Source organism: Epargyreus clarus, unplaced genomic scaffold, assembly GCF_041222505.1.
Source record: "Epargyreus clarus isolate Ecla_fem2 unplaced genomic scaffold, WU_Ecla_fem_2.2 ptg000005l, whole genome shotgun sequence".
In the NCBI taxonomy this organism is placed as follows: Eukaryota; Metazoa; Arthropoda; class Insecta; order Lepidoptera; family Hesperiidae; genus Epargyreus; species Epargyreus clarus.
Window position 1 is genome coordinate 13,192,964 of NW_027332213.1, and position 72,089 is coordinate 13,265,052.

A 72,089-nucleotide genomic window follows, 5' to 3' on the forward strand; every position below is an offset into this window, starting at 1 on the left:
GTCTTCAGGCAGTCCGTTTAAATTTTTATAAGTATATTACAATTAAAAGAAATTATTTATTTTGAAATTCGTTAATATTAAAATTCACTTACAGCTATTCAATTTTACATTCATTATTTTATTATGCCTCAAAATAAAACATTCCTTTTTACAAAATAAATAGTACACAGATGTATAGTTCTCCAAAATATAGGTTAAATTTGTATATATAAAGTGACTTTTATTAAAATAATAGAAATATTGAACAAGACAAATGAGTGACAGTTTATGTAAGTATGTTAATGTTACACTTTGGGGATAACACACATGTTTGATCTGTTATCAAATACTTACCAAAAAGTAAAATCTGTCAATTGACAGTTGTTTTGTTGTAAGTTAATGGAAAACAGTTTGATATAACCCTTGTTAATTTTTGACAATTTTGCAGGCAACTGAGTTTACACAGATTGTTTCCATGGTAACCACATTTAAAACTTGATGTAAACAAAAACATACTATCCAAAACTACCCAATGTTCTGCAGTAATTGTTCTCATTCAAAATAATCAATGTATTAAAAAAAAAGAGTACACAATGTCACTTATAGATAATTATAGGCTTTCTTTGACAACTATATTAACGTCTCAAGTAAACTGACATTATTTATTATGTAACTTCACTTGTATCAGTTCCCACTACTTATTTTAAAACATGTTCAAAAAATACATCAGTACACACAACACAACTTTTCTACATAGAATGTTAAAGTATAAACTTAAATAAAAAATAAAAAAACATTTACCAAAAACACTAAATCAGTTTCAAAGGTACGTCTTGAGGTAGAAAATTATAAATCAGTCTTTTTTAAGGTACAAGTTTAAATAAATCAGTTCTTAAAAATTATATTCTAATTTACTTTCTAGTCTTAGTATTAACGTTCAATGAGAAATATATTATGGTTCACATATTTAAGGCAATGTTCCCTGGCATAATAGATATGTGTTTATTTGCCTCCTTTAAACAATTTTGAATGAACCATCATTTCGCCGGTAAAAACCAGGTGGTGGGTGATTATGAGTGTTACGTACCCTGTTGACAATGTTCTTGAAACGATGAAGGACAGTAGTGACATCTACATGACATCCAGTTTTGGTCCTCGATGTGCAATACCACTGCTTTTTGCCATATGCTAGCTTATTCTTTAGTCTGAAGGCATATCCATCGTGTACCAAGAGCATACTCCCTTTTCGTGTTGGTATGAAACTGGCCTCTAAAATAAAAGAATAATATCTCAGTAAATGTGACATAGCACTTTTACAATTACCAATATTTTGGTTTATTACTTAAGCTAAGAGAATAATATTAAGACCATGTTACAAGTATGTTAAAGCAAGGAAGTAAATGAAACAAATGAATATTTTAATATTTTATTTATTAAGTCACATTAACATTAATCACAACAATAAGTGGATCAAAGATATTTAGTGTTATACCTTTTGACAATGGATATGAAATAATCAAAACAATAAAACAAACTTGTAAAATTGCTTTATTTTAGTTTTATAAGTAGTCATGCTAGTCACTTAAGTCGTAATTATAATGATTAGCAAATAAGATATCAACGATTATGAATGCAGCATACGCGGTATTATAACCTCAAAGAACAGAACGTTATTAAACAACATTGCAATATCACATACACATAAAACAAAACTTAACACATTATAAACACAAACTTTAATACATTTCTCACTGTAAAATTGTTAATAATTATATAAAATAACTTTTATTAGCGTTTCAATCTCACAAAAACAAAACATACACGCATGACGCAGGCAATGTTGCCATATGTATTCAAATCAAATCATCATTCAAAAATTCATGAAAATTTATAGTTACGAATAAACAAATGATATGAATTGACTGTGATTCTCAGTTTCATTAAGAAAATCGCATCATTTTTATCTGAAATAACAGTTTACTAATTTTCTTTGAATCTTAGATCGTTACTAAATAAATATCAATAAGTTGCTAATATTCAAATAGCATGGTAATATTTTTCATAAACAATTTTAACATGGCCGCCACATATTTTGTCACTGTCAGTTTAATGTCACTAATGTCAGGCATGCGTAGATTATAACTTATAAGAAAAGCATGCAGGAAGGAAAAGAGGGAGCGTCTACGTCTTATATTTAGTTCTGTTTTTGTGTATTTGTATCAGGCATTTATATATTATGAATGTGTGAATATATTATGACGTGCAGAGTGCTAATTAAAGTACAATGTAAAGGCTAAATCTATCTCTAAGTTCGTTATAGCAACTGAAAGTGTGGTTACAGTTTAGCAGTGGAATGATGTGTTTACATCTTTGAATTTGGAATGTTGGTGTAATTTGTTGTGATTATGGTGATTGCAGACCTTTATTTGTGAATTGTAAAGTTTTAGATATTAGCTGGTTTGATTATTTATTAAGGATCTATAAAAATAAACATTTCCAAAGTTTTACATAAGTTTTATTAGAGTCGATGCTTAATTACACAAACCAATTTTAATTACATGAAATGTTTTTATGATATAAATAATTCCCATGATAACCTGAGTTTTATTTTAATTTATAAGTTCTCTTTCTAGGTAAACTTATGATTCTTACTGCAACTTTGAAAATAAACCATTGGTTGATTATGTATATTGTTTTATTTTCCCTGAAACTTGTTTAATAAGTACTAGTATAACTATGTGTCTTAGGAATTTATAATTAAATTGTATCTGTTTTTTCAGGTATATTCATAAATACAAGAGGAAATTCAAAGTTGTTCATATATCAGAATCACACATTCAGGTTCATGTATAAAAAAGCGTATGGGAGTCAACTATGGTACTGCTGGTATTTCTTCAGTAGATGTTGTCCAGCCAAGTTGAGGATCAACAATGCAGGCACGGTGACGGAGAGCATCGGAAGACACAATCATGACCCACCAACGTGTTGGATGACTCCGGATGGAAAATCATACAGTCTACCCCCTCTTCCCGATAAAACTACTCAATAAAACAATGTGATTATTAAAATAAGTATTCTGAAACCGAGTTTCACTGTCCATTAATTATAAAGAGTGCGTCTAATGAGATTTTTTAATTGGATTGTGTTTGTAACTAAATATAGTTGCTACGTGTACTCTTGTATTAATGTGCCTTAAGAAACATAAGGTACGGATTGTCCTAACTACATATATGTAGACTATATGGCCTAGTATGTAAGAAATGTACAATATAAATTTACTGTCTTTAACTATTATGACCTCTACTTATGTCTTGACGAGTACTATCCCACATTTAATAATGCATTTTTATTTTTATGTGCATAGTTAAGTAGAGGAATATAAAGTGTATTCCATTTTATTGCCATTTATTAGTATGTTACTAACAGTAGTATAGGATTTTGTGTTCATGTTTCTTTTTAATATAACCTTTCTATTATTTCACAGTTTAACTGTTATCTTGGAGATTGTTTATATAAATTAAATAATGTTTAAATTTTAAATAATATCTATGACTATATTGTTTCAAATAATGTTTTCAGCATTTTCTTATCTTGTATTTTAAATGACCAATGACCATATATGATAGATAATTAACAAAATATATATGCGAAATACAATGTATGTACACTCCTTATCCTTAGGTAGGTAGTATCTGTAATTTATTATAACCTCCCCAAACATTGAAATTAACTCTCAAATTCATAGTATGCTTCTTGTAGAAAATAATAATTAAAAATAAAATTGTTTCCATAATTTGGATTATTGTTAATAAATTTATTTCAAGTGATGCCTAAATTGTGTTAAATTATGAATAACTTGCTGATTATGTTGTGATTATACATTATCTATGTCTGTTGTGTTTTTGTATTTTTTGCCTGACCCAATGAGGCATTTCTTTATCATGACGCCTATGTTAAATAAATCCTATATTCTATGTTAGAAGATTGATATATGAATATTAAAAAAATATATTAGTGTCATTGAAAATTGTACCTATATAAACCAAATAAAAGATACTAAGCATAAAAGTCTTTTTATATATTAAAAAATACACGCATTGTAATGAAAAAGTTGATACTAAGCTATGGATATCATACTCGTAGCAATAGTTGACGTGACAGTTGCACAGTTTGTACCTACACTAAAAAAAATATATTTCCGTAAATTGTATACCTATGGTAAGGTTAGTTAGTGCCCAATAATGGCCTTATACAAATTTCAATATAATGGAAGTTACGTTTCAACTCTTATCATTTCACATTAGGAATAGGGTTTAGAAATTGAAAATCTTGTATTTACTAAAACTATCGTTAACCAGCCCTTTTATGGTTATATCTGACCCTTAACCATTAATATGAAACGTACGAAAATTTGTTTACATAACTATCTAGAAATTAATATTTTATTAACAAATCACAAACATAAATTACCTACGCAATTTAATACGAGCCCTCCCTATTACAAACGGGAACAATTGGTAGCTATGCCCTGTACGAAATAAAACTCAAGTCATCGACGTAACAAACTCTTATCTTCGTTACATAAAGATCATATTCGAGCGTCATGCAAAAAACTATTACATTCAAGAGAACTCTATACGAATGTGATAAGGTTTATAACGTGGTGTGGAGAACAATGAAGCATTCAGAGAATATGAGCGCACTGGCTGATTGACTAATAAGTGAAATCGATGGCAATTGATACACTTATCTCGTCTCCACGTGAAGGGTTCACTCCAATTACGACTGATTCACTATTACACTGATACATATCTAAAATAACAAAATAAAAGAATTACCATCTCAATGTTTGAGAATGCAAAAACATTCGCAAAAATAGTTAAAGTAGAGTATTCATAGTTACTCCTACAATGTAATTCGGAACTATATTGTGAATAAGTACCTTCTTGATGTCAAGGGCTTACATTCACAGCAGTTTATTCTAAAAAGTACCTAAAGGGGACCACTCTATCATCTCTAATACTAGTGAGGGCTTAAGTACCATATAAGATGGGTTCATCATGAAGGGAACAATAAGGACCTGTGTTATAATTCATGGATCTAATAATTACACGGCATCCAGCATGTAGCCCCTACATTTACTCGTACGCTCGACCTGAATAGAGGGGGGGAGGGAAGGGGCGGTCTGCCCTGGGCACCGGGGCCAAGCAAAGTTGCTAAAAAAAGGTTGCAAGAACTAAACAATACCGGTCACCGGAATCATGCATATTTTTGGGCGAATAAGTCTATGACACATATTTTGTAAAATCAAATAAACTTTTACCGCCACTGCTCGTATGTGACGTGTTTTCGCCGTGACGAATGACAAAATGTCACTTGATATAACGATAAGATTAATATCAGGATTCACGAGTAGGTACTCCACAGTCTACGATTCACTGAATTAATCAATTGTTTTCTTTTTCATTTAAAAGCACTAAACGCGTACCAATATACATTGCACATATTCGTTACTCATATTCGTACAAGTCGATCTGGTTTTAAGTGATCAGTCCTTTCATAACATAGGAGATCCTGAGGTTGATCATAGATGCGTTGTTATTCTTGAGCATGAAGTGAAACATTTTATATATCAAAATTTAGTTTATTACACAGTCAAACTAGAATAGAACAGCGGTCTTTTGCTGCTAACAAATTCGCAGAAAATAACAAATACTGGCCAAGAGCTAAACGGAGGATTTTATAGCACGAAAGAATATTATTTAGCTGAACATTTTTCTTGCATTCATTTCGAAATCCTTAGTGCGGATTCAGACGTTATTATTTACTTTTTACTGAAAGTTTTCGTTCTAATTAGAGAAAGACGTTTGAATGTAGATAGTACGAGTAGATACAATTGTTGGGATAAAAACAATGTTGCAAATAACACGTTTCTTGAATGGAAACCAAATAAATTATAATAACATTTGTATAATCGGCGAAAATTTTAAACAGCTGACTGTTATATAATCGATACAACTATTCAAAATAGGATAGACAGACAAAGTCTATGACAAGTAATACGCCCCCTCTTGTATGACACGCTAAAACTTTATTATTTATCTTTAACATTAGTTATATGCAATATAACACACATTGGTATATTCTCAGTAGTTCCCTATATGTGCTGACTAATTAAATATGTTTTGTATAGGTTACGCGGTATACAAAATCATTAGGTCCAGTCGTGGACGGCCAGCGCTCGAAATGGGTGACCATAAGTACCACTTGCACTCTGTCAGTGGCACTAAGTTTAGATGGACGTGTGAGAAGAAGAGGCGTCTTCGCTGCAATGTGACAGTCATTACCATCGATGGTGAAGTTATAAGGGTGAAAGGGTTACATGTACATTGACGTCTTTTTACGTAAAATGCCAAGTACGCTATCACGAAAGGTGGTAGAGCCAGTATTAACCACTGGTTGGACCATACTAATTTCTAATATGAAGTAGTAGTGCGTTTCGGTGAAAAAGTACAGATGTCGACTGACGCAAAAAGCAACCATTTCAGTCCTCAGAAAATCTAACGCATCCTTATTCGGGTTTAGGTAGAACCTATTCTATATCGTGTTGGTCACAGATATCTATAGGTGGGTGTGGTCATTTACTCGTACCATTAGTTACACGCAAGCTTGTGTGCTACTGCAATATTGGTGAACGGTATCGGCCGTATCGGGTATGGCCGTATGGAGACTTTGGCCGACTCTTTTCTGCGACATGTCACACCTACATTATCAGTGTTTGACATTGATTTAGAAATAACGCAGCCGAATAGACTTCTAACGTAAAATAACCTATATTATCTAATTCGAACTTAGTCAAATTTTATGTGATGGCAACAAGTATGATAGTCCTAATTACATAGTGTATTTGTCCAAGTCAATCAGACAAGTACTACATACCGCGAGTTGTTCATATAGTCTGTTAAGCCATTTCATCTATGGGTCATGGTATTATCGGGGTTCGGTTACAGATTACGGTACCTACTTATTATAACGCTAAATTAAGAGTCTACGATTTGTATTGTTACTAAGGTTGTGGATTTATTAAGTTTTGTAAAAGATTAAAGGAGTTATATAAATGTGTTTTATGTTACTATTTTATCCGCATACGCCTACTTAAATGAGAAATTAATGCCAAAAAAGAACGTCTCTTCTCTCTATATACAGATTTTAAAACTGTTAGGTATTATAGCTAATTTTATAGAAACAAATATACGAGAACAATTTCCTATTGATTCACCGGAATAAATGGACAGAGTTATGACGTCATAATGTTTAGAAAAAGAAATTAAATATCAACATGAATTATTAAACGTTATTAAATAGCAATTCTATCTGGATTTATATACAAATAAATTGAATTCAATTTTGTTTTTGTTAAGCATTATCATTGATATAAAAATAGGTTCAGTCAGACTAACACTAGTCTTGACAGCATTTAAGAAAATATCTTCAAAAGAATTTATTATTCCTTGATAACTGATATAAACATTTTGCTACTGTGATGCGATAAATGCCCGTTATTAATAAATCAATCTAACCAAGTTTACCTACCAATTTGACAATGTCTGGTGAAGTAATTGTCGAAGTCAACCTTAGATAGACAAAATATTGAATAGATTGAGTATTTATTAATAACGGGCAATAGTGTTCATCACTGGTCACTTATCGTTTACACTTTTGAAACACTTTGTCTTACTTATGTAAACTAATGCTTTCTTTGAACTTTAAAAGCAAATGCAGAGATAAGGATAAGGCTATAAAAAAACCTAATCGTATATATCATTAATTAAATTTTACAGATTCTGTCAGAGTTGTGACGTCAAAACGCGGGAAGCCTGCGCTAGAGATGGGACCGTACAAATATCTTCTCCATTCCAAGAACGGACCAAAAGTAAGATGGATGTGCGACAAGCAAAGACGGTTGCGCTGCAACGTCACAATTGTCACAATAGATGATACCATCATACATATGAAAGGAGATCACGTACATTGATACCTCACAGTAGGTACCCTTGGGTTAGCCACAATCCCTATATGACAAGAGGCGGATGGTCAGGACTCCGGCAGTAGCTGGGTCCGCAACCTTCGCTCCCTCTAGCGAAGGTGGACGGTCTAGGGAACCGGCAATGGCGACCAAAACTATCCCTCCGTTCCAGCCCATAATCATCTTGTTCCAACTGAGCCTGAGGCTAACTACCGAAACCCGGTGAAGCTGTGCAGGCCGCTAGGGCCACTAGTAACTACACAATTAAAAAAAAACGTACATTGAACTAAGACTGATTTGAAAATACAAGTTACGATAAAAACATACTTAATAAGACAAGATTTGTTTACCGAAGGTCGAAAAGCCTAATGGGGTAACCTTATTGGTTCCAACGGTATTGGGGCTTGCACGACGATTATAGTGCTTAATTAAGTTGAGTAAAGCATGTTAATTTTAACAATAATGAAGGCCTGAACAAAACAGGAGCTCAATAAGATTAAAAGATGTACCTACATGCAAAAAAATAAGATTTTCTTTATATTTTTGTACCATATTGGGATAAGTACGTTACGTTAATGGCCTAAAAATATTATAAACCCAGCTTTGTAAAAAATTAGGGATGTTACAAAATAATAAAAGTGTGTAATTAGTTATGTCCGTCCTTCCGCCAAAATAAGAAGAAAGTCAGATAAATGTTATTTGAGGGCGTTATTTTTATGAACTGTTAGTTTTTACTTTTGTAAGTAATAAGAAATATTTGTAGGATAGAACAGAACTGTAAATTTTGTTAATTATATACAGATCCTACAATAGAAACATTTTGGTGCGCTTAATGATAGTTTTGGAAGGTGGTAGAACCCTCTGTGTTTCGGCTCCGGCGGCACCACCGCCATAGCTATTTCTGCCTCATAAACGCAGTGTCAAGCGCTGCTGTGTTCTGCTTTGAAGGGTGTGGTAAAGACATACATAGCGGCGCATCTGTGGCCGACCTAAGGTAGTAATATCTAATCCTATTTGGAGTTGATTACAGATGTCCATGGGCGGCAAAGGCCACTTACCATTTGGTGGACTGAATATACTATGATTTATATCATCATAGACTATTCCTGTTCAATGTGAGGCAAGGAACTCTCAGGATAAGGGTTAATTACATAATCACAGGTTGATTGCTGGTCATTTATATTTCATATGCCTTGGGGAACGCCGTGGGAATCTTTTACGTTTTCCAATTACCTTAATATAGTCGGTTTGATAACTAGACTAGTTTCAACAAAATCATTTTTTATCTTTTATATTATTTTATATGTTTAGTTAAGTCAATCTTAACAGTTTAAATAATAATAAACATGTTTAAAGTATAAATAGTTTGCTTTTGCAACAATTCTCATCGAATATCCCGTTATTATTCCCCACTGAATAATTATCCACGCAAAATAAGAAGACTGATAGCTCAAATAGGTAGACCATACCAACCCCTAAGAAGATAAACACACTGACAATTTCATGTATTTTTTCGTCCTTTAAGCCGGGAGAAGAGTTGTAAAACTCAAGGCCTAAATTCTTGATTATATTTGAGAATAAGGAGTTGACTTTCGAAATAAAGACCAAAAAACTCATTTTTTAAGTATTTTTAGGTATTTCACCGGCATTGGAAGCTTATTTTCCACACACATCAACCAGGTAATGTATTCTTCTTTATCTTTTGTATTTCAGCTAACTTTTAGGTTATTTATTTTTATTCGATCAATGTTACAGCTTTCGGCCTGACTTTGACCCAGTCTAGTCACGGGAAACCTACCTTGGAACCTAATGGATGTAGGTACCTATTTCATCCTGTTTCTGGCGTGAAGATACGATGGGACTGCTCCTGTTTGAAGAAAGTAGGAATCCCCTGGGTCCATTCATGGACAAACTTTGAAAAAATCTTAAATTCAAGAATTAGAACAATATATAAAAATAATATAATAAATTATTGGTCATCGAAACACTTAAATTTGAACTTTGATTTCTAATCTGTGTATATATATGTCTGTCTACGTGTGTGTTTGTAGATATGCCACCCAAGAGAATTGGGGTGTGTTATATAATTTTATATACCTTGCCTTGCACTCACTAAATACCGAGAAAGTTGAGATAGAAATCATTATCATATTCATCTTAGTTAAATTTCTTCATTAATTAATTTAATTACATTTTAAGTTTAGTCATTTTATGAATCCAGCAGAGTAAGCATATAAAATGTCTGTCTGTCATATTTTAAATATTTGGGATAATGAGCACTTTCTTTTAAAAATATTTGTTTTACTGAACTTTTATTTTCTTGACTTCTTTAAGTTACTATCACATTGTATTTTAATTATATCAGTGATTTGTTCTGCTATTAAGCTTACTTTCTTAAGCTTACTTTTCTTAAGATATATTTACTAAGTAATTTAGTCTTTTGGTAATAATTAAAATAGATTTTAACATTTAAATTAAAAATAATTGGCTTTGTGACATTGATATAATCATTCATTTATTTAATAAAAACATTTAATTCGCAAGTATTTCACTTGTAGATAAAACCTTAACGATACGCTTAGGGTGCTTTTATAGAGAATCTGGTTTATTATTAGTTCTATGTTGTTTTTGTGTTAAATTTAAGGTTATTGCTGAGCTCTATCTTGCCAGCTTCTCTCTAATAGCGCCCATCGCCGCAGAAGCCTTTTTATCGTAGCCAAAAATATCCAGCGTGTATAACAAAGAATATTTCACATTAATTGCTTCTTAATAAATTAAAACGTCTGTATTTTTGGCTATGACCCTTACATTGCGACCTCTTGTTCTTTTATAGCCAGTTTTGCAAATGTATTTTAATTCTATATTGGTAACTAATTCTTGCTTTTACTTGAAATCACCGTATTGGCATTCGATATTAAAAACTAATTTCAGTGTATTTTCAGTAGAATTAATTGGCTTTTTAACACCAATAACAATCTTGTTTCCAAATTCTTCTCTTTGTAGATAAAAACGAACCCGCACCTGAACCACTGCCTATGGAAGGCTTCGATGATCTACTCGCAGCGTTTGATCTACGAAATCCTGAGTAATATCAGAATTGATGATGACATAAGGTGATGGTGACGTCACAGTGAATAAAATTATTACTTTAATATTCGGTGTTTATAGTATAGTCCGAGAAACTATTCTGTGTGTAACAGAGGCGCCACTGGCCATCATACTGTGGCTAGTTATCGAGACTATTTAAGAAGTAGAAAATTTTAACGATTATTTTTGCAACATGTTATTGCGAATCCCCAATATAATGTTATTTTTTTTTAAACAAAATCGCCACATGCACAGAAATGTTTATCGGACTATAGTCAAGGGAGAAGTTTTGTTAAGATATATTATTATGTACTTAGCTAGCGAAGCGCGGCGCGTCGTTGCAGCAGGCAATTGCAATTCCCATCTACCATCATACATGTTCTCACTCATTATTTTGTATTTGTGTTAGATTTCGAATATCATGATGATGACGTTGATGATTATTCATGACTACATGTCGACGTAAATAGGTTTGCAGTATTTGTTATTAAAACAAATGCAGTGCAGTTGGGTTATGGTCGAGAAAATGAGACAAATTAAAAATTTAAGCAAAATTTTTCGAAAAAAAAATTAACTTAAAATAACTAATAAAATTCACGATTGTTAAAAAAAGCATAAAATGCGTTGTCTGCTGTACAATTATATGTGAACAAAAAATGTAAAATGTTTTGCTTAGATTTTTTCTAAAGGAAAGTCCTTAATGCTTCCAATACGACGCTCCGCGCTATGCTATTTCTCTACATAAAGAAATATATTTTTGTACATACAATTTCACCTAATAGACTCCTTACGTAGATATACATAAAATCTCTGTAATTACATAAGACAAATAGATCTAATGTATAATTACATTTAAGCGCATGAATTATTGGATTTCTTATTTGGCGACTTTGAATGAGCCAATCAGCCTGTAGTCCGAACTAGTCGATGTTCAACCCTCTACCATCGTATAAGCTTTATAGGCTTATTCGTAAAGAATATGCGATATCACTTAGAAGTTTTCCTATATAGGCAATAGACAATTACTTCAAATTCTATCTTAGCGTTAGAAGCCTAAACGTTATAGACCCACCAATTCTATTTTGTGGGTTTTAAGATAAGGAGTCTGTTTTGTTACTTTGTTAATGGTTATAATCCTGAAAAGGGTAATGCGAGGGTCCACGTGTTCAAAATTGTGCGGGACATTCCTTCGCTATATAATACTATATACTATTATATATACAGGACTGCAAAGCGATGGGACTTGGAGCTTACTAGCGATCGTTTTATGCGAAAAAATGTATGTGTATACTATTATACTTAATAATGTATGGGAAAACGTAAGAATTTGGTGGAACCATTTTCAAGGAAATGGATTGTTATAAAAGACGAGAATCTCGTGCGAAAGTGTTTTTATGAAACTGTATTTATCTAAACAGGACTCAAAAACTACTAAGTTTTGTGAAAATCCAAATGTAATTGGTAAGTGGAAATACTTGCCAGGTTTTAGAATAACTTCCAGTCTTAGTCTTAAATTAGTTTCGTCTTAAATCAGATTTAAGAAATACTAACTAAAAAGTATTTATTTTGTAAAATTTTTAGATTTTAGAGCGTCAGGTACGTATTTATGATATCAGATTTATTGGATTTTTTAAAACAACTCCATGAATTCCGTGCCAATACTTTATAAATTTTAAGTTATGTCATTTTAGAATTAAATCTGTCACCTGGTTCCCCTATTCATAATAAATATATGATCATATTAGATACTAACATGATACCTGATAGGTATGGACAGTGGATATTATATACCGAAATTACGAGCTCTCAATTTATGATCCGTATATTCGGAACATTTAGTATATTCGAGTATTTAGATATATTCTTATTATCAAAATCTTGTTGAAAACTGCTAATAGCATAGGCAAAATGGCAAAGGTATACAATAATTGGAAAACATAATAGCAATCACAAAAACAATAATTCCAATTCCTAAAAATATAATCTATGTCATTCCAATAATTAAGACAAATCCAACTTTATAAATTAAAATTGGCGTGCCAAAAATACGTACATCCATACATACATACATGCGGTTGAAAAATATTACCCTCGGTACTCGGGTAATTACAAACAAACAATCCAGATTTACCATTAATAACCTATATACTTTGATCACTAATAGAAACTAGATACACAATCCCATACAAAATTAACCTAAAAAGTGGCGTCAAACGTGTTTATAAAATTCTAAGTGACAGGCTCTAACATAAATGCAAATTTTTTGCAATTTTTAAAAAAGCACTGAGGCATGTTTACTTTCCGAACGTTCAAACATTACTAACCTAAAAGCGCACCCAAATGTCTAATTGGGCGCTCTTTTCGGTACGCCGTTTTTGTCGCTGATTGTATATCTAGTTCCTTTTAGTGATCGAACCCTATACACGACAAAAATATATTACCTACCAAAAATTGATTTTACTAGAAATGGTATATCAGTAATATAATTCAGTATTATTATAATCGTAATCAGGTTGTAAGGGCACATCAATATATTTATATTAGGTGTATGTTGTAATGAACACTATAAAAATAAAAAAAGGTAGTTTAAAGTGTCTAACGAGAAGGAAATCACTAGCATTCGAGAAAATCTCATGAACACTTAGTATCATAATATAATGCTTCTACTGTAAATATGGATAAATAAATTGTTAACAGTATTATTTTTGTATTTACACAGTTCCTCGAAGTTTCTTTAAATTATTTCTATACGGCTATTTAATTAGTGGAAAACTATTGGACATTTACGTACGTCGTATCTCTGTATCAAAATAATTAGTTCGTAAAATATAAATGACAAAAGTTTTATAAAAACAAAAAATCCAAGTATACCCAAAATAGCGTAGCGTAGCAGTGTTGGCAACCGTACGATAATTATCGTACATGTACGATAATTTGATACCACCGTACGATGTACGATAGCGAGTCATTATCGTACGCAAATGTACGATAATTGGCTACTTGAAACTTTTTGGGAAACTGTTTTAATGAATTCATAAACGTATTATATATATGCCTTTAATTGATATTTTTTTCGAAAAAAGGGCGATTTATTAATAAAAAATATATTTTTATTACCGTATCTGCCGAAAAATTATCGTACATTTCATAAGAACGCGTGCATCGCGCCTAATGATGTGCCGAGTCGGCACGGAAGAGCAAAAAAGAAAAAAAAAACTCCCAGGTTGCCAACACTGTAGCGTAGTCACTCCCACAATTTATATTAATCCAACGATACCTCGTATGTTCAACTTTAAATCCGACAAGCCGTTATGGCTGCAGGGCGTGCCAAAGAATGATATAAAGCTGTCTACATAATATGTGCTTGAAATAACATGACATATTTTTAATCTCACTTAGTATTTGTTATTTACATATGAAATTATGTAATGCGTGTTTTGGTGATTCTTCCTGAATCATGAAAAGCTTGGACGAATTCTATTGTTTTTATTCCTTCTGGATGGATGATCCTTCGTTATATTAGGGGCTTGGAAGCGGTTCGGTTGTCGACAACCGTTTTTTTCGTAACTTTCCGATAGTTTTAGTTGGTATTTAGGTAAAAAGTGCCAGCAACTTTTAATTTTTTATATTGATGAATTAGCGTAAAGATGTATTTTGTTGGATTTATTATGTTAATCTATGCTGTTCCCAATTCACGCTCTATATGACGCGAAGGTCGCTGATAAGGCGGCGTCCTTGCGGTTCAAAGATCACGCACACATATCAATCTATTATGTTTACATTACTACTTACAAGTGTATTTTTAGATCTGTTCACAGCTGTACTTGTTTATCTACGACATCGTTATGTGGTATATAAAGGCAACAAATTAAGTCTGATAATTTATTCTTTTTGCCATGGAATTTACTTATTACTTTATTTTTAAAGATATTTTTTTCCATTTTATATATTTTATTGTACTTTTTACCATTAGAATTAATAACTATTGCTCAGTTGATGACTTCCGATAATTAAAAATGTTGTCCCCCAAATAACTAAAGAACTTACTAATTGCCTAAGAATATTTTAGGCACTAGCATTGACCTATTAACAAATGAACGAGTCTAATACGAATTTCGCAAAAAAATGTCAAGAAAATTATTTTCAAAGACGAAGGTGCTCAGTGAATTGACTGTTGTTAAGCATTTTGTTTCAATATAAAAACTAATATTTTTTTTTAATTTCAATTCATTTAATCTCAAGTCGATGTTTTAATAAAGTTATAATTTAGTTTTGCCGAAAAAATATTTTTTGTTAAAGTATTTTTTGCCAATTATACGTGTCGGCAATGATGACGTTTACTGAGTTTAGTTGTTGTTCGGGCAATTGAGTTTGGCTCGCTTCAAAGTAAGAGTCAGAAATATATAGCGCCGCCATTTTCAATTGCATTATTTATTGCCTCAAGTCATCCCTACGTATAAAACATATCCCTTAGATAAGAACTACAAATGATCTTTGTTTATAGTAAACAAAGTTCGCTTCATTTCCTCACTGACGTCATTTAAGTACATAATTATGTTCCAATAGTAAAATATAAATTACGATAGCTACGTCATACAGCGGGCGAAGTCCGTACGATATCTGTGTGGTGAACGGTGAATCGGTACTCGTTAGTGATTATAGATTAAGATTCTACGTGAAAACGTTAACGTAATCTAATTATTGTGAGATATTTTAATAATATTTTTGTTGTGATTTTTTTATAATATATTGATACTGTGTAAATAAACTGTGTACTACGAATTCCTGTTGCTCTGACCAGTGTTTTATCCTTATTTGTAGTAGATCATAATTACTGTCATGATTAGTTTAGATATAAGATGCAACAACTACATAAAAAGTCGAATCAATGTAAAAGACAAATCCTTAAAAAAATTGAAATATTTATTACATGTTAAAAATACAGTTATTTCTAAAATATATGGACAGACAACTCAATTTAATTTACTGTATAGACTAAATAATAAATGTGGGTTCGCCTGCGTGATAGTTAAATAAGACAAATTTTATAATTGGAAAAAAATGTATGAGAATTTTTTTTTATTTGGAAACATATTTTTTGTGGCAATAAAGAACTTTCGCTTTTCCTGTCCCGCGTGCTTAATACGGCTATACGTGTCCTACAGCTCACGCCGCACGCGCTACTTGCATCCTACTATTTCGTACTAACACGCGTCACGAAGGGACAGCAGCGAGTTAATTTGCGACTAATGATGTGCCGAGTCGGTCATTTTTGATATTCCAGTACTTTAGTACTCATATAAAAAATAATCGAGTCAGTACTCGACTCCAGAGTATTCACAATGTACTCGAGTACTTTGTAACACACAGTCCAATAGCACGACGAAAAAAAAGGGTGCCTACACGACTAAATTAAACGTTTGCCTATATGAGGTACATAAGACTGGCGTCAGTGTTCTGTACGAGTACCGTCAGTATCACTTATTAGTACTCGAGTATGCGACTTTATACAAGTACTCGAGTACTGACTCGAGTCGACCTGACTCGGCACATCTCTATTTGCGACATCCGTGCAATCGTAAGCAATCGTGAATGGAAAAGATCCTTATGATATTGGGAGTTTATTTCAAGACATTATTAAAATTGTTATTTAAACTTCCTAACGACTTCCTAAGAATCCATTCGGTTTTTAACACTATGTAACTGAATGTTTTTTTGCTTTTTAAACATACACTGATGCATTTCTGTATATTTTGTACTATTAAGGATAGGAATATGTGTTAACGATATTTTAAATTTAATTAAGTGATTAAGAAAAAGTAAGTTAATAAATATTTTACGTATACGTACCAAAGATTACTGTATTAAAAATATATTATTATTTTTTATTATATTGCGTATTGTAAATTGTAAAAGATTATCAAATAATAGATTTTCATGGCCAAAGTCGCTTATATTGCATTTTGTTTTATATTTTTTTTAATGAATATTAAAGGAATGGTGTCTTTTACCGTTTTTTATTTCCAACAAAAATAATATAATTAATTTATGTTAGTATTGAAACTGAATAAAATGGTAATCGTTGTTAGACTACATAATACTTTTACCTCTAGGTCTTATTTTTTAATGTGATGAAAACCTCATGAACTCTTACCTCACCTTTTACTCTTATACCTTGACACTGTACTTTGGGTGTCAAAACCTATGTATAACGATTTGTTTTTCAGTATTATTGTGACTAATTCCCCTCTTTTTAGTACTTATTAATTATTTTTACAGACACATCGGACTACGCTACGATGATAACGATGTCTGGCGGGAAGAAGCTCCTGCAATACGAGGGACACACATTTTGGCGAAGAAACCGCAACTTCAGGTGCGACAAATGGTATTGCTCTTCAAGAACGTCGTGCAATTGCAAAGTGATACTCAGCTGCTTGGGCCTCCAGGTCATAGAAAAGCTCTTCGAGCATAACCACCCGGAGCCAGTTTTGATCCTAGATAAACGGGGCAGGTACGCGAAGGTTAAGACTTGGAAGTTAAAATTAAAAAGTGGTGCAGTCGAAGACGATGAAACTCCGGATACGACTGACGTCAACTGATGAGTGGATTAAGATGTATGCAGTCTCCACAATTCATTTGTCGTAAATGCATCTTTGTATATTATTCGGTTTTTGAAGAATGTTGTCTAGACATGGATGCAAAAATTATGTTTTCCAAATTTGATTTATTTTTATCATATCTCATTCATATTAATTGCCATCGCTAGTTAGTTCGAGAAGTGCGAGTTTGAAGAGGTGGTACGATGATGATTACCATTTATGAATTATTTTAGTATTAAGCCACGGAAAACTAATATAATTAAATGAATCTCTTCGTATACGTCTTAACCATTAAACTAGAATTGGATTGCAACCACGCATTGTTGAGCGTATTTCTCTCTACAAATATGGAAGGTCAAAAGCATACTCCACCCCGCTGCTCTAATGTCAATTGATTTGTAACACTGCACTATTTTATATCCAGTATTAACGTATATTACGTTAATACTGGATTTTTTTAGTTATTTTTTTAATTGAAATTATTTGAAAATTAAGTTCTTGTAATTCTTAGAGGTCCTTCAAATTAGCCGTTGTGGGTTTCCTTTGTAAATCTATATAAATAAAATCGGAAAACCTATCTCGGAAATACGGACATGCGGGCCATATAAATATTTGTCATGAAAAAAAAAGACGCTGTATTTAAAAGTTAGCGTCGATCGGAGGCGTACATTAAGCTTCAAAACTCTTACTGTATAAAATATACACCATTTAATGGTACTCGTACAAAATATTTGATTATGATGAATGGTAGAGACTGCATTGAAAGAACATCTACTGTTAAAACAGTAGAGTTGGCAACACTGCTCGAAGTCTCGAATCGCGAAAACTACATAATAGCAGCCGCGCGACATGCGCGCGACAGTAGCACTGCAACCGCGCGACATGCAGCGGCTAATTTGTTGGCTATTCTTTAAAATGTTACCTTTGTTTTACGTACTTGTGTGATTATGTATTTTTTATTTTCATATAAATTTAATGTAATAAATATTTTACTTAAAGCGGCTGTCTATTTTTCTGTAAATATTTTTACTTAACATAATTAATATAAAATATGTCTATAACAAGTACGTATAAGTTGAACATATTATTTTAAGATGAACTGTATAGATGGAACACCTCTTCTGTATGTATTTGGTTACAGATGTCCATGGGCGGCAGTCACCATGTACCATTAGATGGACTGCATGCTCGTTTGCAACCAAATCATTTATAAATAAAATTATAAACCAAATCAATTATATAAAAATACACTTATTATATTACAGAAGATCAACTTCAAAAATTTGCATATTGCACTTTTCTGTCTATTTATTCCAGCCGGTAAAACTAACATAGTTTTGTATGTATAAGTGTTTTAACCAATGTAACTAACAATATGTGTCGTGTATTAATTGTTAAACTTTAATTTAGTTAACAATGAAGTCGGTTAAAAAGTAAGTTAATTAATCATTTTACGTGTTACCAAAAATACTGAATTAGAAATAAATTATTACTATTTTTTAACACATTTCGTAAGTATTGTAAAATTGAGTACTTAGTATAAAAGATCACAAAATATTGATGTTCACAGTAAGATGCATGTTGTAATAAATATTACGAATGTGGTATTTATTGTTGTTTTTTTATTGTCATTCCTACTAAAATATTACCTTTAAGTTATTTTGTACTAAGTATTAAATTAATCAAATACTAAATAAATTAAACTGTTTGAAAACTGTTTACACAGTTATCGTGTAATCGGTGTTGATGGTTTAATGAACCACTATTATGCCTTGACAATAGCGTTAATCTATTACACTTTTAAATCTTGTTGTAAGCTGATTACGTCTTTCAAACTCTTTATATCCTGTCCACAGACATGACTAACAGTGCAACGATAATAATAACCTGTCACGGGACAAAGCTGCTACAGTACGAAGGTCACACATTTTGGCGAACAAACCGCAACTATAGTTGTGATCGGTGGTATTGCTCCTCTAGAACGTCAGTCGGGTGTAAGGTGGTCCTCAGGTGCGTGGGCCTCGAGGTCATAGATAAGAAGTTCGACCATAACCACCCACAACCGGTTATGGTGCAAGATAAACAGGGCAGGTACTCGAAAGTCAAGTCGTGGAATTCGAAACGTTTGATGCACGATACGTATTTCGATACTACTAACGCCATCTGTTGACGGCGTTCGGATTTAGCTGTAGATCGATGATGTATGCAGTCTTCCAATAATTTATTTTCGTAAGAAACTTATCTGTATAAAATTTGTTTCATTATTTTTTAATATATACCTAGATATAAGGAAGTTAGTGAAAAAGATTTATTTTTGATTTTTTGAAATCGAATATTTTTAATGCTAATAGGTTTAGGTATTATATTCTCTGTTATAATCCACTATTTACATATTGTTTTTTTTTGTTATTTTTTCCTTGAATAAAGTTTTATTTTAATTTAAATATTTATGTAGGATCTCCTAAAAGTATTATGTAAATTTGTACCTATGTAAAGTTATTCCTTGGGTTTTGATACAAATTGAATGCAATAAAAAGGTATTTTATTAAATATGATGACGTTTACTTTCCAGTCATTTTTTTATTTTAATATTCATTACGAAATATTTCCATAAATTGGTAGTTTTCTGACCTGCTACCAGGTATACCTACGACATGCCAGTGAATACATACATTTTAAAGAAAAAAAAACATATTTCCAATTCACATCTATTATTGAAATTTTCGGTCAAAAATACTATTTGGCTGAAATAGACAAAACCATGGAATTTTCAAAATCGTTGATTTCAGGGCTATTTATAACAACGTACCAGGGAAACAAACTTCTGAAGTACGAAGGTTACACCTTCTGGGTGAGAAAAGCCAGCACCCGTTGCCAGACGTGGTACTGCTCCTCAAAGTCGACCACCAGATGTAAAGTCGCTGTCAAGTGCATAGATAACGAGATTATTGACAAGAAATTCGAACACAACCATCCTAGGCCTGTTATGGTGCAGGACAGTCAGGGAAGGTACTTCAAGAAAAAGTAATGCAAATCGCATTACTTCAAGAACTATTTAACTCGGCAAATTAGGGTTACTGAGTTATATGGTCTAACTTATTTTATATGGTTTTCAAATTCCTTCAATCTACATTTAAATATCATGGGTTTGCTACATTTAAATATCTACATCTAAGATATTTAAATGTAGCAAACCCAAGTATATTTTCAGTACCATGATACTGTTACGATCCGGCTAATGCGAAAACATTTTTAAGCTGTCATAAAGAGAAAAAAATGTTTTTCAAATAGAATAAAAATAGCCCATTTTTCTTAACACGCGTTTATTAGCTTGGGTTGTATCTATGTATGTATGTAATGGAATCTTTGAGCTTAATTCGCCAGCTTGATAAATTTTAAATTTTGAACACTAAATTTAGCAATAAAAGCGGGTTTTTTTTAAATAATTTTTTAAATCATTATTTATTTATCTAGACTTAACTAAAATACTCGTATATTGGACGTTCTACATGTAGACCAAAATTGCCGCAAATAAAAACTATATTGTTTGAGTCGAGAGTTATCATTGCTTCACAACTTCCACTATATTCATAACTAATCAACATGTATGCTAATCAAGCATTATTTTCCAGATCGCGGGGCAATCATTCAAATGTCGAGCGGGGCGAAACTATTTTGGTATTGCGGGTACACATTTGCAAAATCCAAGATCAATATTGGACGAAGAACTATAAGATGGTACTGCTCGTCTAGATCTAGACAAGATTGTAAGGCTTCTCTCGAGAGCAAAGGCACCGCGGTGGTAATAAGCATGAATGTTCACAACCACGAACCGCCACGCCTTTTTATCGACGAAAATGGAAGATATTCCAAAATTAGGGACAAAATTTCAGAATAGTTCTAATTAGTAGTAATGTAGTTCAGTGCAAATAATAAAAAAGATAGAGACAAATTGAAAAGTGGTAGATATGGTTTGACCGGGGAGGTACATAGTCACTATATTTTTGTGTTTTGGTGAAAGAGTGTGGATGATGATTCATATATAAGGTTACCACCCTAGTACTGAGGGGTGGTTACGCATGTGATCGGCTTTAAATAGAATCATTGTTGCAGTGACTACTCGCTATCAAATGAACAGCATACTAGTTTACTTCTTTAATCTTATTAAATCGCAAACGTTAGATTAAGAACGTTAGGAAAGTATTAAAAAGACGCTGATGGTTCAGAACAATATAATATTAAAAAGTTGTTGATGGCATAAAAACACATAAATAGACGGCATTTTACGACACCGTAAAATGCATATTTAGCGATTTTTTGCAGTTACGTTCAAAGATATTTCCGCTCGTTATTAATATAATCATCTACCCAATTTTAACCCATTAAAAATCGAAAATTGACCGTGTCTAGTATCAAGAAATTGTCAAATATTAATCTGTGGTAGGCAGATTGGATAGATTGAATATTAATGACTTGCATTTGAAACTACGATTCAGATAGAAAATTGTAAATAATATAGTTGGTAGTTTAGCACACAAAACATATTTAAGTAACACTGGGGCATCTTTTGTTAATCTATGAAGTGAAGTCAAAAGTACTTATAAATAATAACTAATAAGGTATTTATTTATTTATGACAAGTATTATAATGGTTATTGGTTTAATGTCACATTATTTGAGATTGCAGGACTAAACGTGAAAGTAATTTGAAAAGTTCTAATACATAATATGGTATCTATTCATTTATGACAAGTATTATAATGGTTATTGGTTTAATTTAATATTATTTGAGAATGCAGGACTAAACGTGAAAGTAATTTGAAAAGTTCTTATAAATTATAAGGTATCTATTAAATCATGACGAGTATTATAATGGTTATTGGTTTAAACGTTGTAATGTTATTTGAGATTGCAGAACAATTCAATTAAAGTTAAAACGAGATCTTCCGTACTTTTTTTAATTTTTTGTAGGTGATAGAGAACCCTTTGTGGTTCGACTCTGTCGGCACCACCTCCACACCTATTTCTGACACATACTCTGAGACATACTTTTCCGAGGCGTTCCAGCTTAGTCCTCAGGGGTAGCGGCGCATCTGTGGCCGACCTCAGGTAGGAATGTCTAATCCTATCTGGGGTTGATTACAGATGTCCATGGGCGGCAGTAGCCACTTACCATCAGGTGGACTGCATGCTCGTCTGCTACTCCTATATTATGGAAAAAAAAACAGTATAGTTTATAAGTTTTAGATATTGTTATGGAAATAAAATACAATTATTATAATATCGAACAGTTCAAAATCTCTGCATTTCAAATATCAAATAGGAAATGAAATAGTTGTAATATTACTTATTATTACTGTTTGAAATTAATAATTTATTGAAAATTTGTAAAGGTATGTAAATATTATATGTAGTAGTACGAATTATAATTTGGTTTTTCTTTTTTGGTCGTCTCATAAATCTCAAATTAGTTATTAATATCCTATACCTACGTGTGATGATTTTGACGAAAACATATTGATAGACGTTTTTATTTCTTTTTTAAAATTTAACAAATCTATGTGAATATAGTCAAATTCTAATTAAATATCTATTAAATAAATAAAAACCCTATGCTATATTTGTAATTATTGCATATTATATAGACAGTGGTATGGAATTTCCATTACGATCTACACTAGCTTCAGGGCTAAGACGAATACATGCGAGTACGAGTATGGAACTAACGTACTTTGATGTATTAGGTTCGATTTTTCAGGATTTCATCAAAGGATTACACGGCTGTTCTGCGCGGTGTTTACACACTCGTCATTGTTCGCGAGTTTGTATTACGAGTCAATGATAGATTGTTAAATTTTAATAGAGACGTTAATACATTTTATGTGACTTCAGGACAGATAATTAATATGGTGAACGGCTCCAACTTGTTTCTGTACGGTGGCCACACGTACTGGCGCGCTAATCGCATGAACTTCGTGAAGCAGACGACCAGGTGGTACTGTTCGTACAGGTCTGGGCGGCATGCGTGCAAGGCGTCACTGGAGTGCGCCGATACACAAGTCCTAACGGTGGTCAACTACCACAGCCATAGCCCACCCTTACTACTCAACCGAAACGGAAGGTACAGTCGACAGAAAAAACTTGACGCGTAATCAAAATGCAATATGTTCAGTTCAAACCGTCCAACGATTCCATTTAAGAATAATTGTTCAGTCACATTTACAAATGGAATAGATTTAAAACGAATTATAATTTCGAACAGTAATTAAACACTTAAAAAGGTGCAAAAGGATTTTTAACTGCCTTGATTTAGTGGTTAAAATGTTTACCTATAAATTGCGATGATTACTTTTAGTTATAGTATTTCTCAAAGTGGCTGATTATGTCCTCTTGTGGTCGTTTGAGATCTACCAGCCTAAAAAAAGTGGAAGGTGTTGCAAGAGTTTGAGAATCTCCGTAATGTCAGATAGCTTATACGCCATATATGCCTCATTTACATTTAAGTATGTAAATAATACTGTTAAATATGATTATCTTATGATATAACTACGATGCGCATCAATCAATGTTTTATTTTTATTGTTAGTTAAATTAGTCAATATATAAAAATATATATACTATCTGATGTGAATAGGACAAATTAAAGATGTTTTGGGTAAATAATTTTATTTTTATATATTAGATATATTATATTACATATGTTATTGGTTTTATTTTTATCGATTAAATAAAAGAATATAAACTTTTTATTACTATATTACATTTATTTACTTAGTAATATTGGTTACACGTGGTCCTATATAATTCCTCTCAGTTTTGAGAATAATTATGATATGAATATTTGTTTACGATATTTAAGTTCTTTTTACGTGACTGCGTCGGTCAGAAGTGTCTATGTATGTCTTATTTTTCACCCTCTACAGTTCAAAAGGTTTACGAACTGGTAACAAATTTTACGTCTGTTCATTTCTAAAATTTAAAAAATGTGTATCTAACTTATTCATCACATATTTTTATAAAAGAATATATTTCTATATATTGAGACGCAAGAGAACCTTTTTATAAATAAGGTTTTTTTATTATGATTTATATTAATCTAACGGTAACAGCACTATATAGAGATTTTTTCAGGTGCCAAGTTTGGAGTTTCAAAGCGTGGCAACCCGGTTATTTTAATCGACAACTGCACGTTTTACAAGCAACGGGTACAAGGAGAAAGAATTCGTTGGTGGTGTCAATACGCTTATCGTGGGTGCAAAGCAGCTATTTATACGAAAAATAATGCAATAACCACGCTGACTGGATCGCACAATCACGCTTCGGGTGTACCGCCACTTAAAACACCAAGGCAAAACGTTCCAGCCGACCTCAATATTGTCCTTTTAAATAATATGCTGAATGGGTTATTTGATAGGGGTTAACCAAAATTATTACTACTGATAAAACTGACTTGTGTTAAAAACACCACAGCTGCACATATATTTAGTTGTAATGATAAAAACAAATTAACGATAGGAATTATATGCTTCAATGTTACAATGGCAATGTTTTTAGTTGGTCATTAGTACTTATTTATTGTAATTTAAGTGTAGCATTTTCATCGATTCATAGTTAAACTTTCTTTATTGATCCGCCTTATTTCTATGGCAGTAGTGTGTTTTACGTATGTGATATAATTATACATAAATTGGTGAATAATAATAATAATAATGGACTTGAATGATAATAGTAACAATCATTAATAATGTACATTTCTAGTCAAGAACATTTATAATGTTTACGTTACATAACATTCATTCAAATATAAATAAGAAAGTTTTCATTATTTAAGCTTTTATATGAAAGCACAATTATTTATAAGATTTTTATAATTAAACATATTTAGAAAAAAAAACTTGAAAGATAGCAATAATGTAATGGCTGTATACTGTATAATCTTTGCCGTGTTGTACACGACGGATAAACGTCATGTTATATGTCAGTTCTAGTGTCACTGTTTTGTCTGTGGCTGTGTTATTGCATTACTTTCTTTGAAAAATAACTTGCTTACTTTTCTTATTTGTTATAAAACATATATTTAAGATTTAATGTAACCATTATTAAGTATAAAGACGTATATATAATTCTAGTTTCAACGTAGATAGTGTTGAATAAACCAGTGTTGATTTGTGGTTGTTTTGATTTGAGTGTAGTTTTTTGAGGTTTTGAAGTTAGTAAACTAATGTAGCAAGGGTTTTCAGGTGATGAGTTGGTCCAGTGTGTTCCGACGAAGAAAGGCCACCAGATCTTGTACAAAGGATACACGTATGTGTTTAAGAGCAGGCTACAGTGTGGCGCAGAGCAGTGGTGCTGCTCCTACAGACAGAAGACTGGCTGCATATCGCTTATCAACATGCAAACATACGGCGTGGAGGTTGTTAGAGACTTCCATAATCATAAGAAACCAATGTTCTCGGATTAAGTTGATTAAATACTTTGTTTCATGTATTGTGTACAAATCCATTTAGGTTAGCTCACAAGTCAAGTTTTAAAATCTGAAATCTTTGTTTGTTTTTAAAATTTTGTTTTAGGCTATACTTATTGATAAATGTGGAGACAGATTATTGCAGATTTAAGTATCTTTTAAAAATGATTGTAAAAAATGGCATATCAGCAAGAATGAGTAAATGTTTGTTACATATCCTCAATATGATTAATTGTCTTTGTTTAAGAAATTAGTTTTCATTATTAATTTATTCTCAGTGGTTAAGATCTTGTTTACAACTTTAAAACTTAAGACTATGATGTGTTTAATATAATTTTTAAGCTATTTCTTAAGAAAATCGATCAGTATTAAATCTTTGCAATTGATCTGTACAATTAGTAATAGGATTTTACATTAGAAAAAAAAATATATTTAAAATGTTTATACAATTAAGTTAATTTTAGTTTAGACTTAAGACTTATAATAAGATGTACATATTTGAAATATTTTTAATGAAGCAAGGTTTATTTAATAAAATTTCCCAAACAGTTATTTTATTTGAAAACATTTTCAAAATATTTGCAATAAATTTTTACTCCAATTATTTACTCTTTCTACTCACATTTTTTCTAAATTTAATTATAATATATTCATGAAAATGAAAAATTAAAAGAGTGCAAGAAAGTACTTGTTTTATTTTTAAATATTGTTTTTCCCAATAAAAATAAATAAATAGATCATGCTACAAGAGTTTCATTTCATATAATGCTATTTGTACTTGTAAAGGGCAAAACGCAATAGCTAAAATGTATATAGGCATTTTTTGTACCAGGTATACAAAAAACTTGCTCTATATTTTTCAGAAAAATCACAAGTGAATTTTGCTTAAAATGACTATTTAATTGCAGATCAACAATCTGAGTGGATACAGATATACTTCATTAAGACTTCGGATACTGAATATAAATGCAATATATGTGAGGCAGTAATAACCACAACACCAGAGGATGATAATCAATTGCGACTAGAACACATAACATCATGCCATAAGGAGATCTACGATCTTCACAAGGAGACACCCGACGGATCTATAGGATTCCAAATAGAATTTCTACAGTTTAACATGTTGAAAGATGATGATGCGAAATCAGATACGGTGATGCTGTCAGATGCCTCTGATGCAACATCGGTAGCGGTTAGAAGTATAAGCGGTAAAGGCGATAAGCCATCAGATTTGCACTATGTGTTGATACCGAAGAAGAAAAAACTGAAAAAAGCTTTTGGTAAGTTCATTTGTGTTAATTTACAAGTTACAGTTACAACACATTAAAACTTACAGAACATTACATTAGAGAACATTTTCGAAAATAAAACTGTATGAGATTTAAATCACATTCATGGGGTATCATATTAACTTGTATAAAATTAATCACTTAAATTAATTAATAGACACCTCTGTATGAAAATTATCATCAACAACACTATATTCATTACGTCATTGCGCCAGTCTAATTTATCTCATTTTTATCTAATCAAACACATCATCTCACTATAGATGTGTTTAAAGAAAACACTTCTTAAATTAAGTCTCTTAAAAATAAAAATGATTAAAAATTTCCAATCTTTTGCAGATTTCTCAAGAAAACGCAGTTGGGTATGGAAGTACTTTGACAAGCTTAGTAATGTCATATATAGATGCAATCTTTGTCAAGTTGTGCTTTCAATTAAGGGTTGTAACACTAATAACATGAACAGACATGTGAGGACAAAGCACCCGGGCGTTTTCCAGGCAGAGGTGGAGCTAAAGGACAGAACCACAGATATAAGGGTTGAGGAGACATCATATGAATTAAGGGGTGAAGACACTATAGTTTCGTCTAAGGATGGGGAAGAGCTGTCAGGTATGTTGATGATTCAGATGTCCTAATGCTCAATGCTGGTCTGACACACGGAGAATGTCGGGTTGAAAGCCCACCTAGGCAGATATCTTAATCAGAATCTGGTTGTAAGGCATGTTTCATTAGATCATTCTAAAAAATCCGTTTACAAATACATATTGACAATGGTTTATTGTCTATTAAATTAGACCTCCACATGAAATTAATTATTAACATTAACGATAAATGAAAAGATACTCAATATCATTTTCATGTCAGAACTCATCTCCATCACAAAACTGTTTAGAACCGGCCTTACATCTGCTACTTGTAGCGCCATCTATTATCGAATAGTAGTAGGATACGTAAAGTCCGTCATTAATTTTTTTAAACTATATGTCGTCACTCTTCCCCAACGATAGAATAAATACGCTTATTTATTTAAATTATAAAACAAATAATAAAATCTGTAGCAAACAATATTAAAAAAATGTAGTCCTACAAGTAGCGCCATCTAGTATCGAGTAGAAGAACCATTTAATGTGCGATCTTTTTCAGTTGGAATACATTTATTTCTTTCCAATATTAAATTTAGTATTACCTAGGTGCTAATTTAATAAACTATTGTTTGCGTGTTTTTTTTGCAGTGATTACTGTAAAATCAAATAGACTTAATAACTTTTTTAAGCCAGTCAACAGCAATGTAATGGTCTCAAATATTAATTAAGCTTCATTATTTTCTTTCTGTGAGGAGACCAGTAACAGCATTTCGAGCATTGAATTATAAATAATTGTTTGTATGGTAACTGACCCCATATTATCATTTGCTACCAACAGAGTCGGTGAAGCAGCGTCGCAGTTGGATATGGTTGTACTTCAACAGAGTGACGAGCACGTTGGCGCAGTGCAAGCTGTGCAACCGGAATATTTGCCATGGGGGCAACGCCACCGGCAATATGAATAGACATCTCAAAATGGTGCATTATAAGAGAGGGGGTATGTTCATTTGAAGTTCGTATGGTTTTATTTTTAGTTTGTTTCGAAGGCGGAACCCTTTGTGGTTCGACTCCGTCACTACCGCTACAGTTATTTCTGCCTAATAATGAGAGTGTTAAGATCAATTTAAGGTGTGTTATAAAAGAGACATACTTATCCGAGGCATGCCAACATATTCCTCAGTACTCTACCCTTATCTGGGGTTAGTTACAGATATCCACGGGCGGCAGTAGTCACTTATCATCAAGTGCAATAACCCATATAATACTCTGCATTCTCGTGAAGGCACCATCAAAATCAGTTCAGTCAAATCCAACATTAGCCCAAATATATAGAAAACTATTTTATTAATTTCTTTTATATGTAAATGAAAGAAGATCACAATAAAATTCGATAGATTGTAGATTAATTGCAGATATTATTACAGAGAACACGAGTTGGGTGTGGAAGGTGTTTGAGAGCAACGAGCCAGATTTCTTCACGTGCAAGATATGCCAGTTCAAATGCATGAAGTTTGAAGATGTTGAGAAAAACATCAAATGCATACTGGATCATCTGAAGACTGAGCATGAGGTTGTGTCCGGAGACCAGATTATAGCGGATGCTGATTTTGATGTTGAGGAGAACTAAATTTGGTAGTGCTTTGGTTTGGACCATTTCTGTTTTATCGTCATTGTTAACTCTTGAAGTTGAAGGATAGATTTCCTCTTTAGAAAAGTTCAAGCAATAGTTCACAATTTGCCAAATGCAAATGTTTCACTAAAACTACTGAGGTTTTGCGATGTATGTACTTATGGGAGGCGTTCCAACTTAGTATAACAGCACTTCTGTGATCATCTTATGTACGGTTCTGTTTAAGTTTACTTGGTCTCTGGAATAGATAAATGTTTTGGTTTGCGGGTAGAGTGGAATTGTCTTTGAGTATTTTGGATATTCGTAATGATGTGTTGTGTTGTATCACTTGTATCATATCATCGTTATATAGGTAATTTATTCATGAAACTTTCTTTTATATAATGGTAAATACTACATCGTCATTCTTTGGAATATTTTTATTTGCTATATACAATTGTAACGTCTTTTTATCTATAAATACTAATTTGATTGTGCTTGCTTATTTTCTTTTTAATATTAATTTGTACATTTTTTTTGTTCCAAACATTTGTTTGGGCAATGATAGTAATGTGAAAAGTGATGAATAGTTTAGTTTAGACTAATCTTAGTTGTTTGTATGTTATGTGTTGTATGATTATTACACTTGCTTTATTTACATTTTATATTGATCAGGTTAAAATGGGAATATTGTTTGAAAATACCATTTTTACCATAAAGATAAGTTATTGTGATGGCATAATAAGTTGTGGTGTAATATCTCTTATCTAGGGATATTGTAAATAATCTTGTTATGATTTCAAGTGGTTTCATGTATTTCCAAGGAAATCAGAAAAATGTTTTAGTATTAATAAAAAAATGCAGTTATACCTAATCGTTATAGATGTCATGTATCACTTCTGCTGAGGACTAAGTTGGAACGCCTTATGAACCAGAACCATTTTGAACTAGACTTCAGTTTATCATGTTGTAAAGTTATTTTTATACCGCCATTAACGCTTTATATACGGGGATAGAACGTTGTTCAGTTTCAGAGGGTGTCAATGGTATTTGCCAGTTTACTTATCATTTATCAGATAACTTTTTAGAACATGGTCATAGTATTGTACGGTGAAGTGGGTAACCGTAATGTTTTGTACTGTAAATAGTATATAATTAAACTGAATGGTCGGTTTTGCAATGTGGTGTTAAATGTTGATTTAAACTTTATTTAAAATTACGAAAATAATACTATCGTTTTATTATTTGTGCAAATGGTTTCATGTTAATTCTAACATTAATTAAGGCTTATTCTTGTATAATTATAGTTAGTTAATCACTGTACATTTGTCTGTGAGGGCTGAATTTAGACTAAATGTTGAAACTTGGTCTCCAATGGATTGTTAGGGGCTTACAAGATATATTTTTGAAAGTAATAAAACAATACGAAAATGTTTTGACTAGTTTTATTATTCTTACAAACATCAAATTACACATACATCAAAAGATATTTACTTACGGCTAATATAATTTGGCAATATTTTTATCACTACCGTCAAAGGTAACTCATATACACAACCTAATGCTGAAATGGTAATTTATAAAATCTGAAACCTTGCCCTATGAGAATTCGATGATGTGACCATTGTTTGCGAAAATTGATACACAAACATGTCTTCATTTGCCTCGCGTCATTGTCATATGAGCCACTAGTAATTTAGATTTTCGTGGCATACTGAGGCTAATTAAAGGACTAGTTTTTCAGCAATTTATCTGCTTAGCGTCGCATTGCCCGGCGATGTTGCGGGTATACTTATGTTACACCGTTCGACATCTTTCGAGCTAGCCTGCAGCGTTGCATAATGTAATAACATTGCAGCAAGGTAACATCGCCGGCAATATTGCTGAGCTTTAGTAGTTGGCAAGATTTTCAACATGTGATCTAAAGTATCAGTTACGTGCGAATAAGACCGCTAATTTTCAAATGATCGAATTCATTAGGACGAAAGATAGCTATCAAAATGTGTATGTCACTTACAATCGGCAAGCATAATATTGTCACCATATTAAAATCTTAAAATTACAATCAACGATAGAATTCACTGTGATATATCCAAATTCTTCTATTATCATCGACCTAACATTGATTAACACCGCGAACTACAGGGTTGGATTTGGGGAAGGGCAAGCGGGGTTACTGCCGCGGGGCCTCCGCAAGAGAGGGCCTCCCACAATAGAGAAAAAATATCCAAATTTCAACAGGTTATCAACTTATAACATTTTTTGTGTTTTTTTTCCAAACAGTGTCGATTTTTTTTCTGGTTTACTACTATTTTTTTTAATTTTACGCAAATAATTGTTCTTTTTAATTCGTAACATAATTTGGGGCTCCCACTCATTGTTTGCGCCAGGGCTTCTAAATCCAGCCCTGGTGTTAGCTGTACGCTTTAAGGTCATTGCCCGACGCCATTATATGACTAATGTTGTACTTTCCAGTTTCTTCAATTTTCAAATGAAACGCTATTGGGTATTTTGTTTGATAAATCATAGTACTAAAATGTTGCAATATATTATGTGTATACATAGGTATAGATAATTTCATGATATATTTGTATGAGTGTGAACATGATATTATACATTATTACGCAGATTGGATGTGTTAGTGACAAATCGACCCTTCCTACGTATAATACGTACGTACCCACTACGTAACCCACTAAAGTACCTTTTCCTTTTTATTGCATAAATTGCATTTTAATGTGTTTTATCGACATAAGTAACGTTATAAAGCTTATAAAATAAAATATATATACATACCAAATTTCACAGCGATACCTACAGAAATGCAGATTTTATTCACATTTTAGCATATTCGAAACTTTGAAACGCTCTCCTGTAAAGTTGTTATTTTGCAGTTACGATATTAGACGTAGGAGGGGCCGAAATATTGCTCCACAAAATGTACTCATATATATGTACGTCGTACCACGCATGTGTAGTCATTGTATCTGTACACAGTTAATACCCACAACACGACATATGCTAATGAAATGATTCATACATAAGTAGGTTCAGGTTACAAGTATTTATAAATGTATTATACATTGAAATGTAAGTTTTATTAATAGAATAAAGAATTGTTATTAATTTACATATAGGACGAACACAATTACGCTTTTTATTGAACCGCGACGTAAAGACACATAATGAGATTGATTTAATGAAACGGAAATATGAATAAGTTTCAAAAATATTCGCTGGACAAGATACCTGTTTCTCTTGAACGATATATCACCGAAGACATACATTTTCATAAAATTTCACTCAGTTTGATATTTGTCGAGACTGTTACACAGTCAGATTTTAAAATTGAACACCAAAAAACTTTTTTGAACACTAAAGTGCCATCGTTGGTTGAGAACTGTAGTAAAAATTGTTATAAGTTGATAAAGTTTTACTTTTGATTGTTTAATTTTTTAATGTATTTACGATTTCATACTGACTTGAAGATATATCCACACCATAGTTCAGTTAATGTATTCCCGTTTAAAAAATTACGAGTATCAAAATAATATCACTTTCGAAATTTTATTCTACTATTATTATCGACCAACGTATGCCTTATCTGAATAAGTACCTACTTATATTTTGTCACAATCACAATACTTATTTTCAATTCTTTATACGGTCTATAATGTTTTAAATTACAAGATTTTTTTGCTCTCTACAAAATTGAAGATAACAAACATTATACATATAAAGTCAGAATCAATAGAAATCATTTTGATAAACGATATAAATCTGTCCGATTTTTTTATAACTACTGCAACAGCACGTCACAGTACCCTTAATATCAGCGCCCCTAGCGAACTGTATCAGAACTGATTGAAAATGTATGGGAAATACGTAAACAAATACAAAAACAGACAATTTTGTAAAAACGTAAAAACTAATACTAAGGGTACAGGACCGGTAAAGTCAGAACGATACTGATAAATGCTAGACACGACATCTGTGTCGACTCGGTGACGATAAAGCATTGCATCGGTAAATTGTGTTTCAGATCACTAAAAACACTTGCTTGTACAGTGTTATTACTATGAAACAAACAAAGGTTGTGTTATTTAAAGATTGGACTTTCTACACTTGTATACTGTAATTTCATAGTCATACATATCTAAACATCCGAATATAATTTGAACATCTACTCGTACCATTGAAATGTAAATATTACTAGCATATAGTATTATTTATTATTCCATGCTTCCGCCTACAATATTTTTGCCACAAATACGCACAATATCTAATATTTTTTTCTTTTTATTACATAACGTTTAATTTTGATAAATAACGCTATAACATACAAAATTTTGAGAGGTAGAATTCATTGTCTTACATAATTATTTTCATATATAAAGTTAGTATGCTCAATAAATTTTACATCTTAAAAATATTCTATTCTAAAAATAAATAATAACATAAAAATATACATTTACTTATGTAGATAATCCCACAATCCTACTATATATCTACTAATAATACTATCTTACGTAATATGAATCTATCCACATTTATCAAATATACAATAAAAAGAATACAATAAATTAAATTTTAAACACAGCACATAAATTGCACTATTGACGAAATATACAGATATACAACTGAATATTTTTCATATGTAAAACATCGAACACCGTTTCATAAAAGTTATTGTACAAAGAAAAATATATATTGTTTAATTTATTATTGAACACAAGAAACATTAAAAAATATGTTCACATGTATAATTCCTGTTTTCGTTTTTCATAATGTTTTTCAATAAATGAATATAGAGTATTTGTGTATAATGATATGTTTTGTTGGCATCTGTGTTTTGTCTGAAAAATGTGGATGAGATTGCGGTACTTATAAAAATAATCATAGAATTGCTTAGAGTAGACAACCCTGTATTTGATCCTAAATTGGCAGAGTGCTCTTGAACGCATTGAAAGAATATGGATAACCTTTAGTAAGTATAGAAGAGTATTATTTTGTTTATACATCAAGAAATTTTGATTATCGGAAAATAATAATATGTTATCATATTCTTAATGTTAAATAGTGTTTTTATAAGTAAACTAACAATTATTATTATATAGAGCACACTGCCATGTTTGAATAACATGTAATTAGGCAATTCTAAATGTATATTTAATTATAATAAGTATGTTCTTGAGGTATTTTGATTATTATTATTGCTTTGCCAGTTTTACTCGAGCGTCGAAATATCCCTAAATTATATCACTATCACTAACATTAGATTATACGCTAAGTAAAACACCAGTTAAAATTAGTAAAAATGAAGCAAAATATAAATATATACATGTTACATGAGATAATCAAAAATTAATAGTTTATTAAGTTAAAATTTATATTTCTTTTTTAATGTATCGCTTTCGGTTTTTGGTTGTATATAAACATATACTAACATAATTATTTGTATGTTTTTGAATTTTAATAATTCAAATGAAGGTATTGGTTTAAATATGAACATTTTTGATTTATAAAAAATATAATGTAAAGAGTAATATAGATGTAGGGTGAAATTATTATTATTATTATATGTGTAATACATCAATACAACGTATATATATTATATTTACTTATACCTATTGTAAAATATATTTAATTAAGCATACGTAAATCCTTAAGTATTTTTGTATCATATTATGTTTCTTTGAAAAATATATTATACATGTTATTTTTATACGTAAATAGATGTAGGTGTTAGTGTAGTAATATAAATGTTACAATTATACAAAATAAACACAATAATAATTCCATTTGTTCTTATTTCGCACGATTTGTTTACTATCTTCTCCAAATCTTAGAATATCATAACTATTCAATCATAGTAGATAAAATTGCCAATTATACAATACAATTTATACTAAAAAACAAACTGTAAATATTATTTAGCAACACAAAATAAGACAAATTTAAAATAAAATTTGTATATATGTCCGATAAAATTCAATCAAAATTAAAATAAGCTATTTATAATAAAAGTTAATATTTCTTTAAAGAACAATAAAATAAAATTCATAAATAAAATGATTAAATCGTTAAACCCAATATCATCCGAGTACTTGCGACTATTTTGCTTTGAGCTCGCTAATTATACAATTGGACATTAAATTAATATTACTACAAGTTACTAAGTACTAAGTTATACAGCTCTACGTCACTTAATTATTTATAAGTACTTAAGTTACGTTAACATTTAAACACACAACCTATTATTTTTATATAGGTACGGAGAATTTTGTACTATTTTATCTAAAAAGTGATAGGAATATCAAATGGTTTGTTCAACAACATTGATTTTATCATGTTAAGTTGATACAATTACAATGTATCGAGGTAGCGTGTATACAAATCATGTATTTAAGGATGACTTATGATTTTAATGATGCAGTAATATTTAATAAATATGAGGCGATTCAAATTTCCAAAATCGAGCGCCGCCAATCTATGGATGGGTTACCGTTACAGGCAGATTTTCTTGAGTATATCCTTGTTCTTGGTAGTTGATTAGCCACTGCTATCTGTACTGAAGCAACCATGCGGCATGTAGCAGAATCAGTTGAGATCTATCTTCAGTAGAAGTTACCATTTCCTATATATGGGTACACATTTTCCAAAAATGTTTTATTAACTGAAATACCTGTACTTTAACGATCAAAATATTGATTGATCACTTTTTAATTAGAGATTTTTTAAAATGTATACGAATATTGTATAAAAGTATTGTTACTTGCATTGTTCTTATTTAATCACATTGTTAATATTGCATTTCCAAAGTATATTCCGTTTAATGTTAAAATGGGAATATTACCATTAAATCTTTGGATCTTAAATTAGACAAAAAGATACCTTTAAAAATTATGACAACACTTAGACGGCAGGTGGTTTAGGCCCACAGTTATGTGTGCTCTGTATATACACGATCCTGCCTCTATACGTGTGGAGGGCGGCTTTGCACCACGGGCCCCTGGAGCACCTCCATCTGATCTTTCCATTCCTCGCACAACCGTTGAACCTGAACCTGTAGCCACCAACATTGATGCCCATTTTGCCTTGCTTGCTGAGGCAGTAGGACGCGAAGCAGTCGATTCCGGTGCCGATCAGACCAACTGCAAAGGAAACCATGTTACAGTTCTGATGCTAACGTGAGCTGATTTAACGATTACTCATGCACATGCAAAGACTAGAAATACAGTTGGAAAATAGGTAAATAAGAAAATAAAAGTCCGAAGACTAACCAATTTTGTTTTGTTTTTTGTTTATTATCAGGGTTAATATAATATGTAAGGCTTGAGTAAGAAATGATCATGGATTTAAAATTTTTATTTGGCCAAAAAGTAAAGTTGTAGCAGATTGTTTTATTTGATAAACATCTAAACACTATTACAAGATACAAGGTAGGTACACAATGCTAGAAAATTAAAACACGTATCGTACTTGTAGTGGTAACAAAATCTGTTAATAATAAACACGAGTATTAATCCATGATAAGAATTCAGATTCAAAATGTGCTATTAACTATCCATAAACTGTTTAATAGACCAAGTTTATTTTCTTTTAATTCTACGTTTCACATTTTTTTCTACTTTAATATTCTTCTTGTAACATTCTTCTATTTTTATAAGGACAATTGTGATACCTACCAAAGCACTGAGAAATGGATTATATATAGTTCTAAAGATAGATGATTAAAATCACATGTATTTCTAAAACTCTTATCGTATACCGGATTTTCAATGTCTAAATTAAGTATTACTATTTCAACATTACTTTTTCATTATCTTACATAGTCTTTTATATCGACTGCTACATCTTGGCTTACTTGACAATTGTTTTTTATAATAAAATCTCTAACATCCTAAATTTATTTTCAGTTCGCTTCGGCCTATCGAACCGTGGTCACCTCGTCGTTCACGTCGGTGCCCACAAGTTCATCAAACACGAGTCCTACAAGAACAAGATCAGGTGGACTTGCAACAAGCGGATCCAGCTCGGCTGCAAGGCGAGCATCACCACACACGACAGTGTTATCGTCAGGTGCTTCTTAGAGCATAACCATAGCTAGCATTAGAAATATGGTTTTGTGTAGGTGGTTAGAAGTCGTGAAACAATGCCGAATAGTTTCGATAGAATGGCTTGGGTATTTGATACCACCTTAGTCCTCAAAAGTGGAAACATCAAGGAACGGTTTCAGATGAAACCCCTGTTTTATATGAGTTGTTGAAATGTTGAATATGGATGACACGGGCGGCGATGTCCGCTTATCATCAGGTGGACTGCACGCTTATTTGCCTCTTCAATGTTAAAAAAAAACAATCCATCAGGTACTAAGAGCGGATTGAATGTTTGAACTATTAAATGAAGTTAACGATAAAAAGTATATGCTTAATGTTAGTCTAAAAAGACCAATAGATGCCTTATTAAGGTCGATCAATGTACGGTTTTAATCAAAGATTTTAAATCTATTTTTAAAAAATCTTAAAGACAACGTAGAAAATAAAATGTTATCTAATGCAAATATGTCCGATTGTGCCTTTATATGATATGATGACGATTTGTGATAATGAAGATTTGATAATTGTTAACTGTTGCTTGTGTATTAATAAAGATAATGTATGTTACGTATTTTTGAATGTACACTTTCCACAATTTTTGTGCATTGTAACTTATATTTAAAATTAATAAAATTTCAAGTGATGTAATTAAAATGGTCATGCTAATAAATAATTCCAATTTAATCGATTTATTCTGTTTGTATGTGTGTATTACTTTTGTAATTTGTATTATGAAATATTGTTAATCTCTTTGAATCTTAATTTCTTATTGTGTACCTTTGTAAGACTTAAGTACGAATATAAGTTAAATTAGGATAAATATATTTTTAAAATTAAGTCACTTTGGAATGGTTAAATAATCACAGGTGATAGCATACAAATACTAAGATGTAAAATGTAATCATCATTAACCCATTATCGTCCCACTGCTGGGCACGGGTCTCCTCTCATAATGAGAAGGCCATAGTCCACCGCGCTGGCCAAGTGCGTATTGGTAGACTTCACATAACTTTGAGATTTTTTTTAAATCTCTCAGGTATGCAGGTTTCCTCACGATGTTTTCCTTCAACGTTTAGCAAGTGATAACTAATACGCACATAACTTTGAAAAATCAGAGGCGCGTGCCTGGGATTTGAACTTCGGACCCCTCCATCGAAAGGTCGAGTTTCTTAACCACTAGGCTATCATTCGCTCGCAAAATGAAATTTGATAAATCATTTTATTTTTCTAATTTTATTATTGTTCATAAACAAGGTAGTTTTGTGGGAATTTCTGGCTGAGATTGTAAAGCTGTAAATTGTTGTGAGGTTGTGAATTGTTTAACGTCAAATCTACTAGTTGACGTTAACCACGCAACTAATACAGTTAGTCCGGTGATGTTGCTATAATTTGATGCTAGACATCTGTATGTAGACTAGCAGGCTACATAGCGATATTGCAAAAAAAAAACAATGTATTGCAGCAAGAATGTAACGTTGGCAATATTCCTGAGGTATTTTAGCAAGGTTTTCAGCATATTTAGTCGCCTGTATATAAAATGTCAACCTAATGGAAAAAATAACCCATTCAAAGTGACTAGTTATTAAAAATAGTTTTAGTATTTAAACTTTGTTCATTCCTTACTTTTTGTTAGTTTTACTGCCTTTGAGACATTTTAAAATGTCTATTAAACGTGTGTGCCTTTTAATAATAATTGATAAGCTTGCATTCAATGTGGGCGTAAGTACTGCCCATTATATTGAATTCTACAAAATAAATAAAGAATATACTTATGTAGTTGAAGGTTTTTTTTAAATCTATTTTGCGCAAGAACTCTAGATATTTCTTGCAGGAATGACCTCTATGATCCTGTGACTATCCACAGAAATTAACATCTAATGGAAAATTCAACTCTTAAAGGGATTAAATGAAGGGTAAAAAGATATACTTTATGTTACTTCAATATTCTAGTTAGTTTTCTAACTAGATACTACATAAAACATAAAATGGTTCAGTATAATGGGCAGACTTTTTAATTCAGCTTTAAGATATTTCCCAAATTATTTTGTAAACGTCGTTTTAACCTTTTTGACTACGTGTAACGATTAGTGTTTAAGATAATTACAATAAAACGTACTAAGTAAAACGATCTGATTTATTACTATCTTTTGCGTCATCAAAAGCGATCCAACATTCCCAGATTCTCTCAGACTTGCTTATAAATACATCACCCATGAGCAATATGAGACGTGGACCACCTAATAGAAAACTATCTATCTATTTTAAATCGATGCTTTCATAATAATAAAAAAAAAACGTTGAAAAGAGAAGCTTTGAATAATGTAATAGCTTGTAACATTATTACAGTACTAATTACTTTGATGAATAAATTAATTATATTCTAATATATCATACTACAACATTTAACTTACAGTTTGACTAGATTTTACTTGAATATACTTGCGTCATTAGATATCATTATGTACCTATATCATTATTGACTAGTAAGTTAATTGCGAAAAACAGCGACAAGTCTCCGAGTCGGTACGCTATAGTCGTCACATCTCTAATAAACATGTTTAGCTTTTGAAAAACATCTACATCACCTTTACTCTAATAATAAGAATGAATACTAACAATAATCGGTAAGTACTGAAAATAAATCGGAATAATTCTGTCTAGTAGTTCACAATTTCAAAACCGGCTAGTCGGCGAGCATACTCGTCCCATCACTTTACGTCTACACCGCACGAGGCACGCACGTATGGCCCAACCTCATTCTCATTATTTTGCTGTTGACGGTAACTATGACGGCACTGCAACGTTTCGTTCGCCTGTTCTTGCAGTACCACAGCTGACGCCCCCATAGGCGGTACCCTTTGTGTGGTTTGTAGACGAAACCGTCCTTAAGCAGCTTGGGCTTACCTGCGATGTAGATCACGTGGTATTTACCTGCAAGTAAGTCTAATTAATCACATGTCGCATGTAGATGGACATGTATTGTTTCGCCATACAGATGTTGTTTGATCCGGCAGTATGAGGAATGCGAAAACTATTAGGAATGGAGGCAGTATTAGTGAACAGAACTAAAAAAGTATAAACCTACCATGTGGTTTGGGAACTAAATATTATTTAGTAAATGTTTATTGTACTGTCAAATTCATATTGGGGACAATTAAACTTACATAGTCTTATCCCAGAACGGAATTTCTGCCGTTAGGTACTATACAAATGATCCAGTAGATTTGCCAGATGTATAATTGCGCCTATCTTTACACTTATGTCCAAGCGCCGATGTATAATTACTTATTTAAAAATAACCGAGAAAAGAGGAGATGGGGGTATATGAAAAGTATGAGTGACAGGTGATATATTAAGAGTGCGAACATTTAATAATGTTATAACCTAATGGATATATTAATGTAAAGAAAGTACTGCATAACAAACGAATTTATATATTTTTACAGTTAACTTACTTACACATCTATTTAAAAACAAAATTATATATACAAAGTATAATCTTAGATTATTACTATTTATTCAAAATTTGTTAGTATACAATTATGTATAATTATTATATTATTGTATAAAACATTCCCCTATATTAACACTTATTGTTATAAAGAGGTATTTTCTATTAGGACAAAAGAACAAATAAGAAATCTAACCTAATTTATTCTAAAACTAATGACAAAAAATATAAACATACTACCAAATATAGTGCTCCTAAATGGTAAAATGTAATAATTAAAAAGTATTATTAAATGAATTAAACAAAAGTTGGGCACAACTTATCTCTTTTTATTTTCAATAATTTATAATTCGCTAACATTTAATAAGATATTATTAAAAGTATAATTTTATAAAAAAAACATATTTTATTTCCTTATATACAGTGGCGTGCAAAAGTTTCGGGCCACCCTGATTTTTCCATTGGATTGATAGGTTACAATTAAAAAAAATATTCCTTCAATCTATCGTTGTTTGAAATATATGAACGAGTTATATTATAGACGGAAACATCAAATATTACTTTGTTTCATAGCATATTTTACGTGTAATACGTAAACTGGCTTTCGTTGTTGTGCAAAAGTATCGGGCCACTACTCGCCCATGCTCTGTACTCCTAGTTTATTTACTTTTTTATGCTCGCTGGTTTGAAAATACGTTACATACAGAAAATTTAGTCAGCTTTTGATGATGATGCCGAAACACACGAATATTCAGATTCGTGAAATCGTGGTAAAGGTGTCTTCAGAAGGAAAAAGTCACATTTTATGGCAGGGGCTTTATCTGTTGGCAAAAGTACTGTTAATCGTATTATTTCCAAATATAAAACAACAAACTTGTTGTGTGATAAAAAAACGGAGCGCTAGGCCGCGAAAAACTTTGAGGCGTGTCGACAAAATTATGAAAAGGAAGTATGTTGTTGATCCGCGAAAAAGCGCAGCCGACGTTGCACAGGAATTGCGAAGTGAAAATGTAGCTGATGTTAGTCGGAGCACGGTGTTACGCCGTCTGAAGATTTTAGTACTGATTGGGCGGATTGGTATCAAGAAACTACTAAGTAGCAGAAAGAATAAGAAGGCCAGGCTGGACTTCGCGAAAAAATCTTAGGACTGGACAACATCAGATTGGCGAAAAATGCTATTTTCTGATGAATCCAAATTTCAATTGTTTGGAAATGATGGTCGGAAGTACGTAAGACGTCCAACAGGTACCAGAAATGATGTAAGATATCAAACTCCTTCAGTTAAACACGGCGGTGGGAACATCAAATTTTGGGGAGCTTCTTTTGCTGATGACGTTGGTCCGCTGGTAAATATTCACGGCAATATGGACGCTGTAATGTATAAGAACATTCTAATTGATCATATGCTTCCGTTTGCAACATAAAAATTGCCTCGTGGTTGGATTTTTTATCAAGATAACGATCCAAAACACACTTCGCGTCTTGTAAAAAATTTTCTTCAGAGCCGCATAGTCCGCCTTCTAACCTGGCCCTCGCAGTCACCGGACTTAAATTTCATTGAACACTTGTGGCAAGACTTGCAGGTTCACGTTGGAACGAAAAATCACTCCAACAAGACGGAATTGTGGAACTAGTTGCGACAAGTGGGAAAAGTTGCCAAAAGAACGAATCTCGCGGTTAATCGACTCAATGCCTCGTCAGTGCGCAGCAGTGATTACTGCTAAGGGCATGGCAACAAAGTATTGAGTCAAGTGAACGAGTTACAAGACTTTTAACCCCAATTCAACTTCATTATTTTTGATTTTTTCGACGAAGTAATGTGTGGCCCAATACTTTTGCACAGTCATTAATAAAAAAAATGTTGAAAAAAAAATATTTAAAAGTAATACCCACGAGTATAACTCATTATTTTCATATAAAAGCGAATATCTGATAAAATTGATAGTTTATATTTATTTCATTATCGTATTTCTGGACAATATGTACGAAAAATAGGGTGGCCCGAAACTTTTGCACGCCACTGTATATGACCAATATTACTAAGTAATTTTAATAACCAATTTAAGAGCACAACACTTAAATCTAAACTTAAATAACTACTTAAATCTATTATAATTAAATCACAACACAAATCTTAATAATATAGCAGGTTAATATCTCACACGAAAAAAATAATTACCTAAATGTAAATTTGTTATTGCTGTTCTTCTCTACCTAAGTAATAGCTTACCTAAGTCACCTTAGTTAATTATTTACTTAAAAATTACAACCTTAAAGGTTTAACATGTAACGTATAAAAGGATATACATTTGTGTACTATATTATATATAATATGAGTATAAAACAAAATCATAATGAAGGTTATATTACATTTACATAATAATTGCAACATGTGTAAATTAAAACATTTGTAACGCATACAAGTAATAATGGGAGATTCTTTAATTTATACTATTTATACAATGTATAATAACGTTCATTATTATACATTCGCCAAAAAAAATGACGCTATAATTTTTGCTAAAGTATTCGAAGTAAAAAGTTCATAATTATTATCATTTCCCCCAAGGCTCTTCTTACTTTTTCTGTAAATCGGTTCAACAGTTTGCAATGTTATCGATATATTACAAAAATATTTTTTAAACGAACAGTGGATCGATAATCATACTGATCTCATGGTAAAAGGTTTCATGTTCACATCTAAATTCCGAATTTAAAATTTAGAATCCCTTTTCCATATGAATTTGAATTTTGATTTGAAGGTATTGTTTGTGGGTCGACTCCGGCAGCAATATCGCCATGTCGTTTTTGCCTGGTGTTGATTGCAGATGTTGGCCACTTACCATCAGACTGCACGTCTGCCGCTCAGCAGCATTCAGTGTCATTCCGTGTATTTAAAAAAACATACATACTTACTAGAAAAACATAACAATTCGTAGTTGGGTAAAAATCTAAAAATTGTAGAAACCGGCAATCAATTTCAATTAACTACTTTGAATGTTATCATGATTGTGTGTGTTATTAAGCTTGACGAGGTCGTTGCCCTGGGTAATGGCGATGGCGAGACATCTGGTGAAGGACCTGCAGCACCTCCACCTGACGCGGCCACGCCTGCTGGTATAGTGCTTCATGAAACGGTAGTTGTCTATCATCAACACGTTCCGCCCGTGGAGGCTGGTGAAGACCATCCTGTGTGGACCTAAAATAGGTTCGGAGTTTAATAACTTGGGATATTAGCGGTAGAAATTGAAAATGATTCATTGTTTACTACAATTACGACATTTAAGGCTTTGTCCATTGCTCAGTAGACTATGGACTAACCACTCGCAATAGAACAGTAAGAGGCAAAACGATGACGCTACAGCAATATTTATAAATTGTTATCCCGCTGTAATTGCTCTAAATTTTAAATAATATTAACGATATAGTAACTAGAAGTTAGTTCGATTGAAGCCAACTTAAAAAAATATTTTCCAGGTAAATTTTCTTGAAATATGTAAAACAGTTCCTAATTATTTGCCTAGATTCAGGTATCATCATCTGTCTTTATAAAATACTGAGGACAACGCCAACGTTACAACTTTTTAGCAGGTCATTTTTGAGGATTTATGGCCTAAAAATAATAAAGTTCTTAATAATAACTGTAACAAAAACAAAGTATGAATGGCCACAAAATTATTTATTTTTTGTGAAATTGTAAGAAACAGTTCCGTTGTATGGTACTACATAAATGTATATTGCATTTAATGCAATAGGCTTTGGTAGCCCTTTTGCATTTTGGTTTTCTGCATCTATTTATTTTATTGGAGTAAGCGACTAAATGATCTGCGTTCTTACGGCGGTATCTTTCAGTGGGCATAGGTGTTATTCCAACCTTTCTATGGAGATCCTGTGGTCGGAGTTCTTCGAAGTCTCTGCTAGAATCGTCGTTACTATCACTAATATCATGTTTTGATGGTGTGTCTTCCGAATCGTCGTCGTAATTTAAATCTAGCTCTGTAATTAAATCATATAAACCTATGAAAACAAACACAAATAACATTAGAGGTCTGGAGCGAACAATCTCTATGACATACAGGTATTAAACTGGAATTCTTCAATTCAGACTAGTAATTGGGAACTCGACTACTATCGATATGACATAAAACATTCTGCAGAGTTTTCGTACTTTTCATTTTCAAATACATATAAATATCTTTCGGGGATCCTGATCAGATACCAGATCTGCTAAATTTCCGGTATCTTTCATTTATTCATCTTTGCTATTTATAGGATCATCAGTTACATTAACATAACAGTTTTCTTCAAGGTTATTTACCACGAGTTTATCGTAAAGCAATGTTTCAGTTTTCAAAAAGTAAATAGTAAAAAGATGTTTACATCAGCCAATCAAAACAGCGGACAAATATTTACGAATGAAATATATAATAAAATTAAAAGTTTTCGCACATATGAACAGAGTTTACTAAGGTTTTTTTATTTATTATTATCATTAGAGTCATGTATGACGCTAGTACTCAGTAGTCCACACATAATACAATTACGACATTTAAGGCTTTGTTGGTTACTCGGTAGATTATGGACAAGCAGTGGAACAATAACAGGCAAGGACGATGACGCTACAGCAATATTTATAAATTGTTATCCTGCTGTAATTGCTCTCAATTTTAAACATGAAATGCTGAATAGAGATCCTTATATTTTAGTTTATATCAATAATTAACTAGGTAATATTACTGATATAATAACTAGACGTTAGTTTGATTAAAACCAACTTAAAACATTTTTTTTGCTAGAAATTGGAATACTGTTTTACAGTTCTTAATTCTTTACCTAGATTCAGGTATCATCATATCTTTATAAAATACTAAGGACGACGCCAACGTTACAACTTTTTAGCAGGTATTTTTTAGGGTCTAAAATAATAAAATTCCTTATAAAATATATAACAAAAAGTAAGTATGAATGGCCACAGATAATATTTATTTTTTGTGAAATTGTAAGAAACAGTTCCGTTGTGTGGTACTACACAAATGTATATTGCATTTAATGCAATAGGCTTTGGTAGCTCCCTTGCATTTTGGTTTTCTGCATCTATTTTTTTTATTGGAGTAAGCGACTAAATGATCTGCGTTCTTACGGCGGAATCTTTCAGTGGGCGTGGGTTTTATTCCAACCTTTCGATGGAGATCTTGTGGTCGGAGATCTTCGAAGTCTCTAGAATCGTCGTTACTATCACTAATATCATGTTTTGATGGTGTATCTTCCGAATCGTCGTCGTCAGTTAAATCTAGCTCTGTAATCAAATCATATAAACCTATGAAAACAAACATTAGAGGTCTGGAGCGAAAAATGTCTCTGACATACAGGTATTAAACTGGAATTTTTCATTTCAGACTAGTAATTGGGAACTCGACTACTATCGATATGACATTCTGCAGATATATATTCTATAAATATCTTTCAGGGGATCAGATACCAGATTCGCTGAATTTCCGATATCTTTAATTTCTTCATCTTTGTTAGTTATAGGATCATCAGTTACATTAACACAACTCATCAGTTACATTATTATAATAAAATTAAAAATTTCCGCCCGCTCCGCCAAAACTAAATAATAATTTTAATTTTAAGTCTGTTTATGTCAGGAGCACTAGGTTAAAAACAAAAATGTAGCAATAGTAGTATTTTTTATTAAAAAAGAAACATCTATCCTAATTAAAAATAAACATAACATTATATTTATTAATCTAAAAAGCGACAATAATACCTGTTTCCTGGCTAGCTACTTGAAGTTTTATGTGACAGTAAAGTTTTATTATAACCCGGGTAGGCTGTATTAATCTACCGATTGTTTCTCAAAATATTCATACTATGACCCCTTTTCACGGAAATACTGTATTGCGATCAATTTCTTTACTCTAACCACATTTACATGTAATAAATTCAGGTACAAAATCACATGGTGTTACTATTTAATTGCAAAATTATTAATATTCTTTTTCTATTAAGCTTGTGATCCCCCTAAGGGCTCTAACCCGTTGAGAAACATTGATCTTGGATTATTTAATCACGTTTTATCATGTCACTTTATTTATTTATCCTTTTATATCATCTTTTATTTTATTTTATAACGAACATAAAATTAATCAGTAAATTCTTTATATTTTTACTATTAAACTTCAAATTAGTAATTCACCAATTATTAATTTAAAGTTTAATAGTAATAATTGAGACTATAATATTGAATCTACCCTGTTGTTATAGAATGTTAAGTATTTACTTGTTTCATAACTTAAGCTTAATAGTTTGCACTTCAGTAGCAAGCATTTCACGAATAGTTGGGTCGTATGAATCTTATTAATTAAAAGTAATTTAAAGAATCAAAATATTAAACGCTAAACAACATATTAATCTTCTAACACATAATGCTATTTTAAAATGAATTGTGAATAAGACAGAGATCAAAGAAGTTAAAAGTTTTAATCTTGCTTCATTCGTTTAATTTCGTTTCCATGTTTGTGGAAGCGTCGATAGGTTTTTCATCAGGAATATTAGTCATTGTCATGATATCTTTTGGGCGATCCTGATCAGATACTAGACTCTCTGAATTTTCAATATCTTTCATTTCTTCATCTTTGTTAGTAATAGGATCATCAGTTACATTAACATAACAGTTTTCTTCAGTCGTGTCGTTGTGGCTCTCGTGTTGTTTATCCATGTCATCGAATTCGGATGGCTGAATCGAACCAATTTTAAGGACTAATATATTTGAAGGTTCAGATGACTCTCCATTGTTAATTAATGGATCTTTATTGTTCGAAACCTCATCTTGGCTTTCATTCATCACATTAACGATATTGGATATGGACATGAACTGGAACGATTCATTAGGTGTTTGTGTTTTTTCTTGTGAAATGTTTCGTAACTCTAATTCCTCCCCGTCGGACAGAATTTCAATGGGCGCCTCATCTCTTACTACTTCTATAACGTCGTCATCTGATAAGTTTCCTGCTCCAATATATGTATTTGTGTTTTTATCCAAGGAACCTGTGAGTAATAAACCTATATTAGTATACCATGATTGGAGATATTTGATTACTACAATATCCAACTAGTTTAGTCTAGGTATTTATGTACATGATGGAAACATGAAAATAAAGACATTTATAGCGAGATATTTTATTTAAGTATAAAAAACTTAACAACCTACAATATTAATATTATAAAAAATCACTTTATTTGTAATAAAGGAATTCAATTTTGAATGAAAATCTTATCCTAAATTCATCATTGAATATTTACTTAGAATGTTCAAATTTAATAAATATTTTTGTTATGGCAAAATTCTGATGGCCGCCAATATTATTGCATTCTTCTTATGAGCTATGAGCTTTTTTAGTCTCTTGATCATAGTATTTTTTACTAATGAAATCTCTGATGCTGTTGAAACAGATATAAACGCTTTCTACACTCACAGCCCCACACTGGGATTCCCTGTGTCGTGGGTGCCATGGACACACACAGAGACAAATACACAAACGCTCAAACCCAGAAACAGAAATCTAAATTCATCATTCAGATATCTGTCTGGCCGGAGATCGAGCCCGGTACCCTTTGCGTGTCAGACCGGTATGGTGGCCGCTCCGCCAAGCGGGTCGTCAGATATGGATGATATATTTACAATATAAAGTCTGATATACGAAATATTACCACAGCCTTTAAAATATACAAACCTTTTAACATAAGTAAAAATATTCTATAAAAAAAAACAACCAACTTCTATACAAAATTTTTAAGCAGAATATTTTTTTACAAACAAAAAAATCTTATCTATAATGAACTACAATACAGCGTAGATATCTATAAAAAATGAAAGCATGTTATGTTTATTTATCGTATGTATAAAAAATCAGAACATATATTTAATTATGAAAGACGTTAACACGTATGTACAATACAAATATTGGCAAAAATTCATGGTGTTGTGTGAACTGAAACAATTAATTCTTGTAAATGAGTTTCCCTGTCGAATCGTTTGTGCAATCGTTTGTTGTTCTACTACAAACAGTTTTCTAGATGATCTTAAACGTTTAATATAAAGGGTCAATGATATGTGCATTTACCCTTACATTTAAATGTTTCCGACAGTATCATTCCAATTACAATAATTTATACAAAATAGTCAGGCATCTAAATTCTCACGAGTTATCAAACTAAACCGATTCTAGTATGTAAGTCTATAGAGGATCAAGAAGAGACAATACCTATAGAGTCTATAAAAATATGTACATTAATAATGGCTGTGTTGTCCGGTGACGAATATTCTTCCATCGATGATTCGCACTTTGCACTTGCAGGAGTAAGAAAGCCTCTTGGTACACCGCCAGTAGCTACGCCCTTTCGTCACATACTCGCGGTGGTAACGGTGGCCGTATAGTATCAGCACTTGACCTCCCTTAGACGTGAGTATTATCTGAGCTAATGGAAATTTTGGGTTAATATCAAACAAGCTTATTATTGATGTTGATAGAGTTTTTCTTAATACGTAGAAAGAGGCAAACAGTTTTGAACTCGAAATTGAAAGAAAAATCGCCTATATGGTAATAAAATAAACTTTACTTGAACTGTCACAAACAAAACATATATTAACCTTTCCTATTAAGATATTTAAAATATATTTTATTAAAAAGGATTCAAAACGAAGGTGTTCAACTTGAAATGCTTGCATATCATAAGAAGTACATCGTCGCTGCGCGTGCGAGACCGCGGAAGGACACTTTGTCTATACCGCGTACTTTTTTACGATTTTAGAGGAAAAAATTTAGTATCGTAGCCGTTTTATTATGTTTTACCCACTGAACGTGATAGATGTTTCTTAGAACTTTACAGGTATATTATATTATATACCTGTGAAGTAAACTTGTCTATAGTAAATGTATATTTCATGTTAAGTCAAATTACTTTTACGAAATGCGGTTATGTACAAATACGAGGGTACGTTTTTAAGTTCGCGGAATGAGGGACAAGGAGCGAAAATAAAATGTCAAAATTATTTTTCTTTTTCTACATATTCTCCTGCAAGACAAATGCATTTTTCAGATCTTTGTATTAACTTATTTAAACCCTCATAAAAAAATGTTTTGTCCTTGTCGGAAAAATACGAGGAAATTGCGTCCTTTACTTCTTCGTCTGTAGAAAATTTCTTTCCACGAAGCTCTTTTTTCATTTTTGGAAAGAGATAATAATCGCTGGGAGCCAGGTCTGGACTATAGGGTGGGTGATTTAAAATATCAAAGCCCACCTTATGCAAGGCAGCCAGTGCAATACGGCTCTTGTGTACGGGCGCATTGTCGTGCAACAGCAGGACACCTCTGGATAATTTTCCTCGTCTTTTTTCTTTGATGGCTTCTTTTAACCGCTCCAAGATTGTTGCGTAATATTCTCCGGTTATAGAGACACCTTTATCTTTGTAATCTATTAACAAAATTCCTTCTGCATCCCAAAAGACTGTCGCCATGAGTTTGCCGGCCGATTGTGACACCTTAAACTTTTTAGGAGGTGCTGTACCCTTTTTATGCCACTGCATGGAGTCTTGGAGTTTCATCTCCAGTAACAATTCGATTCAGTACAATATCCTTTTCTTCTCCACAGAGGTTCAAAAACGCACGGGAACATTCAACGCGCTGTTGTTTCTGAGGCGGCGTGAGCATTCTCGGCACCCACCGCGCGCTGACCTTAGTCATGCCAAGATGGTCATGCAGAATTTTAAAAATGGTTGTATCCGATACTCCAACCATTTCTGCAAGCTGTTTCTTCTTTAGCCGAGCATCTTCCAGTACTAATTTTTCGACTTCCGCTATCGTTTCCGGAATGGTCACCTCAACAGACCGTCTTGGTCGTGGGTCGTCTTCAAGTGAATCCCTGCCTTGCTTAAAAAGGTTGTTCCACTTGTAAACCATCGTTTTTCCAGGGCAAGAGTCCCCGTAAACCGATGACATCTCTTCCATTATGATTTGCACAGACTTTCCTTGCTTGGTAAGGAACTTTATAACGGCGCGATGCTCGATTTTCTCCATACTTCCAATTTTCTTCCGGATTGAGTTGTTTAATTGTCGATATTTTTAAAACTAATAATGCAATTGTGATAAAACTTTATATTTATACTATTTATGAGTCACTTAACACGTACCGCCCTTAACGAGCCCGCTATCCCCCCTCCAACCCTGCCATTCCGCGGACTTAAAAACGCACCCTCGTATATCACAGAAAAAGTTAATAGGTACGCGGATTTGAAATTAAAAAAAAAATATTACATCTGAGATGACGACAAAAACAGGATCAGCAACTGAAACTGAATTGCATGAACCATGTTCATTATTTTGATGGTATTATATTAACAAATCATTTCCATAGGGTTAAGAAATAATATTAACATCTTATCTTAATGCTGAATCAAGAACTGTTGTAAACTTAGCAAACTCGAGAGGCAAATTTTAATTTTCATATTCTTCTTTTAAGTTTTCCGACAATGGGATGGAACGTACGTAAGTTAAAGTAAATAAGTGTTGACGCATGTTGACTGATTCTGATAATGACGTGTATTCAATGTTTCACTCTTTCTCTTGAAGAACGTTTTCACCTTTTAGAGAGTTCTTTCCAAGTTACCTAATCATTGTCAATATCAGAATATTCGGAAGAAATTTCAATGGTGTTCAATACTGTGTATTTGTAGATTCTTCAGTGTATTTTTTTTAATTATATGATTATTATTCATTATCATCACCATGGGTATTATTTTTAATGTCAACGTCTGTGGTTCGGAACTGTATTATTTTAATTAATTACCCACTTCATATGTAGGTGGTAGATAACTATAGTCGTTATCAGAAAATACGTTGTTGAGAATTGAGAGGGTATATGTTGAATGACAAGTGAAATTCGGATTATAACTGAATAACAAGAACAAAACAAATTGCAAATAATTATATTACATACATTGAACTTCTAAAACGTGGCACATGTAACGATAAAAAACTATTTTTAACTACAATCGATTTCAAGTGACTAGATGAGCGTAAGAGGACATCCGAGCGAACTTCCAATCTACCGTTTGCGCAATCTCATGAGACGGATGATTGTGATCATTATTCAAGATGACGATTTCGTCTTGGATGGTGTGGACTTTGGCTGTGCAGTCAGCATTGGTAGCGCATTTCCAAATCTTCTTGATGTAGTTGAGGCAGTAGCTTCGACAAATAAAGGCGTAACCGTCGACGACTAACTGTCGAGTGCCTCTGGTCGACGTTCTGAAAAATACTGTAAATACCGCTGAATCAGTGTCTGATTGCAAAGCTGCTAAACGTTCTTGTGAATGTATTAACAACGAAATAATAAATAGTTAACGCTGTATAACGTACGAAAATATGACAAAAATAATATATACGTAAACATAGTTTAATAACACGACAACCCATTAATAAATAATGTTTTTCCCGTTTATCATATTTTAAAAGATTTATAAATCTTATGTTTTATAATTTCTCGCCTGCCTCTTGCAGTTTTACTGCTAATTCAAATTGGTGTCCTTTTTCGAGTTCCACTTTGTAAGGTTAGGCTAAAACGATATAAATTCATATAAAGATAATAAAAATATTGTCTTTATTAAACCTAGATATTCCGTGTAAGTATCACTCTGTCATCCCCCGCCTGTGGAATCCCCGTTAGAAGGATATTTTTCTGAATAGGATTTATTTTGCTTTTATTAGTTGACTGACATTTGCGAATAATCCTTCACGTTCACTTCTTTGCCTAATTTATTTCAATTCTTCAATTTAAACAAGGTCTTCGGCCAAAAATTCTCTCGCTTCTTTCACCAACCTACCCAATTGTGACTTGCTTATATTACTTGCTTTTGCTGCATTTCGGATTGATACCTTATCTCTTATTACCGAAGTTATTGCACCCTGTATGACATGATTTCGAATTTTACTGCGCACAAGTTTCCAATACTTTGGACGATAATTAATGCAATCTGAAATAAAAACAATAAACATAAACTAAATTGATAATTTACTTCGTAAATGTTAACTCCATTGAAAATTATAATTTAGAAATAGAGCATACAAAATATTACTAAATTTTAGCGTGAAGTATGTAAAATGTAAATATAAAGTCCGTACTAAAAGATCATTTAGACTTACCTCGTCTGTTTTCTTTAAAGCAGGCAATGTAGAAAAAAATAGGTAAAGGGTAAGTAAACAACAGATTTAAAGACATGGACACAATATAATAAATTAGACGGCATCAACGATTGAATTTATTGCTTAAACTTTGATCCAAGTGCCGTCACTACATTGGAAGTAACTAGGTGCGTTATGGTTATGTGTTTCTGATCCCGGCGTGTACTCTTTGCCAAAACTATTAACGAAGGCCTTACACCCATTCCTTCGGTTCGAGCAGTACCAGAGCGTCTTGCCTGACGCGAACACGTTCTGCATCTTGTAGGTGTATTTGTTGAACATCAGCAGTGGATGTTTCCCTTGCTTTGTTGGTAATAAATGGATTTCATTCCCGAGGATTCCTTAAAGCATATTAAAAAAACTATTTATGGAAATATTAAAGTACGTACTCTTATTATCTCAAAGCAGAATGAAGATGATGAAATTAATAGTGAAAGAGATTCTATTTTTCGTTACATTGTATTGAAAGATTCTTGTGATTTAAATTCATCTTTCTGAACACGTTTTACTACTATGTGCTGTCGCTGGTGCATAGGAGTTGAAATATGTAAAAATGAAAATGATAAAAAAAAATGATAAATGATAAAAAAAAATCATTACCAAATAAAAAGTTCAGCGTAGTAACAACATATACTTTTTTATTTTCTTTTAAAACAGTAGTTTGATTAGAGAATGAGGGTGAATTTCCAAAAACAATGAACTTTGTTTCAACTAGAACTAGACTATTTGTTGTTCTTGTTCGACTTCATTTCAGAAAATGAAAAAATGCTTAAATATTAACAGTTTACAGTTAATTTATCAAGATCAATACGTTTAAACTGAACAACCATTTTAATTATTTGTAATTTGATATTGTAGTCATCATCATGTCATCTTCAGCATCGCAGTTTGGTTTCACAGTCATATGATTTATTTTACATCACTTAATTCTTAGAAGGCTTCCATCAACACATCTGACGTAGTTCGGTGGCTCGTGGTCGTGTTGCTGTCCGAAGTCACGTATCCCAGAGTTGGGATCTTCAGAGCCCGTTCTCAGGGTAGCTCTGCATCCTTCGTGCCACTTGGAGCAGCGCCACTGCATCTCGCCGGTCGCGTACGCCCGGTACCGCTTGTACGTGAACCCGTTCGCCATAATCACTGGGTGTTTTCGGCCCGGTATGACCTCTATTACAAAGTCTGTAACTAATTGTATGGTTATTAAGATGTAGTCTTCACAGAATTTTTGTAAATAGTGCATTAGTAGATGACTAATACATGTGCATCGGCGGTACTGAACATGATTATCTGCTAAAATGTATGTTTATTTATTTTGGATGCGAAATGAGAACTTTAGACCTTAGCGCGACTGTGATATTAAACAACCAAATTGGTCGTTTTCGTAGCAATAGGCATCTAAAATATCATTTAAAAATATGATCGTAATTTTAGTATCTTATTTACACCGCAGCTCAACAGTCTCATTTATAAGTGACATCACGTGATTTCACAATTTCAAGTGAGATAAAAATCTCTGGTTCACCCTTTTTAAAAAAAAAAGTGGTAAAAGAAGTCACTTCTTATTTTTATGACAATATTATTTATTACTTTAAACTTTATAAGTACTAAAAAGTGTAGAAAATTTTGTTAGTACTGTTAACAATAATTAATATCTGTTTTATTTTATTCTATACATAATAATTTAATTAAAGTAACAATAATAATTAACTTTTGTGAGTATGGCGGTAAGTTGGTCTCATTTCTTAAAATCTATACTTTTTCTTAAAATGTATAAACTTTCAATAAACGTCCTTTTATACTCTATCCTTGTACCAAATTTACAAAACTTATTTAATATATAGAAAATAACACAATAAGATATATTATAATAACATAAAAAATGTATAACGATAGATTTTTTTAATTAAAACCGTCTTGCTAAGCTACCTCACCTGGCATCTAGGAAAATATAGTTTAGCCGGAAATTTAGTTAGTGAATTAGGTAGAGTTTAGTGGAGGTTAGAATTGTCGCCTTCTAATCTCATTCTCTAGCTTCGACTCATGGCAATGTTCGTCAAAAACGGTTTGTATGATGTCCATTCTATGGCGCATAGACTTAATAAAGGCTTTACACCCAGTCCTGGTTCTCCTAGAGCAGTGCCAGAGGACGCTACTGGACGAAAGGACCTTGTAGTTGTATGTATGGTTTTTGTATATGAGCAACGGGTGCTTCCCTTTCCCTGAAGGTATGAGTGTTCCTGGAAATAGACCATATGTGTTACATAGAATAAATAAATAAGTACGTAAAATAAAGTAAAGCACTGAAGATATTCAAGTCAATGCAGTCAATGCTATTGCATGTCAATGAATGGTTGTTTCCTTGCACGATACTTAAATTAACGTATTATATAATTTTTTGCCCTAATAAAGATTGTAATATAAAACGGCAGCATTTCTATTTACCTCTCACTCCGATACTCGCATATGATGTAACTTTATTAGTGTTATTCTGATATTGATAGAGTGACAACATTTGATTTATTAAACTAGCTGACCCGGCAAACGTTGGGTTGCCATATAAATAAAAAAATGTTAAGGGTGAACAACCTTTATCACTTAGAGGTATGAAAATATATTGTAGCCGATTCTCAGATCTACTGAATATGCATATAAAATTTGGTGAAAATCGATAAAGCCGTTTCGGAGAAGTACGGCAACGAACATTGTGACACGAGATACGAATTTTATATATAGGGTGGCGCAAAATTAATCACCCTATTTTGTTTTTGAATAACTTTTGTTCTGAATAAAAAAAAGTGATTTTGAGTAATAGAGTACTAAACCAGGACCTGTAACTTTTTTTGCCTATTTGAAAATATGATATCTGTCAAGTGTCTTCCACCAGCGTTTATACAAATTTGCACCCATTTTATCATATTTTCCACGACTTTCCTTAAGATTTTTGCCGGTAACACTTCGCATTCCAGTCGAATATTCTCCTTAAGAGCTGCGATTGACCCGTGACTTCAGGTAGTCCCAAAGAAAGAAGTCTGGGATGGTTAAATCGGGCGATCTTGCTGGCTATACCAAATCGCCAAAACGGGAGTTTACGCGACCAGGAAACGTTTCCTTCACAATATCCATTGTGAGTCGTGCTATGCGTGCGGTTGCACTATCTTGCTGAAACCATATGTTCATCAAGCCCTGATCATCCAATTCCGGTAGAAAAAAAATCTTTATCATGACCCTGTAGCGTTCGCCAGCAACAGTTACTGTATTTCCGGTGGCATCCTTAAAAGAATACGAAAATCACTCCTCCCGCATGAACGGCACACCAGATAGTGACTTTAAGTGGGTGTAATGACCCAACAACAGCAACAAGCCTCAGATAATGGCAGCTCTGAAGAGAATATTCGACTGGAATGCGAAGTGTTATGGGCGGAAATCTTAAGGAAAGTCGTGGAAAATCGGGCGCAAATTTGTATCAAGGCTGGTGGAAGACACTTGACAGATATAATATTTTCTAATAGGCAAAAAAAAGTTACAGGTCCTGGTAAGGTACTCTTTTACTCAAAATCACGTTTTTTATTCAGAACAAAAGGTATTCAAAAACAAATTAGGGTGATTAATTTTGCGCCACCCTATATAAGATTAATTTATTAAATTATTAAAATTACTATATTATTCAAAGTTTTCAAACACTGTTGCACAACCATATTGTTATTAGTCCGGTCTAAATTGGGTTTATAAAAAACGAAAAATACATTCATACGGCTTTATTTTTAAGTTAAGCATTTTATTCTAATTCATTCCCATAATAACATAAAGCGTAATACTAAATTAGTAAATGCAAAATTCACCCCTCACATTACCTATTTCTACCATATTTTAAGTCATGATAATACAATTAATCTATCTAAATATTTATATTACTCTAATACAATAAACTACTTATTATAAACATGATTTTAACGAAACGTTAATTAATAATAATAATATGTAAAAAAATTAATAATCACACATCTAAAGAACACTTATCACAGTCGATGATCAAATCGGTGATGTAAAATGATCACCAAAACAATGCTATTTTTGTACAGTTTGTTAAGGATTTGGAATAAAGTAGGTATTTATTTACCTTTAGATATATTTGACCTTCGCCTATCAATACATTTAAGTTATGAATTTCGATTTCTTGGTATCTATGTATATTTATATGCGTTTTTCCATAGAACCAGTAAATAAAGCGTAATTAAAAAAAACGAAAATAAATATTATGACATGGACACACTTGCATACCCAGTAACATTCAAGTCAAATCCACACGCTTAAAGTTATGATGGCTTGGTAAGCGTGTGGACGCATCATTATATTTTATTAAGTAACTATAGCAAATCAACAAACCGCAAATCGTCATATGAATCAAACAAATGAATATAAAAACGCTACAGTATAAATAATAATCCAAGTTCGACTCGAACTCGTTCACGGAGGGGAGGGTTCTGTACCATGAAATTTTCGTTTATTTGTTTACTTTTAGTTTTTCTAATCATAGCAGCCATAAATACCGGTTCAACAGATAAAATTGTATAGTGATAAAAGTCTTCGATCCAAACAAAAAAACAGGAAATAGATCGACAAACAAAAGGGATAAAGGTACTGAACTATTGTCTTTGCCTATTAATATTAGTAAGTACAAGTAGAAAATTAATTTATTTAGTCACTCTCGTGTTTGTCTGTTCATCACACGTTTTCTTAAAACTAAATTAAACTCTACATGCCTAAAGATCTAACGAAACAGGCAAAACATCTAAAAATGATCTCTTTGATTTCTAATACTTCCCTACCTATCCATTACCGATATATATTTTTAAATTAATTAATCTTCCACTTCAAGAATATCTAACCTACTACAGAGACACAACATTACATACTTATTATACTTATTAATATATATTAGGAACAGCTTAATTTCATATTATACCATAGAAAACAATAATACTATCGTATAGAAGTGAAACCCATATGGATTACCGCGCCATATGCTTAGTTGCAATTTTATTAATGTCCCACAGCTTGGATGTAATTTTTCTTTTTTGAACCATACTCCATTACGATTTTCCATTTACGTAAACGAAACAAAAAATAGAGGAATACATCATATCTTTAAGTAGAAAGAGAACAGAGTTATGATAAGGGAAAAAAACGATGAAACGTTTCGTGTAGTACCTATACTTATAGGCCAGTTAATAGCGTTTGGTTGGAACAGCTGAAATCTGTCCAACACACTGCCGTGCGTTCAGATAAGTCAACCGATAAGAGGTTACTACCGCCCATGGACATCTATAATGAGTGCCACATAAGAATTCCGCCCGAGCAAGGCTATATGCGTTGTTACCCCTGAGGACTGAGTCGGAACGTCGCCAATGATTATGTTTACTTTATCGTACCCTCCAAACTGAAAAAACAGCGCTAAATGCCACTGTTAATAACTTATTAGGCATAAAAAGGTGAGGCGGTGGTGCTTTCTGATTCGAACCACATAACCTTAACACATAACGTAGGTTCTACCACCTTGAACTACCTTTAGTCATCTACGACTCATGTGTCTCACTTCTATATATCAGTACTACTTACTATTTTCCTGCAGTAATACTACAACACAATACACTCGTAAATTTCACTAATGAGTTGTTCACACAATTATAATCCCAAGAGAGGTCCTAAGTGGCCTAACGACGGATTATAGTTCACGGACATTTCAACAGGCAGTTTCGGTGGGGGGTGGTCATGGGGTTTGCTCGATATAATCTTGCTGCCGAAGCTGATAGCAGCGGCTTTGCACCCCTTGAGTCTTCTAGAACAGTACCAGGATACTCGGCCGTCTGCGTTCTTCTTCTGGTAGCTGTACGTGTAGCCAGAGAGGAGGAGGAGAGGATGCTTACCCCCCCTTTTCGTCCATAACAATGAGCCTGAAATAATGCTTTGGGTTAGTTTGATATCTTAAATTATGTTTAACATACATGATATATTCGTAAAACATATAATCATCCATATATTTATTTTAAGGTTCACCAACACAAAATACACCATCGATCTTTAATTTCTAACACATAATTAATTGTTCAGTCGTATTCTTGCAATTACAAGTACACAGCTTACATATTTATATTCACAAAAAATCGTTATGATCATTAAATGATTTAATCAATGTGTTTCAAATATTTTTGTTCATGTCCAAATTATGAAAATAAATTGATTACTTGAGCCGGTTATACGATTTTATTTATGTTTAGGAAGGAACGTTTAAACTGAACCGCATAAAAATTTAGAGATTTTCAAAAATATGTGTTAATAAAAATAGCAATGTATTTAGTAACATTATGTAATAAAAATATATGATCATATTACAAACAAATTATCGTTTTATACAGGTTTGATTTTTTCAAATGGGTCTTCAGGGTAAAATCCTAAACTATAAGGATTGACATATCTTCGTTCCTATTCTATATTGAATATTACTAATATCCAATAGTCGAGGACAGGCTTGAATTAGAAATAAAGAAAGAACACACTAAATTAAATAACACAAATACTTTGGTAAATTCTTTTTGTCAACATTATGACGAACGGGTAAGGGGAGGAGTCGCCGATTTTCGAGACGCGGTACCACAACGCTTTTATGTGTCGGTCCTGTACGGGTACGCACTAATCACCCATCCCATTCTTAACATTATAGCCCAAGATTCTAGGCACCCCCGGACGAAACTTATTTTTTCAAAAATAAATTGTATTGAATAACGTTGTGCTAGTCTACAGGGTGAATTTTTCAAATAGGCCTTCAGGGCCAAATCCGAAACTATAAGGATTAGCAGAAAATGCTAAAAGGAGTTACGAGGCCGATTTTGATTTCTTGATGCTTTAATTTGTCACATAACATTACTTCCCAGAATTTGATCCTTATAAGCGACACTATCAGATAGTGGAATAATATAGAGGGTGTATTTTTTTTTCAAAATTAACTCCTTTCAGCATTTTTCGCTAATCCTTATAGTTTCGGATTTGGCCCTGAAGTCCTATTTGAAAAATTCACCCTGTATACTATGAGTGTCAATTTACAGCAATTATATTACATAGGTAGGTAAAAATCATCACGGAGAATTGAAGACAGGTAAGTACTTTTTTGCTTCCGTAAATTGGCCTAAAAGTGACGCATGAGGGCCCTGGAATCTTGATCTAATTACATTTATTTAACACAACATGAGAACACTTAACAAATTTAACAATATTTTATTATATACTATTGTAATTAAAATGTATTGTTTGTCACATTAAAATTATAAACTATATTAACAAAATGATGTTAGAAATGATTTATTTTGATTAATTTAAAATATTAGCATAAAAACAATTAATCAGTTCTTATTCAAATGAGGCACTTGATTATAAGAAATCTATCTATTGAAATACATTTTTAAGAATCGAAATATTTCAGAACATTTCTACTATATAGAATCCGCATACATGGAAACAATTATTTACCATTTTGTATGACGACTCTACTTTATATAATATATTTTTGTTTATTTTTATTAAAACACAATTTTGTACACACGAAAATCACAACTCACAACTTAAATGTATGATTGGTTTCAAATTATGGTGGTTCGAGTAGTTTCAAATAAATATATTGACATCTGCCTTATTATCTAAACATTCTAAGGATTACTATAATATAATATAACAAAAAATAAAACTATTACATTGTATTATATGCGCACATACACACGCACTTGTCCTAGTGTGAATTTAAAAAAATAAACATTTTATGGTAACACCTCATACCTTTATTAACACACTTTAAGAGTTAATACTTAAATATAATTAATAATCAATATTTTGCCTGTAAATATGTATTTTCATAAGTTAAGCAAATTTTCCGTCGCCATGGTCAATTCAAGAAATTTAATTAAATTTAATGTATTTTTTTTTAATAGAGGACTAGCATACGAATCCATTTTATGGTTACATCGATTCAATATCGATTCCATTCGATTACCGGCTAGGGAAAATATATTTAAAAAAACAAATGATGCAGTTTTAGTTTTTATCAAAATCGGCCTCGTAACTCCTTTCAGCAATTTTCGCTAATCCTAGTTTCAGATTTGGCCCTGAAGGTCTATTTGAAAAATTCACCCTGTATATAGACAGACCCTCTTCACAATCTATAGACTCTATGAAAGCCATCGTTCCTCTTAACAAATTGTGGCTTTTTGTGAGTGTGGGTGCCACTATTGGCCACCACTGTGTTCGCAGGGTCGGTGAAGACCTTGGCTGCACACCGCTTGGTGGTGCCAGACTGGACCATGGTACACCGCCAGTGGACCACCTCGTCGTTCGTCTTCTGCTTACTATAGCAGTAACTCTTGTATAGAAGCAACTGTCCTCCTCTTTGGGCCTTAGCGAACGTCACTGAAAATTATTTTAGTTTAGTCATAACGTACTGCTTTAACTCAAGAATTGATTTTTATCTCCTAGTTTCGACTAGCCGTAGTTCTCCAATATGGGTAGGAGTTTTGAGGCCGTAAATTCATGAAAGAGGTCGTAATGTCGTATTATTATTTTTAAAGATACCTATATTAATTTCAGAAAGTCAGTCCCAAAACTCTATCTCAGATATCTGTAATTGCATATTAGGTATTCAAATAAAATCTCAATAAACTACTTAAACTTCTTAAAGAATTGCACTTCTTATTTCTAATGCTAAGCTTCTTAACTTAAGTTAGTAAGTTTAATTAGTAAAATTTCTAAAATAAAAAATGTCTCTGGTAACAACATATAATATAACAATTTTTATTACATCATAATCACGCCTCGTTTCATATTTATTTGTAACAATTACAAAAATAATTTGCAAGTTACATGTAAACAGACTTAATCTATTTAATATTCATTTAACTTGAATAAATAACAGTTTTTCAAAATAAGGTCGTAGGTGTCACTACTGCATACATTTTATTTTATCTTAAATTACACCAGTAACAAATTAACCCCTCTTGACATTCATTTAAAGACGTAAACACTTATATATTATAAATTAACATAATAATAATTTATTATAACATATCGAATCATACAATATGTTAAATAAAACATACAATAATTTACAAAAAGATCTTCCAAGAATGAAGTCTTATTTATAAGGCACTCGAAAATTCAAGATTAATATGTGTACATTCAATGGGATATAAAAATATATTATGACATGTTATTATTTAATATTCAGCATACATACAATCTCGTGCATACAAAGAATTAGTAGCCATTTTGATGCCGTCAATCAATATATCCTAACTAAACTATTATTCCTTCTAACAAAAGTCGGTTTCGTGTGGCTATGGTAGCCACTATTGTCTATCACTTTGTACGCTAAACTGGTGAAGAGTTTCGCTGTACACCGCTTGGTGGTGCCGGGCTGGACCATGGTGCACCGCCACTGAACCACCTCGTCTCTGGTCTTCTGCATGCTGTAGGAGTAACCTCCGAAGACGAGTAACCGTCCCCCCCGTTGCGACAGAGCAAATGTTACTGAAAATATAAGGTTTAATAATCACTGATTTTAGTAAACATGGTATTTTTTATAGAATTGATTAATCATTACAAAGCCAAATCTCCGGTTTGAGCACTAATTTTGAGACTAGATTTACAAAAAAATATATTTTAAATCTTTAGGTTCAACTATTCCCGGAACCTATATTTTATATCAAGTTTCATAAACTCACGCAAAGAATCTATGTCGGTATAGAATTGAAATTTACAGAACACATTTTTTTAAGAAAATACAATTTTAATTTACTATAATTATCGGAAATTACATATTATTCAATGTTATTCAACAAGTTATTAAATCATTTTCTAGATATTTGCTTTTCTATTTTCTAATATTCAGCTAAGATATTTTATAGTATCATCTATTCTCAAATAGACTTATACTACTATACAAATATATACTTCATGAGAACAACCATTGAAATCTATAATATTCTAATCCTATGCTATTATTATAATTGATTATAGTATCTAAAACATTGATTTGCAATGTGTTTGAAATATTTAATGGTAAGAGTATATATTCGTTTTACCGGTATTGAAACATCATGGGAATATTAAATCAATCGACGCTTTAATCCCTTAGAAGAACAAAATAAACACATTTATGCCATCTAAATAATCTTGCAACAAAAGTATCTTCCCGACATATTATAAATATCTTAACAAAAATAAAATAATATTAGAAATATGCTATCCTTCATATGGATAAATGCATCAACGAAACGACATAGCATGTATGTAGGTATGTATAAAAAAAGGAGTATGGACTAGAGTAGATGTAACATGGGTTATTTTGCGTTAAAAAACATTTTAGATATAACTTATCCATGAGAAACAAAAATTGGTAGAATTTGTGCCTAGATGTGGTACACAAAAACGATTGCAACGATGAAGGTTCAGTAGCACTACCATGAGTTGGCATAGAAACGCCACTATAGAAATTGTAAATAGAAAACTATTGTCATTTTGCTAGTGAATAACATAACTACTATCGTTACGGTATTTCTTGACAACGTCTGTCAAATTAATCAAATCAAATCAAATCAAAATTTTTTATTCAAAATAGGTTCTTTACAGATCACTTTTTGAATGTCAAAGCAACTACCACCACTTCACAAGGTGTTTCGTTATGGAGAAGAAGCGGCGAAAGAAACTCCATAACACACATCTTTTAAAAAAATGTTTTTGACAATGTTAACTTAACGTAATGGTACATGTGGAGCTGGAGCTAATTCAGACCACACCGTTTTGTCAGTCAAATAATCACTTACTTTATAGTACGCTTTTTTACATAGCGTTAGTTTAACGACATGTTTAAACTTTTTTTCTGTGAGATTCAAAATGTGGTCGGGTATTTTATTGTAGTAGCGAATACAGTTGCCCACGAAAGATCTAGCCACCTTACATAATCTACGTTTAGGAATTACTAATTTATTTCTATTTCTGGTATTAAAGTTATGGTGGTTACTATTTCTTTCAAACATATCAGTGTGTTTTCTTACATACATAATATTTTCATAAATGTATTGACTATGCACCGTCAATATATTAATAGTGGGAAACAGTTCTCTTAGGGACTCACCACGCCGCAGACTATATATTGACCTTATTGCTCTTTTTTGAATAGTAAATATAGAGTCTATGTCAGCAGCACTGCCCCACAGTAGAATGCCATAAGACATAATGCTGTGAAAGTAACTGAAATAGACAAGTCTGGCAGTGGGTATGTCTGTTAACTGTCTAATTCTTCTGACTGCAAAAGCTGCAGTACTAAGTCTGCTGGACAAAGCAGAGATGTGGGGACCCCACTGGAGTTTAGAATCAATGGTAATCCCCAAGAAAACAGTTTCATTGACGAATTGCAAAGTCTCACCATTTAGAGCGACATTCATCCCCATACTCCTTACATTTGGCAGCATAAATTTAATACATTTAGTTTTATTAGAATTTAAGAGTAGGTTGTTTGCATCAAACCAGTTCTGAATCAAGCAAAGAGTTTCATTAATATCGTTCGTATCCTGTGTTTGTCGTTTTACTCTAAACACCAAGGAAGTGTCATCAGCAAACAAAACAACCTCAGATAAATCCTTTACTACATTTGGCAAATCATTTATATAAACTAAAAATAGAAACGGACCTAGGATGGAGCCCTGAGGTACACCTATTTTAATATTAGAACCTGCTGATAATACTCCATTTACTTGCACTCGTTGGACTCTATTGTTTAAATAAGAATTTATCAACTTTAGAGAATTTCCCTGAATACCATAATATTGTAATTTTAACAATAAGGTTTTATGATCAACACAATCAAAAGCTTTAGACAAGTCACAAAAAATACCTATAGCATCATGTGCTTGTTCCCAACAATCAAAAATATGTCGCAGCAATTGAACACCAGCATCTGTGGTAGAACGGCCTTTAGTAAAGCCAAATTGCTTTTGATGTAAAAGATTATTTAGTTTAAAATGAAGCAACATTTGCTGTAAGAGGATCTTTTCAAAAATTTTACTTAGAACAGGCAGTACTGAGATGGGTCTATAATTGTTGGGATCTTTAGTATCACCTGCCTTAAACAATGGAATTATTTTGCTATGTTTCATTAAATCAGGGAAACAGCCCTGATCAACACACATATTAAAAATAGTGACTAAGTAGGGAGCTAAAGTTTTAATGATTGATATACAAACTTTTACTGACATTCCCCAAATGTCCTCTGTATTTTTAACAGTTAATTCTTTAAAAGCTTTTAATATGTCATTAATTAAAATATGTCTAAATTTAAATTTAATGTGACACTGACTTAAATTCTCTTTAAGGATGGTCACTGCTTTAAATGGGGATGATTTTAAAAATTTAGTAGTATTAAATGGTATATTCGATAAAAAAGTGTATAATGACTCATGGGACCGAATTTGTATGGCAATAGATCATAATGACATTCGCTAGCGATGTGATTTCGATAGGTCTTTTACGTATCGAGTTACGCCACTACGGATTTTAGTTCTACGAGTAACCACCAGAGGCGCTGTACAATTTTTCATCCATTTATTTTACGCAGTCGCTAGCGAGTAATACTTTTGTAAACTCATGGTAGTGCTACAGGTTCTTTAAGTCCTGATATAAACGCCAGTCGAGCTAATATAGTACTTAGGGGGCCTATGGGTATGTTCATTGACAATTTTGATGAAGTCGCCCTGTTCAGTCAAGTAGAGGTGGGCGTTACAGCCGGCGGTGCAGCGGTACCTGAGACCGAAGCGAGTGACCTTCGGGGCTCCGTAGGTGTACCCATTGTACATCTTGTACTTCTTACCACTGGTTAGGGTCACGTCTTTAACGACATCTTGCATATCTGAGGGATAAAAGATTTAAATTGGAAAACTTAGCGAATATTTCTAGACATTGAAATGCAAAAAAATAAGTAGTTACAGTAGCAGTGACTTCTCTTATAAGTAGTGATATACAATGAGCGATGAGGACATGATAGAAGTTACTAATGTTTTCTGAATCGTTGCTACTAAGAATACTTTATTTCATTATTTCAAATATTTTTTATTATAACATTGAAGTTGTAACATGCAGTCCATCTAAATGTTAATAAGAGATATTTTTGTCCATTGACATTGAACTTTTGTAAAGAAAAACTAGAGATAGTTAAAGTCCTATTGGGTAGAAGTTCGTTAATGAGGACTGATGTAATCGAAAGTATTTGAGATGAAGTGTACTATATTAATTAAGAGTTCAAATATTATACCTATTATTTTACAAACTTCTTCTTAAGTTAACTCAATTAATCTATATAAAAAGATACATATTAGGTACTTTTTCCTTTCTGTGATTATTTAGTCTTTAAGATTAAAGGTCTCATTACAAAAAAAAAACTTCGCTAAGATAAATCAAAATAAAAAAGAGATTTTTAATAAGTAATATTAACTTTTATTGTTTTTAAAATTCACAATTATGAATAACAGATCTAATAATACATGATATGAACGTGATTGATAAGGATTATAATATATTCATTATTTATTACAAGAATAAAATAAAAAAATATAGCCTTTCATGGTAACCGTAAGTGAATAGTAAATAAAACTAACAATAACTATTACTATAAGAACAAAAATAAGTACATAAAATCTTCTGTGGCTCTTAGGAAACGAGTTATCCGTAAACTCATTAATTGCTTCCTTATGTTTAGTCATACCTATAGCACTGTTTCTTAAGATATAACCTTACTATTTATACAATACAAAGTCCAGTACGATGGGTACATCAACACCTGATGTACCTCCCATCCTTTAAAACATGGAACTTTTGTTGCTTGTGCTTATGCTCCCCAGCGACGTGGATCAGTCGTCCGTCCAGCGCTAGTACGATATAGGCATTGCAATGGGACGTGCTGGTACATCGCCACCGTTGCCCCGTCCGAGATATGGACCCGAAGCAATACGTGTAACCTCTGTACAAGTAGTACTCTTTGCCATTCACCAGTTTTATTGTTTTGAGGTCATCTGCAAACGGTTGAATTAAAAGAATTACTTCGATAGTATACTTTTTTTGTTTGTTTTTTTTCAGTCTCAAATAAGAATATTACTGTTAAAACATTGAATGTTTAAAGCTAAATCCAAGTTTCTCCACAACTCTTGTTTCTCAGCCGCCATTAGAAAAGGAGGTGCAAATGATTTTCACGCCCTATCAGGCAAACTATTAGTTGCACAGAAAGTTTCAAAGAACAATTATAGCGCCTCAAATTAAGTTATCTACAAGCTTGGTTCTATAACTAGTTGTTGTAGAACCAAAATTAACTAAGTTTATAACAAAAATAGATTAATATTTGGGGACATATTTACATTTATAACTTTCTTTTTAGTCATTTTACAGAAAAATGACATCTCTACATTTTGATAGAGTATTTTTTGAGGAATAATCTTGATTATAATTTTTTAAATAAAATTTCAGGCAGCTAGCATTATACTTGTATTTGATTCCTTACTTAAAACAGTTTATTTTCTTGAAAAATCTTAAACCCATTGCTTTTCGGGGGAGTCTCTCGCTACTGAGACGAGCTTAAGCCAAAATCTACCGCGTTGGTCAAGTGCGGATTGGTAGATTTTACATACGCCTCGAGAATTTTCTCACGTTTTTCCTTCACCGTTCAATCAAGTGCCAATTAATTTCTAACACACATAGCTGTCATGACATCTGCATTCTTATAGAAATATTAGGTGAGTCTTAGATATGTTCCATCCCCCAAAATGTGATATCTAGGTTGCCTGTGCGTGTGACCATCAGAAGTTTCAAGTAGTACACCATCCTCTAACACCATGATGTAGGCTCTGCAGTCAGATGTGTTGGTACAGCGCCATCTCTGACGACCTTGGTTGTTCGATCTAAAGGAGTACGTGTAACCATTGTACATGTAGTAACTCTTTCCGTTATGAAGTTTGATCATCTTTAATTGTTCTGAAAAATGTTTCATACTAGTCTCTTAATATCCAAATAAAGCAATAATTATTATTATTATCTACCCAATGGTAGTTGAAGATACAAAGTTTGTATTTTAAACTTAGTATTACAAACTTACTTAAAAGCTAAAACATGTTACACGAAACGTCAAAACAAAACTAGACTTCTTAGTTACTTTTGAAGGTTGAAAAAATACATAAAAAACGAATAAGAAAATAAGAAGGAATAGGAGTTAGGAAATATTTCATTATGGTATGGTATAAGAGCAATAACTATTTAAGAGTTATAAGACCCTATAAATGAATCGCTGAAGAAAACGAAACTTTTACGTAATACTGATGACCTAATTTTATTTTAAACCCAAAAAACAATAAATTAGTAGTTACAATCTTCTGATATTAATCTACTAGTAGGATTTAAACAGAAAGGTGAGTAGAATAAAAATCAATCATCTCTTGTAGTTGAAGGTATAATCAATACCATCTTCTTCATAAATCAATTGTTGATCTTCACATACTTCCCGTCAGGAGTCTTGTGGTAATTGGGGGGTTTGTGGTTGTGGTCCCTGCACACTTCCATCAGCTCCCCTTGGTTTGAGACCATGATGTAAGCTGAACAGCCGACAGTGCACCTCCACCGCTGCCCGGCCCGGGAGTTGAACCAGAAGGTATACGTGTAGTTATTAAGCATGTAGAACTTCTTGCCGTTCACCAGGAGGATTTCCTTGAAGTCTCCTGGGAGAAAGATGGATTAGAGGTTTATTGAATAGATGAACATGTTAATCCCCTTGTAGATTCTTGAAATTTTAAATGTATTTAAATCTTACCAAATGCATTTTGAACAATACGCGACATTATATCAATAATAACGTTATTCGTAACGTTAAAATACATTAAAATATCTTCTAACGTAATGTTTGCAAGAAAAAACTTCTATATTTTTTAAGAAAAACATTGGAAAAGTAGAAATATGTTTAATGAGATTTTTCTACGAGTTATACATCCATACACAATCATTCAGACACAAACTTGACACGACACACCTAGAAGAATATTTGGGCTTTTCAAACGTGTACTTTCAGATAATCGAAACCGGAACCGCCATGCTACCATAACCGAATCGTCTTCTTTAGGTACTCTGAACAACCTTACATTTCTAATCGGAATACAAATGAAAAAAATATCTGAAATATTTCACTAATTTTAAGAACGAATTTTAATATATCCACTAATAAACTATTAAATATCTTTCATGTATGTATATTTGTCAGTCGGTTCAGAGGTTTTGACGGTTCTTTAATACGAATATGGGCTGAAACATGGACAAAGAGAAGGATATAGATTTTAGAAAGGTGTTTTATATAAATTCAGCCTTTTTACCCGACTAGAGCGGGTAATGTTCTTCATGTGTTAGGCGCTGCTGTGTTCCGTTTTGAGGGGTGAGGTAAGGGAGACAGACTTTTTCGAGGCATTCCAGCTTAGTCCTCAGGGGTAGCGGTGCATCTGTGGCCGACCTCAGGTAGGAATATCTAATCCTATCTGGGGTTGATTACAGATGTCCATGGGCGGCAGTAGCCACTAACCATCAGGTGGACTGCTTGCTCGTCTGCTACACCTATATTATAAAAAAAGAGTTGATTTTGGTTAGTGTTACTAGGTAGAAATAGGTTACTGTTATTAGGTAGAAATAGGTTCTATAGAAAGGGTTCTACCACCTTCAAAAATTGCACCTCTCTTGCATCAGTCAATTATTAATCTTCACGTATTTCCCGTCAGGGGTCTTGTGGTAGCTGGGAGGTTTGTGGTTATGTGCCCTGGCCGTCCTCATCAGCCTCTTCTGGTCCGACACCATGATGTAAGCTGGACAGCTGGTCCCGACGCTGCACCGCCACCGCTCCCCGACCCGGGACTTGAACCCGAAGGAGAACGTGTAATTGTTCAGCATGTAGAACCTCTTACCGTTCAACAGGACAATTTCCTTGAAGTTTCCTGGGATGGGATGGTTAAAAGTTTCATTTATTGGATTAAGAAAATCTGTATATTCTTGTATGGTCTTAGAGAGTCGTAAAAAAAACAAAAACAAGCTGTTATTTTGGAATTGCTTTTAAAGAAAAGGACCTTAATTCGATACGTTTTTGGATATGTCAAAGAATATTATTTGGCAAATACTCGTAAATTAAAATTTCACTTGGAAAAATAAATCATCTTGACAAAATCCTAAACTTTCGCGTGAGACCTGGCGATAGATTAAAACGGCTCTCCTGCTATTGATTAACATCGTTGTTTTTATCATAGAACTACTTGGTTTCCATTATACTCGTAATTCGTTATTGATAAACTTAAATGTTTGAAAAAAAATTAACATGCCTAATTTTATACGGAACTTTAGCCAAACGTTTAAAATAATACGGCAAAATAATAAAAATGGACGTATTCTTTCAATGAAAACATTGGACACGTAGACACGACTTTATTGTAATTTTTCTACGAGTTCTACTTTCATACACGATCACAATATCCACACATTATTCACACCCAGACATTTGCGCTGAACAAACGTGTGTCCCAGCCGGTCATTTATCTTTTTTTTTTTTGTTTACGAGGGGGAAACCTTCAAAAGGTACCCGACGACGTGGGAGCGACGCCGGGTTATGTGGGATTTTTACCGCACTAAAACTCCCCCGGTGGCCGTCCTCAACGCTTGTTGGAGAACTCCGGGATCTCCGACGGAACACGACCGGAGTCCTCCAAGCGCGATGCCCCGATCGGGCTCTGCCCTAGGGGAGCACTTTTGGCTCCTCCCACACCATCTGGTGTTTACGACGCTATGCGACCACACATACCGTCGTCCTTCCCGGGGTTGCTTGCTGGACGGTTCGAGCTCCCACTCTTGCCACCCGCAACCCCAGGAAGCCCCCTTTTAGTCGCCTCTTACGACAGGCAGGGGATACCGTAGCCCTATTCTATTCCCGAGACTACAGGGACAAGCCGGTCATTTACCTAGCATACTGGTAATTATAATTATAATGATATACAGAAGCGCGATTGGTAATAAACTTGAAGGTTCCGTTAGGCATCCTTGTCACAGCTTTCGGTGGGTGTGAGTGATCCTTATTAGGCTCCTTCTTGACCGTCAAGTCGGGGTACACATGCATGCCGACATAACAACTCTTTGTATTCACACAACGCCATCTAGTTTTCACATAAGGCGATTTTGAATAAAAATGCCCCTTGTACATAATGCAAGGTTTTCCATATACAGTCATCATCATTTTCACTGCAAAAAATGCATTTATTATCGTTAATTCTCTTATAATCTAAATTAATTAAATAACAAAAAAATCTAAAAACAATTAATCAGTGTGAACATTAAGTTTCTTTGATAGTATCTTTAATAAATGACATAAATAAATTAGTTTTTCTTACATTTTGGTGTATCTAAATATTGTTTAAGTATAATCTACGGTCGGGGATGAACTTGTATCTGCCGTCAGCCGTTCGGAAGACATTCTTCGGGGGGTGCAAGTGTTTCGCGGGCTCCTTCTTCAAGGTGTTATCTGGGTACAATAATAGGCTTACGTAGCAAGTGCTAGTATTGATA

At 32.5% G+C, this 72,089-nt stretch overlaps 2 protein-coding genes and 1 long non-coding RNA gene across 3 annotated transcripts in view; 2 read left to right on the forward strand and 1 right to left on the reverse strand.

Annotated features, from left to right (window-relative positions):
• The window catches only part of LOC140757733 (uncharacterized), a 5,195-nt gene extending 1,148 nt beyond the window's left edge, over nucleotides 1-4,047 (forward strand). The window contains exons 1-2 of the long non-coding RNA XR_012104014.1: nucleotides 1-2,387; nucleotides 2,760-4,047. The exon at nucleotides 1-2,387 is cut by the window's left edge and continues 1,148 nt beyond it. This is a non-coding gene — a long non-coding RNA (uncharacterized LOC140757733). The remainder of the gene's footprint in view (nucleotides 2,388-2,759) is intronic.
• Nucleotides 4,048-23,600: 19,553 nt separating this feature from the next.
• LOC140757856 (uncharacterized) lies at nucleotides 23,601-29,995 on the forward strand. The gene is made up of 5 exons (XM_073093727.1): nucleotides 23,601-23,694; nucleotides 27,067-27,441; nucleotides 27,790-28,059; nucleotides 28,873-29,031; nucleotides 29,459-29,995. Exons 1-5 carry the CDS (start codon nucleotides 23,601-23,603, stop codon nucleotides 29,659-29,661), a joined length of 1,101 nt encoding a protein of 366 aa, XP_072949828.1. The 3' UTR covers nucleotides 29,662-29,995.
• Nucleotides 29,996-34,912: 4,917 nt separating this feature from the next.
• LOC140757857 (uncharacterized) lies at nucleotides 34,913-40,298 on the reverse strand. The gene is made up of 3 exons (XM_073093728.1): nucleotides 40,208-40,298; nucleotides 37,577-37,731; nucleotides 34,913-36,828 (listed from the first exon to the last, which is right to left on the reverse strand). Exons 1-3 carry the CDS (start codon nucleotides 40,296-40,298, stop codon nucleotides 36,559-36,561), a joined length of 516 nt encoding a protein of 171 aa, XP_072949829.1. The 3' UTR covers nucleotides 34,913-36,558.
• Between the last annotated feature and the right edge of the window lie 31,791 nt (nucleotides 40,299-72,089).

Bases quoted from the DNA above. Each gene is read 5' to 3' on its own strand.
- LOC140757856 (XM_073093727.1), top strand. From the start codon at position 23,601: ATGGTGAACGGCTCCAACTTGTTTCTGTACGGTGGCCACACGTACTGG. The intron at 23,695-27,066 runs GTTCGTACAGGT...ATTTAATTGCAG, and splicing joins GCAGACGACCAGGTGGTACT to ATCAACAATCTGAGTGGATA. The intron at 27,442-27,789 runs GTAAGTTCATTT...AATCTTTTGCAG, and splicing joins AAAACTGAAAAAAGCTTTTG to ATTTCTCAAGAAAACGCAGT.
- LOC140757857 (XM_073093728.1), bottom strand. From the start codon at position 40,298: ATGTTTATTAGAGATGTGACGACTATAGCGTACCGACTCGGAGACTTG. The intron at 37,732-40,207 runs GTACATAATGAT...TTATGCTCTAAG, and splicing joins ACTAGTCAATAATGATATAG to AAGCACCTGACGATAACACT. The intron at 36,829-37,576 runs TAGGCCGAAGCG...AGCTCACGTTAG, and splicing joins ACGAGGTGACCACGGTTCGA to CATCAGAACTGTAACATGGT.